We start from the raw sequence: 72,089 nt of genomic DNA, 5'->3' as shown, positions 1-72,089 counted from the left end.
ACATATAATTCCTTGTGATGGACACCCTGTCCATCTCACATACATTGATGTGGGTGTGGTTAAGGAGATAATATGATATGCTGTATAATGTATTTATTTTACGTTTATAATTCCTATTTTTTCTTTGTCTCTCTCTCTCTGGTTCAGTTCATTTTGCCAGTACAAAATACAAAGCAGAAAAACAGTCTACAGTAACTGATCAATAGATCAGTCCAGCAGTCCAGCATCTGTGATATTTCAATTGCTTAAATAAAGAAATAAAAACCTTTCCCAAACTCAATTTCACATGAAGCAACCCTCTCTGGACGACAGTTGAACCATGATATTCAATGAAATGTTAACAATTATTTTACCTTTTCTGTTGTATTGTGTTACTGTATAGGGAAAATATCAACACTGATTTGTTTTCTGTATTTCCTGATTGAGTCATCCTGATATAGGAGACATGTTGGTTTTTCAGACAACGGCACGAATACAGATGAATAGATTGAATTCAATATCTGTAAAAAAGGAAAAAAAGAAAGAAAGAAAAAATGTGGAAAAAAACACCTCTCATAATTCTTCAGGTCAGGACTGAGTTATGGCAACAGTTGTGCCATCTGCAACTGACAGTAATCAGAAAATATGGGTCACTTCTGTTTTCCCTGGTCAGTGTAATAAAGTTATATTCATTACAGCAAATTATTTAATTTAATCTTCAAATGTCTTAATTATTGTTCTTGACTATCATCACTGTTTTCTCAACAAGACAGTCAAAATGAAGAGGGGAAATAAAAAAAGATTTATAACAGGTTGGACTCAAGTTGAGCAGACCAATAGTGTGAAGGACCTGGACACGGGAACAAACGTTTGCCCATTCAAGTCATAGAAGGTGAAAGATACAAAGCCATATTCATAAACAGGTAGGTAAGTTGAGTTTCTCCTTATAATTTTGACTTTTGTACATTTGTATGAAAGAGAGAGCTGGTGACAGAGGCTGTGAAATTGTTTTAAGGGATTTTGACATCACAAGGTTATTGTTATTTAATTAAAATGGAACATTTGGAGTAAAGTTTTGTTTTTAGAAGTATGATTCACAAATGTACCAGTATATACTTCATAGGATAAATACGCTGCACCAACTCTACTGAGTTTTTCTTAAGCCTCTTTTGCTGTAGCTCTTTGGCTTTACTCTAGATTTACTGTTAGGTTCACTGTAAGTGCTCATATTAACCTAGTTTCCAGCAGCAGCGGGCAGCTGTTTTCCATGAAAACAAAATTTGGTACAAATTATAATAAAAAAACTGAAAAAAAATGATACGTTGGTTTAGTTGGTGCCCACTGCACAAAACTTGTCCTACACAGAATGGCAGACAAATTAGTGACTAACTGGTGAAGAAAATGTAACAACTATCAGCTCCAGATATGTCAGAGTAGTTTGTTTGTTAGCTAGTTGTGGAGTATAAGTCTAAAATGGCCAGAAAAAGTCAACTCATTGCCCATAGACCTCTGACAGAGTGAAAACTTCCATTCATTCAGCTCTGTCAATTTTGTGGTTGATTTGTTTCAACATCAGCATCTGCTGAGTGAATGGAAGTTATCACTCTATCTCTGAAATGGTAACATTTTTAACTGCATGAGTGTTATTCCTGCTCACGGAGGGCTGTGAGTAGGAATAATAAAGTTATTCCTCACTTCACTGGCCAGCTAATCTGAGCATCATAGAGGGCTCAGAGAAAAGTGATTGTGTGAGTTGTGGCTGCAGGGACAGATATTACTTCAAAGGTCACAGTGAAACCTTGGCGAGAGAGTGAAGGAGCATTAATAATTTTCTGCCTGTTACTCAGAAAACAGTAACCGGACTGGTTAGAGGTAAATTTGGAATATGATGAACTGCATCGTGCAAACATGATGTGAAATACTTAGTGTATGTGATTTAAGATACAACTGAAGACACATTAACCACTTCACACACGCCCCTGTTTTTTATGCTGTTAGCCTAAACGACATGCCCAAGTTGTGAGCAGCACAGATCCCACATAGTTTGAGACTAAGAGATGTGTCTGGTATCATTGGAAAGGAAACACTCTCAGGATTCTTGTAAAAGTCTGTGTGATTCTGTGACTTACTGACAAAGAGTGGCAGAGGTTACAATGATGGGGTTGTTTACTCGCCCATAGGTTTGCCTTTACAATGACATGTGTACAGACATCTCAGCGGATATAGACACAATGAGGCCAGAGCCACAGGTCTTGGCTTCATGCAGTCCAAATTTGGAGTCAAAAGACCAAAAGATGAATTTTTCAGAATTATTTTTCAACAGGTATGTCCATGCGTTTTGCTCAGGTCCTTTTTGGAGACTCCAAATGGACACTTGGTTACCAAAGCTGTATAACCGCAATCAAACACCTATAACTTCACACCCCCTTTGCCTACAATCAAAATCTTGGTCTCTAATGAAAGCTGACGCCATATTATTATTATTATTAATATTATTATTATTACATATAACCATATTTTTTTATTTGGCCATATCTATCTATCTATCTATCTGTTTATGTTGTTATAAGTCATATGTTAAGTCGAAGAAGAACCAACCGTGTACCAAAATGCCGTGTGCGTAATGATATATGGTTCAACTCTTTTACGCACAGGGCGCACGCCGGTTATGCTTGGAGTTTGTTTATGGACAGCCAAACTTAATAGCTTAGTGTCATACACCGTTTGAAACCTCTGACTATTGGCTAAAAGGTTATCAACTTCATTTCACCGAATATTTCCATAGGCTAGAACAGCAGTCAATCAAAGCCATGTCGTCATTGTTGTCGGTCACATGTCCTCATTGGCTTTGGAGACATGGGCTGTGTCTCAATTTGGACCCAACTGCGAGGCTGCATCCTCGAAGGACGCGGCCTTTGCGGCCTTCGAAGGATACATCCTTGAGGAACCTCCGAAGGACGCATCAACCGTTGTGAAATGAGACGGTCTAGCCTTCGAGGCATTTCCTGGTTGCGTCACCAGCTGTTCCCTCCCATAAGACGAGAAAGACGTCTCGACCGAAAAGACGGAGAAAAAGCTGACAAAATTATAAGAGAGAAGAAAGGAGAAGAATAAAGGAAAGGAGAAGAAAGAAGGAAAACACACAAGAAAGAAAGAAAGAAGGAAAACACACAAGAGAAAGAATAATAAAATAATAATAATCTGTAAATAGTTATTTCTGATGTAATTTTTGTAAATAGTGTTTCATCACTTGATAATAAAAGAAAATATTTAATCCCTTGTTCTTCCTGAACAGTAGCACTTTATGCAACCCTGTTATAAATTGTACTGAAGTTGTAAATACTAAATGGAATAGACGTGTAACAATGAACAATATTTTTTATTTAATAACAACATAAAACATCAAAATCTTCACAATCAAATAAAAAATAAAGAAAAATCATAAATAAACACAGTTCATAAATAAAATCAAATTAAACACATCTATATAGATTTATATTTATTTTTCTATTACTTTTTCCAGGAGAGAGAAGAGCCTCTCCATCCTGTCTTTCCCCTCCTGCTCCCTCCTCTCCTCTGCCTCATTTTGCCTTCTCATGTCCTCCTTTATGAGGTCAAGGAGGTCATCCTCCCTCCTCCTCTTCCTCCTGGGCCCTGGCTGGTCGTACTCCTCCTCCTCCTCCTCTTCACTCTCCTGCTCACCCACTGCGGCACTTGGCCCTGGTGTGTCCTCACGGATGGAGGCAATGAGGACAGGGGGGGCAATAGATGGCCTCTGCCCCAGTACCTCATCCATGAGGACAAACCACGGCCAAGTGCCAGCAGTGGGCTTGCCACTGGCCCCCTCCCCTGTCCCTGGATATTTGCAATCCTAAGGCAGTGGAAATCAATCATGTCAGCAATTTTCAGCAAAAGTATTTAGTAACAGTAAAACTAATCCAAACCTGTAGGCTACCTATTTTATTTATTTTTCTTAAATTGTCCCATTTTTTTTGGCCTGGTAGGGCTGGACCTTCCCCTCCAGCCCAACCTTTTCCAGTATTGCTATAAACACAGAGGGAAGCAAGAGAAAAGGTAAACACAAGATCACATCAACACAGGGATGCAAAGATGTACAAAAATGGACATCAGCCTTACCTCCATCCCGCCGTGGTGGAGTTTTTGGCCCCCGTGAATAGATGGTCATTTTCCCCTCTTTGTTTAATCAGGAGCTCGGTTTCCCTAAAACAAAAATAAAACAAAATGTAATGTAAAACATGTTTTTTTTTACTATGTCAACAGACAAAAGGGTTCTAATATAGCAAAAAATTATCATAATAATGATAATAATGAAGTATAACATATAATAGTGATAATCCCAAACGTAGCTCTTTATTAAAATCTAAATTTGTTCATCTTAGTCCATTTATATATATATATATATATATATATATATATATAAGATATAAGTCAAGTAATAAAATATAAGTAATTAGTAAAAGTATAAGTAGTAATAAGTAAAAATAATTAAATAAAACAAACCAATACTTACACTTGAATGAAAAGTCTTCACCTGTTGGTGTCGCCATTGTTGTGTTTTCGCGGCACTGAACAGCGCCGCGCAAAGGATCTTGGGATTTGGGAGGCCGCGAAGGATAGTAGCGATGCATCCTCGAAAAAGAGGGAAAAGAAGGCCGCATTTCAAGGCTACATTTGAAGGAGTCTTCGAATTGGGACAGCCTTCGCGCGGCGTTGTGACGTAATCGGCCTCGAAATGCGCACTTCGAGGATGCAGCCTCGCAATTTGGACCAAATTGGGACACAGCCATGTACTGCCTAATCCTAAACACCGATTGGCTTGTGTGTGGTGTCGTCAGAAGCAGAAGAGGCTCACGGTTGTAAACATCTAGTCACGTGTACTCTGAGACGGACGTGCAGGTCAGGAAATGACGTAAACGGACCGTATATGGTTTGTTATTTGTGTTATTACGTTACGTGTTGGACTAAATACATGTTGACATATTGAGGAAAGTATTCCGGTTTTATGGAAACGGATTTCATATTTCACAAGAATGGATACTTGGCGAGCTGTACAGAAAGTCCTGAGTCATAAGATGATCGTTGTGGATAAAGGGAAGACTTTGAAGGTATGTAGCATTATAGCTTTTCTTACTTAGCTCAGGGGCTAGCCGAGCTAATCGCTAATACTATTACGGCTGTGAGCAACCATATAAGTCGTGAGTGGTCTTGAATGAATCAGGACAATCTACGCTTTCCAACGATGTACGGCATGAATATATATGTTTAAGGGTTGGTGTTTAAAACATCCAGAAGAACTTGTGGCTACCTCCTAACATCCGTCCCGTTCCGTAGACGGAACAGCGTGCGTTAAGTGACAGTATGTTAAACATTTGATCTAAACAATCATCAGTGAGAGATTCTTTCTGACAGCTTGTGCCTTCACAACAGTTGATCAGATCTGCTCCACTTACATTGTAATGACTCTAATTCCCATCACTATCAGCCTAGATCTAAATAGCCATCTAAAATGACTTCTCATCTAACAGGCAAGAGAGAAGCACTGAATTGTCTTTGTGTATGATAAACAAAAGAAAGGAACGTACCTACTGTCACAATTGCAGTGCTAGCTGTGTTATCATACAGTAATCAGGGTTTAATGTATACAAATGTTGCATCCAATATTTTAAACTGGGATAGATCATTTCAGTCCATTAAATGGAATAAATTAAATCTCTCACTTCCTCTCACTTCAGCCATCATCCTCCCACCCTCTCACACACATAAATGTTGAAGAATAAAATCTACAGAACTCAAAATAGAAATGAACAGAATAATTATGAAAAATTCAAATGATTCATAAAATGTGTGTGTTCCTCAAAAGATGTACCAGGCCTAAAGAAATGACACATGAAATAAATGAAGTAGTCTGAAATGTTCCCAAAAATATGATTATGATTATGAAGAATATGACATTGTCTCTGTAAATGTGATTATTTCCTTCTATATTTAGTTTTCAATTCTGTATATTTCCACATTCTGTTAGTTCATCATGTTATCTTGGGCCCTGATAAGAACTGTAAACTGTTACAACTGTGTGTGTGTGAAAATACAATGCTATATATTTATTGTACATTGTGTTGCTCAGAGGCAGACAGTGTTAACTGAGTCAGTGTAGCCCCATAGACCTCTGACAGCTGCAATGCTGCACGCCTCCTCCACCTGCAGCTGGTGATGTGCTCCTTTATAGGATGACTATCGTTAGAAAAACGGTGGGGAGTATACCTGCAGAGAAAACCACAGGCTGGAACATTTCTCTCCATAAAGGGACTGTTTTCTTTGCTAATTCGAGCAGAGAACTCTTTGACTTGCTGATGGTTTTGTCCACAACTGGATCCTGTAATAATATGACAGACCTCCAGCAGGCACCTCCCACAAAACTTCTTTGCCAGATGTTTGATCAAAGCCTTACAGACTTTATTCATGTCCAGAGACGAGCCTTCAATTACCGTGAGCACCTCCAAAGTCTGGTCCACCAGTCTCTTTGTAGCGGTGAAAAGGCAGGCAAGCCCCCACAATGTGACTGTGTAATCAGATGTATGTGTCCATTGGTACACACACACCTCACAGTCACTTGATGGACAGGGTTCAATCCCTTCTGTCACTCCACATTCTGCCTCACTTTATCAGCTCTTGGGGTCATGACTTCCTCACCGCTAACAGGGTTCAGCAGTAACTGATCAATAGACTACATGTCAGAGATATTACAGCTCTTTGTTCAGATGTCCTTCCACATCAGCGAGATGGTTGATGAGGATGCTTGCACATTTAAGCAAGTAGACCCTTGACTGCATCAGTCACAGCAGCAGGAGCTAAAAACAGGTTGGCACAGTCTGTCAAGCAAACCTTATCCCACTTACATCAGAATGTGGTGTGTCTGATTACAACATTAGCTAGTTTAGTAACAGTTTGATACCTCAACAGCTCATTTAAGCACACTTATGAACACTATCGACTTGTTTTTGTATAAATGTCTACAAACCACAAAAAACAGGGCTTTGGTGCATTTGCTTCTGTAAAATAAAAAGCTTCCTTCACTTTACACTCTACTATCTGTTATTTGTTTAAAACAATTATATTTCCCTTTTCTTCTGGTTTCTTGGCATCAGTTCCACATTTTATATAAGGATAGCAAAAAAAAGAGTTAGAGTTAGGGTTCTTTACTCTACCCTCTTTGTCAAGCCCCTATGCTATGTTGGCTTTCTGTGCTAACCTGTGTAGAGTCACAATGATTAAGAGAAGTATTTATTGATACAGTAGGAAAGAGTATGAAGAATTTTTGTATACACTCAGATCCAAACACATACTTCATTACAACCAAGACTGACGCAACTGTCAACAACAGTGTTATAAATTTTGGGTGCAACAGGATGAAAATTCTCTCAGGCCCACACACTACATTGCTGCTGTGAGGAATATGTGAACCATCATAACTCACTCTCCCACTGTGAGACAAACAGGGCAGCTGCAGAATGCTCCCTGCTTGTATATACAGGCAGGGTGTGTGTGTGTGTGTGTGGCCGTTAGTGTGCATCAGAATGAGCTCTCCTTTGATCAATGGTAATTGATAAATAGCAGGCTTTGTGGTTTATGACCCAGGAGAATACTTCTTGACCCAGCCTCGCACACTGAGTGCTCTCCTGCCACCACATCAAAAACAAACGTCAAGGGCTTAGAGACAAATTGTGCCTGTGTGCTGTAATTACCTGTCTTCCATTGTGACAAATTTAACTCAGCATGCATGTGTGTGTGTGTGTGTGTGTGTGTGTGTGTGTGTGTGTGTGTGTGTGTGTGTGTGTGTGTGTGTGTGTGTGTGTGTGTGTGTGTGTGTGCATTATTGGTTGACACGGAATTACTGTGTTGTAGGTGTAGGCGAGAGCATCAGGAAGGATTAGATGAATTGAAAGAAAGGATGAAAAAGGCGTATTTATGTCTGTGTGGATGTGTTATATATATGTACATACATGTCTAAGGTTGTGTAGACAGGCCTGATCTATGAATGCAATTAGGCTACAACAACAATCAACAATCTATTTTGCGTTATAAAATTGCAAACTTAAATACATCAAAATGAAATAGACATTCCATTCCATTTAGCAGATTGTTGTTATATTGTCTCACTGGGCTTTAAAGTAATAAAGGACTGAGTTATGAAACCACTAACTAGTTCTTAGAAATGCGAGGCAAAGGAGAGAAGTTATGCCAGCTGGAAAAAAGCACAGCTGCATCATTATTTACACATGATGAGTCCCATTCATCTGTTTCAGATGCAACTGGTTTATGTTTAAGGCAACAATAATTTATTGAAACTTTATTAAATACATAACTGGAGAAAACATGGCAACAGTTTGAAGTAATTATTTTAAAGCATGATTTGATTTTCCTGGAGGAGACTTTGAATGTATGAGACAGGCATGATGTTTTTTTAGCTTTATTTCAAATGAAAATGTTTCAACATCTCCTTTGCACCCCCGGTCACTCCACATTCATCTATATGAAATATTTCTCCTCATAGATCTTCAAATGAGTAAGCAATGGTAAACAGTATTCCTTTTGTTTGTCAGTATTGTTGAACTAAAAAACACATCATAATATACAGACATAATATCTATAATGACCAAAACTCCAATACCAACAACAACCAGAATCATCATTCAGGAGGAATGCATCACTAGAATAAACTGTCTTTGTTTTAGAGGCTAAAATGCAATTCAAATATTTATACCTGATTGATGGCTGTCAGTGGCATCAGTGGTGAGCAAAACAATTACATCAGTGGCATCAGTGGAAAGCAATATAAAGGCTTTGGATTTGCGGGGGGTAATGGAAATCAAAGCTACTGGGAGAGAAGCATCATATTGAGGCTGATAATGACCATCTAGTCATCAGTGTCTAATGGTTTTAATTTTTCAAGAGTAATGAGCTGCAAAATTTTATAGGCTCATACTGTCACCAGATAGAGGCTAATGACAAGTTTATTTCAGTTAGGGTTGTGGGTGTTTCTTGCAATAGAATCAGAGTTGAAGCTAACCGTGTTGCCCTTGTGTCATTAGGTGCTGTGCTAAAATATAACATGATACAGCACTTTTGATGAGAAACTGCAAAGGTTGACAAAATATCTATAACATAAAAAAACATACAACACAAAGAGACAAAGAGGTGAATATTCTGATTAATTCACAAAGTCAGCTCCTGTGTCAGATAACTGCCCAAAATTACTCAGCTGCTGCTGGTATGCGCCTTAGTGCATCTGTGTTTTGGAAAAATTGGAAAATAATGAACTTTTAAAAGCATATTATGGTGATAGTTGAGTAATGATGACTTACATGACTATCCACTACTACTCCACAACACTTGAACAATGCAGTTTCCAGCGATGATGAATTTCTTGGTCATCAGAGGTGGTGTAAGCAGAAATTGTATTTTGCTGGGACAATACAAAAGTGGGTGGGCCATTTTTTCCCATAAAAACTGCCCTATGAAAAGTTAGAAGAGGAAAAAAGAAAAAATAGACAAACAAGTGACCACTTTATTTTGCAACATCAGTATATTTACACTGGCAAGACTGGCTGCCCATCAGTGCTAAAGCCCACAGCACTGTTAAGTAACTATTCTATTGCAAAAAATAACAACTAAACATAAACCCAGGCAGCAGAGAAGGTGTTCACTTAAATAGAAACATATACTCCATAGCTCACAGCCATTGTTGCTTTAGTACCAGTCAGCTGTGTCCTTACACCCTATTCTATCAAGAAAAATACCTGCAACACTGTGATGATTGATTTTACTTTCTTGGCTGTGCAGAGAAATACATTTGGCTGTGAATGTGATTCATAAATGACACATAAATCGTCATGTGAAACCATAACTACGTCTGCGACAGCGTGATTTCAGTTGGGGGTGCAGGAGTGTTCACTATTAAACAGTTCCCACCGCAGCAGAAATGATAAGTGCGTCTCCAGAGGTGGGAAGTAACAAAGTATTTGTTCTTTGTTACTGTACTTATGTATATTTTCCAGGTATCTGTAGGGGAGAACGGGGCTGGTAGTCACACTTTTTACTTTCCTTAAGTAAAAACTGTACACTGAATAGATTTTCTTTTAGTTTGTAATGAAAGTCTAAAGTGTCAGGTGGGAATAGAGTGGTCTTACTCTCCTTCAGCTGATTCTGTTCAAAAGATATGGGCCGTCAAATATGTCTTGTGCACTTGTGACAACCGTCCCCATCATGGGGTTGGTAGTCACACACTATGGGGTTGGTTATCCCTGTGTTATTGTAATAAGGAAAAATAAAAAATGCAGTCAATCTTAAAAAAGTATTTAAAATGTTTAGTTTCATTGAAATACAACAACCTAACACATCTCCTGTACCAAGAGGAAAGTGCATTTTTTATCCTTATTAAACAATACTGTGCATTTTATTTTTATATACCAACCCCGAAGAGAACGTGACAAGCATCCCCAACTAGGATTTTTTGCTATCAGCAAAGCCAGCAACCACATGTTTTGGCATAGCTAAGTGATTTGAGTGATTTGTTTGTATTATACCCTGCAAAACCAAAGAGAATGATTAGTTCACTCGCAAGCACACATTTTATGAAATTAGAATGCAGAACTTTACAGTATGCCTAGAATAAGGCCCAGAGAGACAGACAGGCTGCCTGTTTGAGTGTGCAGCCAGCAAAGATGCACAGGGACAGTCAGTAGCAGCAAAGCATCTGTTATGTGACTTTTTATCGACTTATTAAGAAGAAGGAGAAGTTAACAGGACGTGAGGAGACATCAACTGTGAGCACAGCGTAGGCTATCTATGTATTTTAGTGAAATCTACTTTTAACTCAATTCACATAATTAAAATCTAGTTACTACTAGAATAGTCACCCAGTCTAGCAAAAATAGAAATTTGAATAGACGTAAGAAACATATTGTACACTACAGCAGTAATATGATTTTACTTTGAGGTGTGCTTGAGATACAGTGGGTTAATATGACTTATTTTTTCAGTGTTACAACTGCCCCCAGGCACTGTTACAATTGTCCCCACCACGTGGGCAATAGTAACACTCTGACTTCCTGCATGAAATCTAATATTAGAGTCTTGTCCTTATTAATGAAAACATTTTAACTGCATTATTATTTAGAGCACAGTTTAAATTAGTACTACATAGTTGAGTCTTTTCACGTTTGATGATCACAGCAGGAGACGACATACTCATCTCTTTCAAAAAACAGCAGTGAGAAAGAATTCAATCTGCCTACTGCTGACAGGGAAAGGGCTGAATTAGCAGTCATGTATGTGTTGATACATGGCACTTGTTGAGGAAACACGAGAGCAGGAGTAGGTGTCTGGGTTGAGAATGATGGCTGACCTTTAGCTGAATTCTCTTCCCCTCATGATGTCTTTTTGTAACAAAGAGACTTATTACTATGAAGTTGAATCGATGCCTCTGATCTTCTCAAAAGATCAGAACATTATGGCCTTCATCAGCTTTGTGTTGACCACTGAACTATTGTACTGTATAGTAACATTTTCAGTTATTTTACCAGATGTTTTATGTTATGCTTTTTATAAAATGAATGAAATTGTGAAAGCTGCACTTAATTAATACTATTTGTACTATTTGTGTTTGTAACCCTAACCATAACCCTAACCCAACCCATGTGTTGTTTTAAATGATAGAATACTGTATTTTACAAGGCAGCAATGCCTGAACATCAGGACACCGTCATTACTTGCACAGTTGATTAAAATATATCCATATGCAGATGTTTTCTATATCTCTGCTGTATTCTGAAGTTGGGAGTTGTTTTGCTATGACTGTTCATGTGTGATGTTTTTCAGAGTTTTTCATTAATTTTCTTAGAAACATCTGTGAATTTGCACCTGTTATTCCAAACAGTATGTACTCCCACTCACAGCCTACACATTTGCAGGCTGGGAGCTGTATATTGTTTCAGTAGACACACAAAGACGTTTACACGATAAGAGACCATTTAAAGAGGATTTTAAACCCAATATGTTGGAAAAGTTTAAAATCAACAATGATCAGATGCTACAACTCTGTCTTAAGCACCAGATGGAAAAATGTCATTATGAAGATTGGCAATTTTCATCTGCATAATACTGATAGACCAATTGGCCAGATGCATACATCTACTCATTCAAAGCGTCACTCCCTACTAATGCATGATCAGAGCTGTCAGTCTATGCACAGCAGGAATAAAAATAACAAGTTTTGCAGTAATGACTTTAACGAGGAAAATAACCTTATATAAAAAAAAATGTAAAACTGTGTGTGTCTGTAATAGATGTTGGGCTGATATCTTCTTCTCCATATAAAAGCTTTGATTAAGGAAATTGATTGATGTGCAGCTCTGATGTCATACCCATAAAGTACATTATTGATATATTTCTTTTAAATGTTAGTTATATAACATATTATTTGGAGAGAGAGAGAGAGAGAGAGAGAGAGAGAGAGAGAGAGAGAGAGAGAGAGAGAGAGAGAGAGAGAGAGAGAGAGAGAGAGAGAGAGAGAGAGAGAGAGAGAGAGAGAGAGAGAGAGAGAGAGAGAGAGAGAGAGAGAGAGAGAGAGAGAGAGATTCAACAAAACACTCTAAGCAGACTGGAAGAACATTTTAGAGGTTTTAAGAGGACATATAATGTTTTTTTTTAATTTTCCTGTTATTCAAATAATGTCATGATGTTGGGTGTATATGTTAAACATAGTCAAAGTTCCAAAACTTGATGTTAAAGTATAGAAATGCTCCCTGATAGTCAAACGCCCTGGCTTCAGCATGCCCTGAACGCTCCGCAAAGATTTTTCCTATGTCATCAATGAGTTGGTGCCAGCCTTTTGTGCAGATAACGGTCCATTCTGTAGCCTTGGTTGCTAAGGTTGTTGCTAAGGTGTTGCTTTTTGTGTGTTGTGTGTGTTGTCCCCTCTGAGATTTTGGCTTGAACATGATTGTATTTGAGAAGTTGACATTTTGAGTAAAGAACAAGAAAAGGTAGTGAGATCGGACTACCGCTGTTTGTTTCACGATTTGTTAATGTCTGCAATGATGCAGTTTCCAGACGCTAATGAATCAGAATTGAGTGGACTCATGGAGAAGGGGGAGCTAAATGAGACAGCCTGCTTCATACAGAGGCTGGACTAATTTTTTGAACGGTAAATCATTCCAGTAGAGCCCCAGAATATAAATATAGACCTGTAAATGTGCATTATACACCCACTTTAGATCACTGTGTATCCATTACAATTTGTACTCTACTGTACAAACCTGCACATGCATGAGACAGTGGACATATAAATGTGGGCCTATTTCCATTCCATACATTATACAGTAATATGTTTTAAAATCATCCTCTATTATACGGAGATGATAGCTGTGATAGCTGGAGGTCAGAGGCCACATGGATATTGAATTGCATTTTTCATAAAGACCACCAGTAATATGACAGAGAGGAGGCAGAATGAGTGAGACAGAGTAGAGACAATAATGCCTAGAAGTAAGACCATTCACCATCTAACCTGAAATCAGATTTCATTTGAGAATGCTGCACCAGACCTCATATTAATGGATTCTCATCTACATCTGCAGGTCCAGGCAAAAGTAGGATTCAGACGTATCTAACAGGATCCTGGAGCTTTGTGCAATTGTCATTCAAAAGCTGTGGCAGTCACAGTCATAATGGCCAAATGAATTCCTGCTTTAAGCAAAAAAGCCTGACCAGTCACACCTGAATGATTGGAGCGCTATAAAAACCCTTTTTTTCAGATGTTGTTTTGACTGAGTTTAGTAACCGTCTTTTAATATCTCCATGAATCTCTATCCAATCATCCAACAAGTCACAGAGTTTACAGCGACTTTCCAATACATTATGCAGGAACATCGACAGACACTAATTACAACTGAGTCCAAGCAAGCATCTTGAGCTGTCAGATGGGGGACAGGTTGTAATGAAGAGGTGTTAAAAACGAAGGTGAACACAACCAGAAATGTGCATCGGCAGTGTTAAGCAGTGTGTATGCACAACTACAAAATGCGACTGATGTTTAACGTACATTTTTCTTAATGATTGTCATGTTTGTCTTTAATAAGTAGTTTAATAATATGATTAATTGTGGATTGGCCTTCATGGAGTCTATTGTAAAGTTATGTCAGATGCAGTCACAGCATGTCCCCCTCTAATATTTTCGGAAGTAAAACTGTAGCTATTTTATTTCTAGGAATGATTTACATTTCGCAAGAACATTAACATGAAAATAAAGTGCAAGTCTGATTTTTTCATTTCTATTGGTGGTGGTTTTCTGTTTGACTGAATTATTTTTTTTGGCATTCCTGAACTTCCACATATAACCTGGTTTTCTTTTTCCGTAGGCTGGATATCCGTTGATATTGACGCACTGTGGCACACAGTGATTTTACAGAAGTGAGAGTCATGGGATAAAACATAACACGCAGGGTCTCCAGTATCGTTTCTGTCATGAGTCTCATTGCTTTATCGGCCTGTGGGCTTTGTGATGCAGCTCTCACTTGGCTCTCATGCTTCAGCTCTCTCATCAGCCTACAGACTAACATCTGACTTAGTGCCATAGTACTACGCAGAGAAATGGTTTTGGAGATGACACTAAAAATACTTTCTTGTATATGGAAGGTATGTATGTATGATTATAAAAGGCAGCTGAACAGGCATGTCTGAGGTGCACCTACAAAAATGTTGCATCAAACATTTATCAGGAGAATTTAAGGTTTTGTTGACTCAATGTTAAAATTGATGATGGAATATGATGGAATAGAGTAATAAATCACACACACAGTCACATCTTGTACTAGTTCCTGTTAATACAAAACAACATTTCTTGAACAATGTATCCGTCCCAATATCCACTCTTGCAAGAAGTCACGTTTCTACTTTTGTGATGTAGTTACTAGCCAGACTATTGAGGTCTTGTTATGTGGTTTGCAAACAGAACAAAGATACAAGTTTGTCTTTTATTCTAAAATAAAAACCAAACAAAAACAACATATACATATAAATATATACTAACCTCTAAACTCTGATCAAAGCAACATTTAAATTCAGATGCAAATGTTTTGGTTATATTTCTCATATTTAGGTAATACATTTAGTATTTGAAAATGAAAAAGTCAGTTTAACAGTTCTTAATGGTTATGGCAGTAAATTGATAATTATTTATTGATTGAGTTTTAATTGAGATGTTGGTGGTAATGAGACATGTTCAAACATTTAAATGATTACTTTGACATTTTTTTTTTTTACTACATCACACACAAACCACACACACACACACACACACACACACACACACACACACACACACACACACACACACACAATAAAAAAAAGTTCTACTTAACACGTACAGTCCTGAACCTACTGCAGACAGCTTCTCAGCTAAGTAAGGGGACAGACCACTGTGACTTTGTTGCCATAATAAAACTTCACAAAACATGAGGTAATACTCTTCATGGCACTTGGCTAATCCACTAAGCTGTGTTAGTACTGGAACCATCCATGCTGCTTGTGTTACTGGTTTCCTCTGCTGGTTATTGTTTTCCTGATTCTGCATACCTGCTGCAGAGTGCAACCTGAGACCAACCTGTCACTGACCTCTGATCCTCCTCCCCCCTGGGCATCTTTTCCTCATGAAGCAAACTATTCCGTTTTTCATCAAATGTTGTGACATAGCCTCTAAAATTCCTTTGGACTGTGAGGAGGCCAACACTCCCTACCGTGAGTCAGGAAGGAAACATATTCAATGACTGATTCACTTTCTGTTAAGAGCATCAGCTGAGAGCAGATCTGCGTAAAGTCTGCCGCATTTACAAATAATCATACCGGAAGTTTTGCGGCTGACATTACAAAATAAAGCATTTGAATATTGTGGCACAATGGGCCAAATTACGCCAATGAACATAAAATAATCACAGATGCACTGATGCTCGGTTGCTTAGGGGCAGCTGAGAATGATACAGGTGGTTGAACTCCAGTTTCTTTATATAAAGGCAATTTAACAGACAAGCTGCAATTTTCTTTAACCTTCAGATCCTGTGCCTTTTAAATCTAACTAAAGTTATGTTTTGACATTTACAAAACATAAGGACAACCCTTTAGACTGATTTGATGCAGCTTTGGAAAAAAATAACCTCTGCCTCACCCCTTCAAGTAGCAACTTTGAGGGTGATTTTGAATATTTTTTTTGTTTGTTTTTTACAGTTCTGTGCTCTGGACTAACCCATCACTGGGATTGTTTTGTATGCTGTTCTTTTTTATGTATGTATGATATTGCTACCTGCCTCTCTCTCTCTCTCTCTCTCTCTCTCTCTCTCTCTCTCTCTCTCTCTCTCTCTCTCTCTCTCTCTCTCTCTCTCTCTCTCTCTCTCTCTCTCACACACACACACACACACACACACACACACACACACACACACACACACACACACACACACACTAGATATATCAACATACAAGCATGCACTGCAGGATATAGTCAGTAATTTCACATAAAATTCTTAATTTTTAATTTCCTATATCTTCTCCTTACTCTTCTTTCGAGTCTTAGTTATATTTTACAATAATGATACATCATCTCTTACATGGATGATTTTCCTTCTTGATTTTAACGTTGACCCTTTTCAGTTGTGTTTTGAAATTATCTACCGGAAGTCCTCCTGTACAGACATGCTGATTTGACAGAAATCAGCAGCGCAGAGCGGCAACAGCGGCGCATTAAGCCTCATCCAGCCCGGCACACTTCAGTCTGATCTGCAGCAGGAGCGAGATTTAATCCAGAAAAGACAAAGAAACAAACAAAAGACAAAACTGAGTCTAGAAAGAAACTTTGGGAGAAGAAGAGGAATTTATAGCCACAACTCAATTTTCTCTCTCTCTCCCTTTTTGTTTCGTTTATTTTTTTTATTTTATTTCTTTCTTTCCCTTTTTCTTGCTTTCTTTCCATCCCATCCTTGGACACTGTTATGCGTCCACGCTGTGATCTCTGGACTGTACCTGTGGTGATGGGCCAGGCCGGGAGATGAGCAGCGGGTGGTGTGTGGGTGCCAGGGGCGCAAGAGGAGGTCTGCACGCTTAGGTAAAGAGTCATTTTGTTGATGTTAGCTCTGTCTATCAGTTTACTCTGCGTTTGTCTTCTTTAAACTGTAGAAAAGCTGTCCAGTGGTTGGCACATACTTTCTAAAACAAAGCATAAAAGTTGATGTACCTCTCTTTTATTCTGGAGGAGAGCGCAGCCTCAACTTTTTGTAGTATTTTTTTCAGGAGCTACTACTGGTTTATATTTCCAGTTAAGGTGCTTTACACTACAGTATGTGCCTACCCTGAAATATTTATAGTCTCATATCTACCGTAACACATTTCCTACATTACAAATCTTGGCTACTGTAGCCTATGTATCCTCTGCGCGTCCACAACACGGAGCTTTTCACTCACTTTTAACGCTCGTATGTTTTATGTCTTTTATATGCAGATATTGTAAAGCGTGCGTGCATGTGTGTGTGTGTGTCTCTGTGTGTGAATGTGCGTTGCCGGGGTGTTACGTGAGCGCGCAGTCGCCTCATCACGATGAAGGAATTCAAGAACTCAATTACAATAAAAAAATGTAGTTTCCTCCTTCAGTAATCTGTCACAAGGGTTGTTAATTCATTTATCCGCCTGTCTATGCTGATCATTTTGTGTGTTGATGCAGGACTGATAAGTTAGTGTGGTCGTTTGCACCGGTTGATGAGTCAAGCATGAAAAGGCAGAGGCTGAGGTGATACTACGGAACAACATGCACAGCACAGATTATGAATGAATTGCATTGTGGATTATGGCTTGTTGATCACTTGAATGTGATAACGAAATGTTCAGTGTGATGAACATGTGGCTCTATCTACTGTAGTACATGATAGATGTTCTTCTGTTTCCACTATGATTTCTGCATGATTATTTCATGATCATGACACACCAGACATTGTTTTCATGTGAAAGTGGAACTATTTTTTTCTCTACAAGATTTCCTTGTTTGTTGAACCCTAGATGTCTTACTGTCTTGTGATCATTGCGTAAAGAGCGCCAGACTGAGCTCAGCTGTTATCAGCAAACATTGAGACAATCTCTTTTTCTTTTGCTGCTCATATTTGACATCTGAGAGTTTTTATAGCCTAATGCAGCTGCAAAAAGGCCATAAGGGGCCATGAGTGTCCCTGTGGTCATTAGAAGTTAGTTTACAGTAGACTGTAGTGACCACATAAAACGTAAATCAATGTAGTCTAATTTTCTTGTGACAAGTTTCATATTACAGTGATGTGATTAATGAAACTTGCCCCAAGAAGAATCTATTTATTACATACATCCTGTTTTCCAAATTGTGTGTCAGCATAAATTGTGTCTTCTTGATTGCATCAATTTCTGAAAAACAGTGGCCCGTCTCTCCCTTTGTGTCATTTCATCCCCCTCTGTGTTGTCTTTTACTCTCCAAGAAGTAATATCCTAAGTTTATCTGCCTGAGGGTGCAGTGGTTTCCCCAGACATCAGACCACTCTTTTGTAATGGTATGATGGCTGGAGATTTGATTTGCCTGGTCGGGATGGACTGGCATACATACAGAGAACATTTATAAAGGATATTGATTCGCGGTCTTAAAACATGGAAGCAGACAAAGTGAGCTAATGTCTTTTTTCCATTAACTTCTTCCCCCTGGCAGGACCCCTGTTGTCAAAAGCTGAGGTTTCACTGACCAAACTTTTTTCCAATCAATAAACAAACAAAAGAAGGCTGCTGTGAAACAAGAGTGGGTCAGTTTCATTCAAAAGGACTGCGGTTGGATCTTGTGGCAGCCATTGATGGAAGAAACGAATAGTTTTGACCTTTGTCTTCCATTAATAGTCCATTAATAAATTAAACCCTTGCGCAACTGAAGAAGATATTCCCTATAAAGAGACACATTTTCAATTTACACATTCTTGATTAATTGTTTGGTCCATAAAATGTCTGAAAATGGTGAAAAATATCAATCATAGTTTCCCAAAGCCCAAGGTGACATCTTCAAAGGGTTACTCTGTCCACAACAGCTGTGCACAAGCCAAATATATCAGTCAGTAAGACTAATTCAACCATAACATTTCACATCTGAGAAATTGGAATCAGAAAATTTTGGGGGAAAAAATCTAATTCAAATGATCAATGACCAAAATAGCTGGCAATTAATTTAATAGTTAACAACCAATCCGATTCATTAACAAATCATTGCAGCTCTGCCAACATTCATATTTTTGCAATTGCTTCTACCTTGATGTGCTTGTAAATATCAAATCCTGCTTCATGCTGTCTCTATATTTACTATATCTCAGTTTCAAACAAAAATTCTACATGCAACATAGAGTCACAGATGACACACAACAGCTTGTTGGGACAGTCACTTTCTTTTTTGTATTGATGTGTGTCAGCTCTTCAGACAAGTAGCTGTTTTATCACATTCACACATTCGCCTCCTGGACTGCTGAACATGAACATCTGTATAAAATGTTGTGTGTCCAGTTGATATTGCAATATTTCACTGGATATTGGAGAACTTGGACCTGCTGGTGGCACCAGATTAACCCTAACCCTAACCCGAACCCGAACCCCAGCATGGCTAAAAATAAACAATTAAGAAGTGTATATGAAATGCTTGGACCTGAATTTCAATGTAATACAGGCACTTAAAGGTACACAGTGCACTTTGAAGTGCTTTGAAATTGTATTGGAAAAAGGTCAGCAGCAGCTGGCTGCTTATCAAACTTCAGTTTGCGCTTGACATGGTCTCCCCAGACAGTGCACCAAGTACAGTATAGGGAAGCAGGACTTGCTAGTAGACATGGTGAATTCTTATGCAACACGGGATGGAACAAAGTTTTCAAATGATGATCTGTTCTCAAAGGTGGCTGAGTGAAAAAGGGAGATGAGCAGTAAGCACACTGGGGCTTTACGGGGGAGGATGCTGTGTGGTTTCTATCCTTTGATTGGGTAGTGAGTGCAAGAATCTCTCTCAGGTAAACCAAGAACAAAGCCTGTCAGAGAGCAGAGCACATATAACATACAAGTATTACTACTGAAATACATACCAAAGTATATTGTACATCTTAACAAGAAAGATTAATTAGTATGGTAAACTTAAGTAATTAAAAGAATAACACATACATTGAAAAGTAATGTGCACAGTAACTAAGTTTACACTAGCAAACAAACATAGACGTAAACATTAATAAATCGTCTTGTTCTATGAGGAGGGAAATGCACTCAACATGTTTGTATACCAAGAATACACATTGTATTTTGGTGAGTAACAATGATTGCAAATAGAACTTTGCATTTAGTTAACCAGAAAACTCCACAGGACATTAACTTTAGGAGTCTTCAGTTGTAGTGTTTGACACCATATGACAAGAAGAAAACCTGGACCCAGAGTCTTTCCTCGCACCAGCAGTCTGAGGTTGGATTACTGAGGATGCACCACAAACAGCCTGTTTATCACAAGCACACCTCATCATTGAGTCACAAGGATCAGCAGAGAATAACATTGAAACATTTAATTGAAGCTTTAATAAATGTATCAACATTAACACCAGCCAGGAAAGACTTTCTTACAGAGCACTTGATGTTGAACTCGAATTGCTTCACCTCCGTTTAAATAAATCAACAGATGAATAAATAGTAACATCATCAGAGGCTGAAAGGTGTTTTGTTTCTTGCAGTTCTTTTGTTCCTGGATGAACTCCAGTCTTTCCTTAGCAGATGATTTCCACAGGAAGAATGATATAAACACTGACATTTCAGTGCTCGGTTGAATTGCCAGTTATCACTCTGACCATGTTTTTATCAATGCCATCAAGCAGGGAAAATACAAGCTTGGTGTGATGGAACACTACTACATGTATAACTAATGAAATAAAGCCTAGTACGACAAAGGCATTAATCAACATCTCTTATGTATCCAAGCACACACAGTGGATTCAGTTCAACCTTTATTACCAGAACACTTCCAGCCACACATAATACTCTCTCCTTGGGAACCAGAACATACTTAATAAAATGTTTAATTCTGCAAGGAACCATCCACACCTAAAACAAACAAAGTTCATCAGTGAAAATCCAATCCACAATATACCTTAAGGTTACATTTTCAACAAGGCCTCTTAGTCAGGGAAAACACGAGGACACATTTTTACTTTCTGGCCAAAAATACACACAGACAAACACACATACTTGAACAAAAGCACTTATTTTTTGTGTGGAATCATGATCCAGAATGATATTATATTTATACAACAGACAAAATATTTAATGCTGGTTGAACAGTTTTTGTGTCTGGTGGGATCTCCAAAGAATGAAAGAGAGATTCATGTAAAAGGTACTCTTGCATTTTTCATGCTTATTTTCTATTGCAGACTCCTCCATTTGATCTCTGTTATTTATTCATAAGGGTGGGTTGAGGTGCAGGGTGAGTGATTATACAAGAAGCCTCACCAACAGTCATTGGTTTTTTAATCAACATTGTCCCAGGTTTCTTACGCATGCTGTGGTCACACACACACACAAACATAACATGCACACGCACACACACGCATGCACGCACACACACACACACACACACATGCACACACACATGAATGAAGAGAGCACATTTCAAGCAGATTGCCCCTGACTGGTTAGACATATATTTTATCTGGCAAAAATCACATTAATTAATCTTCTCAGTTTGATGCTGATATCATCAACGTGAGACACCCTTGTGGCTAATTAATCCAGGAAATGGCAGCAGGGCAGGGGGACATGACACTCTTACAGATGTTTTAAATTGCTGAGCTTCTACTACAGATACAGTAGAGTTAAAGGTTAGGCAGATTCTAAAAAAATAGAAAGTGGAACATAAGCAGGTTTTGCGTATGTAGTATGTATTCACTGGGAAGAATGTGACAAAATTAAGTCAAATCAAAATACTACAATAGAAAAATCGCTTGACTTTTGTACTGAAACTATTGTCTCATAATGGAATGCATAAAGGTAATGATGATGCCAGGGAGAGCTCAACACACTGCACCTTTAAAAAGACATAAGCAAATGACATAAGCACACACAAACACACACATCACATTTAGAAAATGCAAACAAGTAAAACATAAGCACGCATAGTCATAACATACATTACCAATGCAAATACAGAGGCACAGGCATGCTATCAGTTATGTGATGCTGTGCAGTATTTTGAGCATTACTGTAGCTTTGAGGTAAATGCTCACATGAGATGTGAGAGGGGTCAGAATATCAGAGAGATGACAAACAAAACTATAGATGTGATCATGCAAAAAGATGCACTTCATCAATCACATTCACTAAGCTTCATAGCCAATGTCTTGTGGTGTATAAATTATACTCATAATGAATGGCTGTATTACAGATTAAGATGAAGGGTTAGGGATGAAGTATGTTTATACCAAACCTGCTGATTTAAAATGCACTTACAGTTTGCTGTATGGTAACCCACAGATATGAACTAAAACCAAATGAGAAAGTGTGTGAAACATGTAACATGCAACATTTGTTTTAATATAGTAAGAGAAAAGACTAAACATAATGTTGTATTTAAAAGAAGTTTGTTTTAAAAGGAAAGGTGGTGTTGGTATAAAGTTTGTGTGTAAAAGAAAAAAGGAGGCCAGTATGAGCCAGGATCGCTGTGGAGGAGAAAAGAGAGGGCCAGTATAGGCCAAGGAGGGGATGATACCCTTTGAATTTTGCTTTGCAAATATAAAGTGCATGTGTAGCAGAGAGCTTGTATGAAAAGGGACTAACGTCAGGGCCAGGCTCCAAGATAAGCACCAGGTGCGGAGCGCTATTACAAGAGTGAGACCAGGCACAAGTCAAAGAGGGGTCTGTGGTGGAGGGGCAGAGAAAACAAGTGTGAGAATGAGTGTAGAAATAAAATGAAAACCAGGATGGACATATTAGGGCAAGCGTGGGCATGGTTTAAGAAATACTATTGTCAGCAGAAAGTTAGGGATAAGATCATCGGAGGAGGTCTTAACACTTTCTAGCAAACATCAGCAAGTTTGTAGATATAAAAGAGGGTGCACAATATTAAACGTTAAATCATTTTTCATAGACCTTGTCTGTGTGTGATCTCAGTTTTTGCGGCCTGCAATAAAACTTTACTCCTGGTGATTTTTGTAAGACCCTTTGAGCAACTAAGAAAGTGCCTGAGTCTTAGCATTTTTGTGACACTTCAATCTGCAATAATCAGAATGTTCAAACAACATCACTGACGAGTGGTCAACGGTCAAATTGGTGAACGTGTTTCTCAATTCTGATGTTGTCTGCTTGTGTTTTCTATTTGAATGTATTTTTCAAAGCGTGGAGCTCTCTCAGCCCTCCGAACTCTACGGTGCAGGCGTTCTCATTAAACGTATAGCGCTTGTTAACTCATACTCATTAATCGCCCCTAAACACACAGCAATTTGAAACTAAAATCAAAACCATTAATTTTTATGTGTGTTCATGCGTGTCCCTGTCATACCGTTGAGTGTGTGTGTGCGTTCAGTGGTGACTATCTGAATGGATCTAATCTTTATTATGCTCTGTGAGTTCTCTGACTGACGGTGAAATTGAAAACCAAGATACAAGTCCATCACATTCACTGCATACCTGCATCATCCCCCCCCCCTCTTCACATCTCTTTTTTCCTCTCACTTGATGTTCTGTGTTTCTGGCTTGTATCTAAGTCTCTTATCTCACCTTGTTCACCTATTAATGGTAATAATCCTTCCTTTTTACACCCTGTTTGATAAGGAAGTCACTTAAACACACTCCAACACAGTGTAGTTACTGTAAATCTGTTTATGCAGCAGAGCAGTAACCAGACTTCTCCCCTACCACCGACCTTTTAAAAGCATGCTTCCTGACTTCTTTTGTGTCTGTGTGTTGGACTTGAAGAGCACACGCAGGCAGATAGAGGGGACCTCACAGTGCAAAGCTGTGTGAATTTAACGCTCAATTTAACACTCAAATGTTCAGCAGTGAAAACGAACTTATTCAGACAGGTTGTACTCCAGTGCAGTTTGCTTAGTCAGAGAGCTTTGACCACATGTCAAAATGCTGCTAGTCAAGATTCTCTTGATGGTGCACCTGTAGAAGGTGCAGCATATCCATGAGAAACCTCCTCAGCTGGTGGAGGAGGAAAAACGTTGTCCATGATGCCAAAGAGCTGAGGACATCACAGATCTTCACTGATATGCACCAAAAAAATCAGAAGTTGCTGACTCTCTCCACTGGTTCATGTGATATAAATGGTGGTGTGGGCGTCCTGCCTCCTCTTGTAGTCCACCACCAGCTCCTTGGTCTTCTGGAAGTCCAGCTGGAGGTTGTTGTCCAGGCAACATGATGACAGGACTTTCATGTCTATCCTGTATGCTGTCTATCTGTGATGCGGCCCATGACTATAGTGTTGCCTGCAAACCTCACAATGTGGTTTTATCTGTGCTTGGCCCACGCAGTCATGGGTGAAGGAGGAGAGCAGGAGGGGGCTCAGCACATAGCCTTGAGGAGAGCTGGTGCTGATGGACAGTGTAGCACTGTCTCAGGTAACCAGTTTGTCAGATAAAGATATCTTTAGTCATTTAAGCTAAAATCTTCTGTTTCCTTTGAAATATTTTAGTCTGGTAGGAGTAAACCAAGTACAATACATTTAACAAATACTATTCATAAAGATGTTATTTTGCTGAGTTCAGAGTGTGTGACTGAACGTGTTACTCTGTGGTATATTTGAACATTCAAATATTTTCTCAAAATAAATGTACTAACTAGTAAAAGTGGCTGAAAAATAGGTATGTAACTGTGGAGTAAAAGGTTTCCTGCCCCAATGTGTTTGAGGTACATCAAGAGAAAACAGCTTGCTGTTCAGGTTTTTACTAAGTGCAGCAAATGGATAAAAGACATGCTGGGAAAAAAGTGGGCAGAAGCTAAAGAGCAATACACTGCCTCCAAACTGATGCACCATACATAAAGAACACCATCAACACAGTATAGACTGTCGCTGCTGATTCCTGAATCCCAACATGCTGATGCATTAATTACTGTCCATAAATGGACTGTAAACACTGAATGATGAATTAATCCTCTGCCGGATGCTAATTTAAACCCCACACAAACTCTGCACAACTGAAGAACTGAACTAGGAAGATATGTCCAGGCCTAGGATCACTCTGGCAGACTGGTGATGTCCTTCTGAGCTTTACTGTATGACAGTTTTTGTTTGGCTCGTATGTACATCAAGGCATTCCTTTTAATGTGTGTGTGTGCTGTTATGTGGAAGACAGAAGTGCTTGTCGAGAGAGTATTTGTAATTGGACAGGTGAACATTTACCCACTAGGATATCAATTACCCCTCCATGTCTTTCACCCTCTCCCAACTAATGTTTTAGTCATGCTGCCCGTCTGTCGTCATGACTCCTGTTGTTGGGACAACCATTGTCCTAGTTCTCCAGGGAACAGCTAAAGTTTTGTCTTGATGTTCGTCCCTTCTGTTGCAAACTTCACTTCACGCAGAAATCATGTCAAAAATGAGCTGATGCTGGAAGAAAAGAATGAACGGTGTAAAGTACATTAAAATGTTGCATTTTCAACATGCTTCGAAAATGCTGAGCTCACTTAAAGCACACCCAGCTGTTTTCAGTACAACAGGGAATTCAAAAGTAACATCATGACAAACTAATTTAAACCTTTTAATTAGACGCATTCTGCTGAGTAGCCAGCTACAGTAGTAGTCAAGACTTTCAAACTTTCTTTAGTGTCTTTCTTTACATTTTTAAAAAGAATCTGTGAGCCTAACACTAAACATAAACAGGAACCTGAACAGCTACATGCAGCATTTAAACAATAATTTCAGTTTTTGGTTCTAAGCATTCATATTTAAATGAGTATTTAAAGTAATGTTTCACTTTGGATTTATGTTTAGTTTTTTTTTTAATTTTGCAACATTTGGGTTGTTTCCCAGAAATCATAAAATCAGCCCATGATTACAGGAAGACGAAAGGGTGTACTAGAAATTTATTTTTCTAAATTTATTTTTAGGAGAATAGTACTTCTTCACTTTATTTGATATGAAATCATATCATTTATTTGGTTTGGCGGGTAGTGAAAGGCAGGTGCAATATATAATTTTGACATGAGCACAGCAGGGTGATGAGCTGAAATTGTGGAATAATTATCATGTTAGGTTTGGAGAGTACACAGGATCAGTTTCTATTCAATAAGAAGAAACTTTTTTGTTTACTTGCAAGTCATCCCAATGTATGACCCTCTCCTGCCAACCTCTGGATTCTTTAAGCACATGAATGTCAAATAGCCAAAATCACATGGGTTAGATATATTAGATATACAAGAGCTGTGCTATGTGTGTGTGTGACAGATTGAAATCATGTGACTTCATAAGTCACAGATGTCCCTTTTTCCTCGAGCTATAAGACATTAAGTAAGGGACTACTTTTAGTATTTCAGGATTCATGAATTGGGAATAAATACACTTCAGGAACCGTTATTTACCATTTGTCACTTTTGATGAAATAATTTCAAGTTGCTGTTTGTAGCCTCTCTAGGTCAGGATGAGTCTCACATGCATTTCATCAGGTATAATCTCATTGTTAGAGTAACTAATTTCACTAATCTCTTACCTCTCTGATAAAGAACACAGGTTTTTTCATCCAGCTGGTCACTAGCACAGCTGTGATCCATTAAACATTGTGTGACAGCAAGAGACGACAGTGAGGAGAGTTTGTGGCAGTGTCAAACAGTCAGATCTGTGGCACTAGGGGAACATTTATGAATGAATGAGCGGATGTGGTTCAGGAGGTAGAGCGGGTCATCCACTCATCGGAAGATCGGCGGTTCAATTGTTGGCTTCTCCAGTCCACAGGTCAAAGTTTCCTTGGGCAAGAAACTGAATCCCAAATTGTTCCAGAATGCTGTGCCATCAGCATATAAATGTGGCTTGTGGTGTAAAAGTGCTTTGAGTGGATTGGACTTGGAAGACCAGAAAGTAGTTATAAAAATGCAGTCCTTTTTATCATGCAATAGAAGCCTTTCAATTATAATTAAGTGGTTCCAAAAGCCGACAAATACGCATCACTAATACCCCTTTTCCACCGAGCCGGAGCCAGTGCTAGTTCGGAGCTAGTGCTAGAGCCAGTTGGTGCTAATCCAAGCACCTCTTACGAACCTGTTGCTTTTCCACCGGCAAGGAGCCACGCGATTACGTCACTGTATAACATAGCCAGCGTGCGCCTTTGAAGCACTTCCATGATTCACCATTGAGAGGCAGCAACATGGCGCAAGGCATCTAGCCTGTCGGAAACGAAGAAGAAGAAGAAGAATACAAAGAAGAAGAAGAAGACGACAGCTCTGGCAAAAAAAAGATAAAAATAGTACTTTTAATCAACAAATCTTTAACCCTCTGTAAATGCCACGCTAGTCAGCTAATGAACGTTAACTCCGCTAGTCTGCTAATAAATGTTAGCCCCTCTAGCCGGCTAATAAACATTAACCCCGCTAGCCGGCTAATAAACGTTAGCCCCGCCCCCAGTCCGCTGACGTTATCGGTTCTTGCTTTAGACCAGCAAAGAGTTGGTGCTTGCTCTGGCTCCCGTTCTGAGGCTCCGGGCTGGAGCTTTGGCGGTGGAAAAGCAAAGAACCGGTGCTTAGTCAGGCTCTGGCTCTGAACCAGCACCAGCTCCAGCTCGGTGGAAAAGGGGTATAAATGTACCTAACTTGCTTTTCATGAATATTACTGTCTATCTTCCATGTCCTTTGTGCAAAACATAATACCGTAACATCCCTATTAGTTGGAGCTGATTGTATTTATGTTTTCATATTAAAATAAGCAGAAGTGGTTTTCAGCTATTGAGACTGAACAAAAATGTTGATGAGACAGACTCCCAAAACAGGATCTGGGCTTGTTTACTAATCCTGAAAACCATCGTTGGTGCTCACTGTGGCCAAACAAGAACTGGGCATTGGAAAAAGGAAGAGACTGTATCAGTTAGAGGAAGTGGAATATATTTGTTATCTATTCAGGGATCAAGTGTAAAGAGGTTATAAATAACAGGATGGAATACTGTGGTACACATATCTGCAAACATTTATCTAAATCTTCCAGTATTAGACCGTGGGAGCCTCTAGCAGATTTAATACATCCTTTAGAAGTTAAGAAGTGTCTGCTTACTGCTAAAAGGTAAATTAAACGCCCTTGCTATCAAAAGCAGGACAGAACTGAGCAGCTGCTGCCATGTGCTCAGTTTTGGTTTTCATTGTGTATGATTAAAGAAAAGCAAAGATCGTAGTCAACAGTGTGCGTTCAAGGACAGAAACACACAGAGCAACAAAGATATTGATTCATGAATAACAAGGCATCTGATTACAAACCTAAATCACATCTGAATCCTATAGTGAATTACTCATGTCAGTTTTACCTGCTCGGTTGCACGCTTAACAATCTCTCCCAGCCTCAGGAGCACAATCAACCATTGTCATGATTGTCAGTGTGTAGAGAGCCTGCCGAGATCAGATCGATATGCTGCGGACCTAAAGTACATCACATTAAGAGACTGATGAAGATCTCCATCAGCTCCTTGTGTGTTTAATTTTACAGGAACCAACCAAATCATCCATCCACCTCCACTGTCCCTGCAATCAACAGGCCCATTATTGCTTAGTGAGTACTAAAGGCATTCATCCCACAGCTTTAATGTCCTACTAACATCATCTAGTCAGCATTGTCACTCAAGGTAAAAAAAAATTGTAATGACTTTATTCCCTTTAGGAGGGAAGCAGAGTAACACATTTTGGAGATTTGTCTTTACTCATCCTTGTTTACTCATCTGATAAGCTATTGTTAAAATATATATTTATTTGTTGTAATATTAAAAGGCTTGATGTAAGTAAGTGTAAGTTTTAAGTTTAATCAGAAATCTGTAATTAAATTAAATTTGTTAAGAATAATTACATGCATCTTGGTAACCAATTGCCCTGTTGCAACACCTGTAGACAATTTATATTAATTAGTTCATGCATGGTGGCGCTGTGGACACGATTTCTTATTGTGTCCTTTGGAATTAATTTTGTTCTCCCAAAAGCTTAAAAATAAATAAAACCTAACAATAAATGTGTGTTTTATTATAAAAGGAGTGGTGTGAATTTGAAATTTGAAGGCTACAGAGTTATGTAAGCTGCTTTGCCTCTACACGAACAAAGCATAGTGTGGTTATTGTTATTATTATTAATTTTTTAGCTAAAATCCAGCTGCCAGACCAGCTAACACTTTTATAAACAAGTCTCTTTGGTGATCTTAATCTGCAAAAAATATTAAAAACATGCAGGAATAGATAAACAGGGGAGGACGCAAGTGACAAACAATTATCTAACCCCGGAACCATTCTGAAAACACTGTGAGAAAATAAATACACCCCTAAAAATTCTGTAAAGTTATCACTTAGATAATCATATTATCTTCTAACATGTTGATCACCAGGGAAATAGTATAAATACAGCAGTGTTTAGGCCACAGAGTCAGTTATGAGGAATGTGTGCTTGCACATGTTTGATCGGTCAATGCCAGCTCCTTGCCGGAAGACATGTCAAAACATCAGCTTCATTGAAATGAATGAGGAAGCTGTGTTTTCTCATGAACCACTGTTGTCTTTGTTTGCACATGACTAGCAACTGCACTGACAGAAATCATTCCTTTTTTGAAGGTTCGAGAGGTTTTTTTTTAAAAAAGGAAACTATTTATATCTTGGTGGGTTAAAGTCATATTTGTTTATTATTTTGTTCTCTTATGGTGACCATTACATGATAGACACACACAGTACTCCTTGCTTGTCTTGTTGTGTAGTTTCGTGACAGGGTTTGCGTGACAGGGTTATAAGGGACAAAACTGAAGGTCTCAAAAGATTTGCATGTAATTGAAACATGTATATCACATATACTGAAACGAAAGAAAACAACAAGGGTGATTTTTAGGCAGTACTATTTGATGCTGTCATTTCTAAGTTGATTTTTATACAGCATGCAAAAGGAATCAAGAGTTTTTGCATGTTGGGTTCATCTGTGTGTGTGACTACACTCACTTGTCAGCAGCAAGAAGAAAAAAGTCCATTTAAGCAAGTTAATTTCTTGACTAAATGTTGTAAAAAAGGAGATTAAATGTTAAATTAAGAGGGTTAAATTGGGCTACAAACAAAAGGTTGAATATAAACTGAGCAATAACTGTTCAGGCTCAGCCTGGGACGCTGTCAGGACTATAAATTACAAAATAAAGAATTTAAGAAGGCATTTCATCAGATCTGGCTCTTGTTCAGGAGTTTAATATGTTTTATTCAAGATTTGGTGTGCATGATTTTAACAAGGAAGCTGCTGTCTTAAAACAGAAACGTCTGAATTTGAATCAATCTGTCCCTTTCTTTTTGTTATGCAGTGTTGTGAATACTTAAACATTGTGAGGCCAGAACAAGCCCTGGTCCTGATAACATTAGCAGCCATATGCTGTCATGCTGTGCTTGTCAAATAGGCCATACTTTTAATATTCCCTTTGCTGTCATTCTGTCAGCAAAGGGTCCCCAAACTATGGAAACAATCTACAGTAGTTACCATTGCAGAAATAGCCGCCCCAAGACTCTGTATAGCTACAGAATGGCAACAGGCATCGACTTTACGAGTTATAAGTCATTTGAAAAGTTGGAACTTCTGGAGAGGACAGAGTATTATCTCAACACGTTACAGTCTGCATGCATGAAACCTGCAAGCAGACTGCTGCTTCTCTCAGCTATTAACACCACTGAACATCACGTGCTGGTGCTTGCTGAGCATTTTGGGTTGGACACCAACAGTGCTGGCTGAATCTTGGACCTTTTCACCAACAGATCTCAGAGAGTGACAGTGACATATCTGGACTAACTTCAACATCTTTCCTTTCCTATATCCTATACATTAATGACTGCTGCAGTGAGTTTATAAACCATCACATTGTGAAGTTTGCAGATACAGTAATAGTCTGCTGAAGGAGGGGGAAATGTGTCATGGCCCTGTCACAGAGTATTTTTAAAATAGTGTCAAGAAACCTTTTTGGAATTAAATATGACAAAGTCCAAGGACGTGTATAGATTTTAGACACCTTCACCCCAATCCTGTCAGCACTAAAATGAAAAGTCAGGATGTAGAAATGGCTGAGTCATACAGTATAAGTGCTTGGGCATTATAATTGATAATAAGCTGAGATTTGATTGTAACACCAATATGTTAAAAAAAATGCCTGCAGTGTCTTTTCTGTCTGAGGAAGCTGGCTAAGGTCGGTGTGGACAGGTCCTCGATGACTCTGATTAACAGATCTTTGATTGAGTCGATCTTTACTTTTTCTTTGGTATGTTTCTCTCAATCTAAAACAGAAGAATGCATTAACGAAGGCGATTAAGGTCTTAGATACAGTTTAAAAATCCAGTTTAAGACCTTGACTTTAATCTTCTACTTCATTCAATCCAATAGTAATAGGCAATATCAATTTAACACCCCTACCTCACTTGATAAATATTTAGTACACTACATTTTTTACACATGCTCAATGTTTTTTACTTTCATTAAATGTTGTATTTAATTGCTTTGGTGTTTTTGATCATGTGTTATTACTACTGTTGTACAACAAATTGGCCCTGTAGGGATCAATTAAGTTCTAGTTGACTAATCGATTTTCCTTCATATTTTCTTAACCGCAAGACAGAAAGAGCCAGAGGCTGGTTGGATAGATGGACAAGGCGTCATGTTGATATCTTAATGAAAGCAGTTGTCTCAGTTCTTCTGTTCTGACACTCTGATGTTAAGACTGACATCTATTAAAGGGTGCCAACAGGTTCCTGCATGAACTCAGTATGTTGCTCTTCTAGCGTTATTTTTTAATAAGCAGAAGAAGGGACAGTGTTGTCATTCACACCTACCAGTAACACTCTTACTCTTCTATTTCCTTTATTTCACTCACACACACACACACACAAGCAATATTTGTGATTTGTTAGGTGTTTGGACTGGTTTGATGCACCCTGATTGGTGTTGTTGACAGGAGCAATACTCCTGCTGAGTTTTGGTTTCACGTATCAATGCTCTGCACTGCATGCAAGCACGCAAACACATTCAAACACACGCAAAGTCTTGCTGTTTTCTTAGATGCTTGAGACAGCTCTGTATTAGCAATTTAAACAATTTGTGCTATTGTCTACAGCACACACACATTCAGACACACTAACACACTGAGGCTGTTGAGTGTAAATATTTGTGTGTAGCAGCAGGTTTGTCATAGCTGCTGACTCTCTGCAGAGCAGGCTTGACCCCATTAATAATGGACAGTGGGATGTAGCTTGGACAGCAGACAGAGTGAGCCATGGAGGGGGATTATGGAAGGAACGGCAGGATTGAACATACCAACTCTGACACTCAGGTTACATGGATTGTGACTTTGTTCGGATAACAGTCTGCAATCACGTGGGTGTACACACAGACATTTGAGAGGAAAATCCTTTCGCTCCTAAACACTGATGCAGAGACACAGAAAGAGAGCTTAACTGTTTACAGTGACAGTCCAATTTACAGCACCACTCAAATCTTAGTAATGATTCAAAAAACGCACCTTTGAGTCCAGAAAGATGCAGACAAAAAAAGAGATTTCATTTCTAAAATGACAACGGTCGGGAGTTGAATTTATCAGCTCTACCTAGATAGATAATTGGACTGTGTGGATTGTTTGATGGTGTCTGACTTGATTAGAGTTTTGATATAAGAACCCTGTAAAAGGGTCCTAAATGTGCAATTAATGGAGTACTGTGCAAAAGTTCTAAGCACTGAAAGTAAACATACTTAAATAAGTAAACAGAAGAAACCTATGAAATCAATACTTGTCTCTAAATCAGTAGCAGTTCTCCTCAGTACACCTGCACACAGTTTTTCAAAGTGTTTGGCAGGAAGGCTGTTAGAGCATCTTGCAGAACTTTCCAGAGCACTTCTGTGGATTTCGGCGTCTCAGTTGCTTCTGTGTCTTCATGTAACTCCAATGAATGTTGAGATGAGGGCTCTGAGGGGGTTGTACCATCTGTTGCGGGACTCCTTGTTCTTCTTGATTGTGAAGGTCGTTCTTTACACTCTGTGAGGCGTCATTACAGAAAAAGTTTGGGACAGATCAGATGCTTCTCTTATGGTGTTGCATTAATTCACATTTAGTGCTTAAAACTTTTGCACAGTACTGCATATCATATAACGCTAATGGACTGACGCTAGAGCTGCATGTCTCAGGCAAAAGTTCAGTATCCTCACCAGATGATGATCCATGCAGAAGACGTAGAATACATCTATTTCTGGGTAACTATTCAGACCTTGTATTACAGTATAGAAATGTGAGATCACACTGATATTTTCATTCTAACATATCTGGACAAACATTCTTGGCAAAGCAACACTGAGGTCAGATTTATGTTTTGTTGTTTGTATTTTTAATCACATTTGGAGGTTGAGGACTCAACCAGGTGTTCTGCAAGTAAATGCTATCTTGTGTATTGAATTTGGATGATGCTGCAGGTGTGTAAATATTCCCAAATCCAATAAAGAGCAGCACATTAGACAGATTATGTCACATCTCTGTGTTGTAGCACCTGGGTTTGATGTCTACACAGGACGGCAGGGTGCTGTTTAAGAAGAAATCTGCAACCACACAACATAAAGTAGTTAATCGAGCTAATTATCATGGTCCTTAACTGACATAACAACAGGTTACTACAGTAAGCTGGAAATGATTGCAGTTTACATGAAAGTAAATTAACACACAATTTAATCCATTGCTTATACATATTTTCTTGTGTGTTTGTTTGTTTTTTCTTTACACAGAATAACCCTTACTATAGCCTTGCAAACACAGTTCCAACAATCGTCAATTGTGTTTCCATTATTTCAGAAAACGAACAGCGTGAACGCTGGTTTACCAACAGCCAAAATCGCACTACATCACAATTACTGTGAAGCACCTATAACCAGCGCCTGAATGTCCACTTGGGTTCTCATTTCTTCTGGGGTTTTTCTACCCTCATCTCTTTGCCTTACAGCTCTCCATCTACAGTCCAATCTCAGCATATATATACTGCGCCGTGTGTTGTCCCCCCATTCTATCACAATGCGTCTGCATTGTAATAGAATGCAATCAGTGCACAGATACTATACATTTGATAAGTAGGGTGTGTCTTGGCATATATACTGCTCTGCTTGTGCCTCCCCCATTCCATTATAATGCTGATAAGTCACTAGAGGGATACTATACACTTGTGTGTGAGTGTGTGTGTGTGTGTGTGTGTGTGTGTGTGTGTGTGAGTGTGTGTGTGTGTGTGTGTGTGTGCCCTCGGTCTGTGGGCTTATGCATTATTATGTTGATTAAGAGGACAATTACACACTATAGGAACAAATGTGAACAGTTGGCTAAGAGGAACTCACTGATTTTCTTTGGTGACATCGTATCATCAAATACCTCATGTAAGCCGCTCCGGGGGCCTCGATGTACACTGGTTTGAATGAACTCAGTGGCTTCCACAACAGCAGTCTAGTGCATGAGGTCCATGTGTTTCAGTTTGATAAGCCATTTGAAATGGAAATGAGATCACTTATAGAAACAGGACCATATTCATTACTGCTTTCAAACCCTGGATACATTTCTTTTGATTCATCACTAAGTGTTTGCTTGGATTAGATGAATTGTAACAAGTGTAACAAGTGTATTATAAATCTATCATCTTATGAAATTAGTTTAGTCTTGCTCCCTCCGTATAGTTTAGTCTTGCTCCCTCTGTATTACTTTAGTACAGATATAATACACCAATGGGTGTTTTAAAACTACTGAATGTGATGTTTGTGTGTGTGTGTCCATAGCCTGATATATCCTGATCCTCTGTGCTGTAGACCTCCCTTGTTGTCCAAAAACTATTAAAAACCCATCAATGAGCCACACAGCTGTAATGGGTGACATGTTAATTCACTTCAGAAGAAAGTGATTATTGATAACACGTGCTTTTCCTCCAATGACAAGTCAAAATATCTTCTGGGAAAGAGCCGAGGTCCATTAGTACATTAACTCAGCCAACTCCCAGCACAGTCCGAGCCAACTTCAACCTGAGCAGAGTGCTCTCAGCCAGAATAATTGAAAACACCTGTGTTGTTGTGCAAGGCCTTAAATTGTTTTAAGATTTGATTGCATAACACCCTGGGAAGGCCTGACACTATAGTGCCACTTCATTGAGCAGAGCCACCTGGTTGTTGTGATTCTGCCAGCCTGTAAATCTGAGGCCTGTACTACGAAGCTGGATTTTCTCTTATTGAGGTAACTTCAGGGTTAACCCTGGGTTTTCCATACTACGAAGCTGGTTTACTTCTTACCGGGGTAAATCACCATGGTAACTTATGCTTAACAGCTAACCTGCTCCGGAGCAGGTTATGTTCTTGCTAAGAGATCAACCATAGACTGTATATAAGAAATGGACGTAACATCCGTGACATCACCCATTGGTTTGTGGACTGCTGCTCGGAAGCCAATAGTATCGAATCTAGGCAGCGCCATCTTGAACATTTCAGGTGCATCCCGGGAAAAAAAGAACACGGATTCTACTTATATGGGCATGAGGCGGAGTCATGGACGGAAGTATGGGCGAGGCCAACGGCGGAGTGGGGAGGCTGCGATTGGTTGCGAGGGCTGGATCTCAAGGACATTGGTCAATCAACCTGTCAATCACAACGTAGCCCCGTAGCCTGCTTTATCGTCAAATATAAAATCAGGGAGGCCAAAATGTCACAAATGAACATCATACTGCATTGAAGAAGGCTTTAAACTAGGGATTGAGACCATAAACACATTTTGAAAACGTTCACTGAGGTTAGAAATCAAGTGAGAAATTGGTGAATTCTCCATTGACTTGTATAGAGCCGGAAGTCTTTTTGAACACAAAACGATCGCCCCCTGGTGGCCTTTTGATAGAATGCAGCTCTAAGTTACTTCTGCATTGGCTTCTTTTCAGAGGACAGGAACTCCCCGCCTGAGATCAACGAGTATAAAAGCACCATCTCCTGACCAATCAGTTCTCTTATAAAAAGATCCTGTCAATATTGGTGCACGGATCGTGAGAGGAGCGCTTAGGAGAGCAAGAGTTTTTAGGGATAGATGCAATTTTTTAATTGGCCAAAATATATATTAAAAAAACAATCCTCGAGGCACATGAGGGATATTAGTCTGTAATACAGTTGGTTTGACATCATTCACTCAAATGGTTGAATCGCAAAATAAGTTTGTATTTTGAATGTTGAACTTAATGTCGCTATGAAAGGGAGGGCACTGAGGAAGCGTTCTGCCTGAAACGTACGTCTGTGCCGTAATAAAGTGAAATTGAGTGATCAGAGTACGTTTATATTGTCCAATTTATTAATATTGTATAATCTCACGAATTTACGCATTAACAGGGTCGGCAATTTTCTGCCAGCACTCCTTCCTGGATTTTGCTGCTACATCAGAGTTGCTTTTGGCCTGGTGATGTGATTGAATTCTACATATTGTTTAAGAATAATTGTCTGCTCCTCCATGGTAAAGTAGTCTGCTCTGCAGGGTTTCTCCATGTTTGTGATTGGTCAGACGCTGCAAACACCTCCCCTTTTATGTGAGCGCACAGTGATCCAGATTGGAAAACCCTGGGTTCAATTACAGAGTTGATAACCAGTTTCGTAGTACCGCTTATCCCAGATTGCGAATGTCTGGGTAAGTCAACCCAGGTAACGGAGAGATATCCCGGGTATGTTAATCCAGATTCGTAGTACAGGCCTCTGGGCAGATGTCTTTATTTGTTTGAGAGGTTAATACTGTAGTGTCCTCACTGATGTCCTTAAAAGGAAGGCCATTTCTTCTTCTTCATTATATTTCATTTTGATTAAAGCATCCACCTAAACGAGCCTATTTAACCTAATAGAAATTCTCTTCACCCTTCACTTGAGAAATGACATTACCACCCATGAAAATCCTTTGATTTAGTCAATAGAAATGACATTACTCTCCCCTTGGTTCTGGGAGGGATCCACTTCAGCTGTTTCTTTATTAACCACTCAACCCTCTCATTCTGCTCAGGATTGGTTTTAGGTATTGGAAGGTTTCTTTCTCTCATTTTTGCGCACAAAGATAATTTCTTTCTCGGATACTCATTAAGCATTTTAAACAGTGGCTTGAATTTAACAGTGGTTGAGGTTTTGATGTGCTTTTTACCTGTTAATAAATCTGATGATCTGTAATATGATTTAAAGGGAGTAAGACTGCAAACCAACAAACACAGCTATGTCATGAGCCAGGCCCTTCAGGACACATGGATACACTCACAGAGACAAAGATTAAGCGTTGTGTCCTCAGCTGCCTCTAGCACATATGGGTCTATTTAGCTTTAATAGAATTATGTAATTATGTTTCTTCATACTGTAGATCTGAAATGTATCTTATCTGACAGAGAGAAATGGACCCAATTTGTGCCCTCTCTGTTTGCTTGCTTTACTTTTCATACTTACAGAGATTCCATGCTGCAAATACAATCATTCAGAAAGATTTGGGAAAAGAGACAAATTGGCTCACTTTCATCTTTTTAATAGGTTTAGAATTGATTACAGTGATACACTCAACATGTTAAGTGGGTGTATTCGTGATGAAGGACACTACCATGGATTAGCTTGTTGTTTAACACTTGAAGGTTAATACTTTAGGGAAAATGTTATCTACTCTGAATGGAAATCAGCTGTTGAATGAATCTTCCAAAAGTGCGAGATTTGTAAGCAGCATGAAAATCAGTTATTTCTTTTCAGAAAAGGGGATGAAAACAATATATACCCTCGATTCATCACTACTTTTAAGTCGCTGATGCAGCTGTGCAGAAGTATTTGATGCCAGAAAAACACTAAATCTCTGGGTGTCCATCATAAATCAGACTACTGAAGTCTCAAAGGAAAACCAGGCACTGTCAGAAAAGCCTTTCTTAAAAGGGCAATTATTTGCTATTAAGTTACTTTAAACTCACTGGTGCATAATCTGTCTGGTTTAAGTCCTAACACAGAGCAGCTTTGTTTAACTGTTACGATGGACATTTGATAAAGCAGGAAACAGGATTTGGGCAGGTGACTGTCAGTCCCGTGTCCAGGATCAGTCAGGACTAAAGGTCAGCACAGACTTCTGAGCTGCTCTGAGCATTTCAGTTACATACTGAGAGGTTTGCGGAGGTTATAGATGTGATCCCGGAGCGAAGACCACAGACCGCCAATGAGAGTGGCGTGTGGAGAAGTAAGAGGGGAATGAGAATGTTTAAGAACTCTGTCTGCCAATACAGCTCAGAAAGACTGGCTCTCTTTGCATACAGATTTAACTCGTCTTTGTGTTTGTGTATCCACAAACACAAAGACAAAACTACCAGCTGCTTATTTTTGAAAACAAGGAAATGTCATGTTCCCATGTGGTGGTTTTAACCTCTTAACATAAATTCTAAATAATACCATGCAAATTACATTTTGGATAAAAATTAAAGTGATTCATATATTTAAGTATGTTTACAAGCTTTCAAATGTTGTGGTCTTCTACTAAAGCTACTACTACTGATAACAACAACAACAACAACAATAATGATAATAATAATAATAATAACAATAATAATAGTAGTAGTAGTAGTAGTAGTAGTAGTAGTAGTAAAGTTTTTATAAGGAAGTTACGAAATACTACCTTGGAAATTGAATTGTGATAGTGATTAAACCTCGGAACAAAAAAAACAACGTAAAATGACAAGAATGGAAAGGCAAAAGCAGATGAAACCAGAAATGACAGGGATTATTTTCACAAATGGTTTCCGAACATTGAAATGGTCACAAAATGGTCCTGAAGGTTTTTAATCCCATAAAGAGACACCCATGTATGTGATCTGATTCACTGCCGTCATGGTAACGATGCCGAAGATGCTCACATCCGCCTCTGATAATACAAATATGTTTCAAGGCTAAGTTTGTATTCACTCTTTCACAATGGACAAGAAGGTTGTTTTTTTTCCATTTATGTCACATTTTCTGTAGCTTTAAAGTATTTAACCGACATCTGCTATTTAACAACAGCCATGGTTGCTAAGGCAGGAAGGGATGTGGTGCTCTGAAGGACATTTTCCAGCCTCTTTGCCTTGAGTCTAGAGATGTTTTCTGTATTGTAGAACATTGCTTTTTCAGCCACAAGGCCTCACAAATAGCATTTGATTTTTGGTTAGTGCAGGTAAAGATTTGGTTTGATCAAACTTTTGTCCCAATTAGGCAGACATAATTTGAAGGCTGTTTTTTGTTGGTTATGTGTCTGTTTGTTTTAAGAGGATGCAGGTTGCATTTTGTAGTTTACGAGTGGTGTGTGGTGATCTTCAGAATTGAAATGGCAACATCAAATCAAAATGACTCAAAATAACATCCAAATTACAGATTCCCCAAATTTCCCAAATGTATGTCAGAAATGTATATAAAATGGTGTGTGAATTAAATCTTGTGGTACAGACTGCAGAATTGGTTTGTTATTGCTGTAATTATGTACTCACACTTCTCCAAATGTTTACTCAGTGCTGTTCAGACAGTTTCTAACTGACGGTCAGAAGAACGGTGTGTGTGTATGCCCCTGACCCACCCATCTAGTGTGTGTTTTCACCCTGTGGTGATGATGTGGGTGCCATGATTGTCTTTATACATTCCTTTAAGTGCACGTCCATGCATGCATGCGGGCGAACACATGCAGAGATGACACATGGAGACAGAACCAATTTATAGGAACAAGACTAAAAATATTTCATACCTTCTTCCTTAAATGCCTGCAGCCTTTTGTTTTAACACCAGCATTTGTGCATTATAAAGTCCATAAAAACAGCTCCTGATCATCAGTATGTCATGCAGGTCACTGTGGTATATCAGGCTGTCCAAGACCAGTTTGTGTCCCTCATGTTTGCGGCTGTCACAGGTGTGACGGTGTGTGTCGGGAGGTGTTTAGCAGATACACCTTCAGCAATTGCATGACAGACAGGTTGGAGGGTTAGTTTGGATACTATACACTAACACACTCACTTGTGACATTTCTCCCCTCAGAGATAGAGCTGTGGGAGATAACATGGATCAATCCTGGTTCACCTGTCCTTTTGTCCTTTTACATCTATGGTGATCAGTGGTGAAACAAGTATTCAGATCCTTTAGTCAAGTAAATGTACCAATACAACAATGTAAAAATACTCAATACAAGTAAAAGTCCTGCATATAAAATCCCTCTTAAGTAAAAGTATTAGCAGCCTTACAGAGTATTATAGTATATAGCTGCTGGAGGTGGAGCTAGTTTACACTACTTTATATACAGTTAGCTAGTTTAGTCCAGTGGTTCACAACCTTTTCCTCTAATCTTTGATTTTTGGTGAAATATTGGATCATTTGAACATTCATTTAAATGTGAGAAGTTTAGAGGGAAAATTACTATTTGGTGGAGCTGTTAACAACTCATAGACATCTGAAATGTGACCACTGAAATACTTAACTAATATTTTAATATTGTTATATTATTCACTGTGTCAAATCTTTGTCTGAAAAGTAAAAAATGTAGTGGAGTAGAAAGTACAATATTTCCCACTGAAACATAGTGGGGTGCACATATAAAGTACTATTAAAAATTGTCCTTAAGTACAGTACTTGATTAAATGTACCTAGTTACTTTTGTTACAGTAGTGCTGTAGTAATGCTCAGTTATTTTGATATTCTCGGGTTTGGTTTGTTTGCTGGTCAAGATGTGTTGTCTTGGCACAGGAGCTGGAGATATGGGGAGGCAGTCGAATATGGTAACTCTAAAGTCATCTTGTTTGCATGTAATGTCTCCTTCAGCCTATTATGTCTCTTAGCTTTCTGTAGTTAGCAGCTGGTCAGTCTTCATTCAGGAATCTTGTTTTCAGGGTTGAAGGGTGTGTGATTGAGCGGTTTCACAATGAGCACAGCAGTCAGTAAATACCTGTAGACTGTAGGCTGGTTGCTTGGTAAACCAAAATGTCTGGTTTCCTATTTTCAAGTGTATTTATTACAAAATATACCATGTGAAAGTCTTTCTTCTTTTTCCATCAGCACAAATCATATTTTTGAAGTAACTTGTCCACTGTCCACAACTATATATCCAATGATAGTGAATAGCCTCTTTTTTGGGAAACATGCTATATGCTGTCCACATATTCAATGATTGATACTACTCCCATGTCTGTACAATATGTTTATTTCTGTAAATATGAAGCTGGGGGATACAGCTAGCCTGCGTCTGTCTGCTGGTAACCAAAAACACCTTGCAGCATCTCTAAAGCTCGCTAATATTTGGGCTGTTATGTGCTGAATAATTTCTTGACCAGGTGAAGTTCTTCATCACATTGTGGTTGCTAGGAAACCAGAGGAAACACTTCCAATTGGCTTTTATTTTTTATGTTTCATAGGAAATGAACCTTTGTGGTTGTTTATTTCTTCTTTGTTTATGCTAAGCTAAACTGACTCGCTGCTGTAGCTTTAACTAATTGGACAAAGATGGGGCACCACTTGGAGTATTTATGCATCTGCAATACAGTAAATCTAAGTTACATGATGTAATAGATTTTCTACTTATAACTTCATTTGGTTGTGTAAGTGTGTGTGTGTTTTTGCTGGCAGGGGAATGTGCTGTCATTTGTTTCCATAGGAGAGGGGTTGTATATGGGAGCAATGTGAGGTTGAAGGAGGATATATGGCAAGCAGGATATCTGTGGTATAAGTAAAGCATTTTTATGGAGGAGTCCAGGGAGCGCATGGCTGAGATTTTAGGGTCTGGCTCTTGGCAATCTCCACGGGACACTGAGAATGGTATGTACTGGCCAAGCCTTCTTCCCACGTGCTCTCCCTCTCACTCTATCTCCTTTTCTCTCCTTCGTTCACACGCAACTTTTACGATGCTCATCTGGACACCCTCGAGTCCACTGGACACTTGCCCTCAGATGCAGCATTGCTATGATTTCATCGTACAAGACAGAAATACCACCTTATTCTGAATTTAGAGATCAGCTGCCAGTGGCTCAGCAGTAACCAAACTGCCTTCCAACCCAGATGTCTTCTAGGTGGAAGTGATGACGGTTGAATGATATTTTTCATTTGTGCTGGGAGCCAAACCATATCCACTATCTAATATGAGAACCATGAAGAAGAAAACTGCCTCTGCTGTGTTTTCTACAGACGGTGAGGAGTGAAAAACACTTCACGCTCACTTCACATCTCTTAGACATGGTGCTAAAGTACCAATGGGACATCATCAAAAGACACACTTTCTTAAGAGAAAGGGAAGGTGTGTCCAAACTTTTGATATGTACTTGATATTTTTTGTAAAAAATAACATTTTAGAGGAGTATTTTGATTAGTTCTGCTCCTGTCTGAAGTGCATACAGAAGCTATATACAGTAGGACTGAAGTTCACATCCATCAGATCCTGCTATATCTGTGTATCCCACTATGCCGTCCTCCCACATGAGCCAATTGGACAGGAAACAAGATGGCCAGACAATTCTCCCTCGAGATGGCAAAAGAAATAATAAGTTAGGGAACCAGGAAGGAGAAGACAATCCCTGTGAAAGCCTTGGTTAATGGCATTTTTTTCCTTTCTGACAAGTTTTTCTTCTGAGCAGTCGGAGAGTTATGGAAGAGTGTTGAAATGAGGAGGATGGCTTCTGATGAGGGGAGAAAGGACAGAGCAATGAAAAGAAAAAAAGGTGGCTCTTGCTCTGTTTTTGAAGCGTAACATCTGCTGAACGAGCAGATTCTGGATCACCTCCATCACCCAACTCAGTTAATCATAACACTGTCTCATACGCTCGCATGCACGCACACACAAACACACCCGCACACACACACCCTTGTGATGGTCACTAACCAAATTCACTTGATCTTCCCACTGTGAACTGTCAGTGAAGAGGACAGAAACCAGAAAAGAGTGCTGGGAGAGGGGGTTAAAGGACATAGTTCAGATTTGTGCACACAACCTCGCTGTTTGTGTATGACACTTTAGGATCAGTTCATCAAAAGAAAAAAAAAATCTCATTTAACTCTAGTGGTATTTAGCCAAGTTTCTTTACATGTTTAAGATCTCCATTTTAACATTTCTGCTGTAAATACAAAATTCCATTCACGCCAACACAATGCAGGTGAATCAAGCTCTGAAAAATCTCCTACAAAATCGTCAACAGCTGCGTGTCTTTTTAGAAACAGTCTCTGTCTTACCGTAAGCAGATATTCCAAACTGTTCATTCATTCTGACACTTCTATGGCAGTAAATTGAGCACTTAGAGGATGAAGCTCTCAAAGGATCTGAGCAGTGACGAGGCTTCGGCTAAGAGAGCTAATCCGTCTCATAAACATAAATCTTAGTTAAATCAACAATATAAAAACATCATATAAATGGGAGGTTGGAGTAGTGGAGGGAGGTTCAGTGTTAGCATGAGTATAATCAGCAAAGCAAAAGCGATAAATATCATGTTTTAATGTCTGTACTTTACACCTGCATGAATATTTTTGGACTTTACTGGCTACACAGCTGTGAATGGCTCAATGGTGGTGAAGCATATTGAGAACAGTTGATGCCAATCAGCCAATACAGAACCTCAGTGGGCTGCCTCATTAATTTTCATTTCTTTTGTAGAAATATGTTCTAAAGAAAATGATTGGTGGAAACTGAGGACAAATCGTTAAACTTAATGTTTCAGTTACTGTATTTGAACAACACATACTAATTCACATCCATTGTACTGTGGTGCAAGCAGAAATCTCAGAGACTGATATCTTGAAACCTGGGAGCATAACACCAAAACAAACTTTAGTTATAGCATCCCTGACTGAATGATGGTGTAACTCTTTAGCTGAGAGTTCATAAAAGCTTTATTGATGAAAAAAAATATATGACCACAAGAGTGGAAGAGGAGGAACAAAAATGCATCATCTTTTGATATATTAATCACTGACATATTACTATTAATATTCCAATCATGAAATTCAAACTTTTTAACCAAACTTATAATAACAATACAAGGCAGGGTCCTAAAGCTTTACATATTTTACTTTAAATTAGATAATTAGGGATTTAAATCCAATCCCTTACATTAGATTGGATCACTTGAAGGTGGGTCTTGTGGAGCCGTAGACAACTGTTGGCCACACTTTATAAGTGCACTTTATAAATGCTGTTTTCAGGAGGAGTAAAAAAAAGAAATGAATAAATTAGATATCATCTGAGCTCTGGAAATGTAAACACAGCTCAAGGTTAATCAGTCACTCCAAATCACATTTGATTGTATCTGTTTATGTCAACATCCCCAAATTTGAGTCATCAAAAACATTTGAATGTCTTACACGAAAAGCGACTGTTTTTTTATTTGGCAAATAACATGGGAAACAACAAAAGGCCATTTAAGGTTTATTTTAGGAGTATTTTTTTTGTAATGTAGATGAACTAAGCCGCTGAAACTGGAATTATTCCCTTATAAATAGACTGAAAGCTAGAAAGACAGAAATAAAGGAATAAAGTAATGCAGGGGAAAGTCATCAGAGTTTAAGAGCAGTTGGCTGTCAGTCTCCATGCGGGGCAGAGCGACTCACTGGGGCAGAAACAGCATAATTACAGCTCTGTTTAGCTCCATTACAGCCGCTGCACTCATATCTCTGTTACCACCTACATACTCCTCATACTCTGCCTAATTGCCCACTCCTCACTACATAGAGAAGACTTATTGATTTAAACTACTTAATTGGGAGGTGCTCGTGGTGGGTGAAGCAATTATTCAATAACACTATGTCACAAATACAAATGAACAGTGCAGCAGATAGCATGACCGGAATGATAATGTGGATCCATCTGTTTTCTTGATAGACCTCATTATTGGTCATTTGATCATTTGAGATCAGTGCCCTTGATGTGTGATAGGGAGTTTTACTCTGATTTTCAAATGATCATCTGTCACATACATCTCTTTGTGCCTCCCTCAGCTTTTCTTTTGCTCTTTTTTCCCCATGAGAAGCATGCATATTGTGCAGTCGAGTGGAAATGTGTGGGAGGAGAGAGGCACAGTCTTACTTCATATACTTGGATGCAGACTGAGAACGAAAACGAAAGAGCAAGCCACACGTTGTCCTTCATTATGAAAAATGTGAATGAAAGGGACAGACAGAGTATTGATAATTCAAACAAAAGGATAAAGAACAGTATCATTATCATTAATGTTGTTTCATTCATTAGTACATGGAGGTGAGCAGGTTTTGGCCTCATCTGGTGATAATTTGCATTATGAACAAAGAGTGCAAAATACAGTAAACCAGTAATTATCTTTTCTTCTTCCACCAAATTCATCGCAAAAGAGAAAAGGGAACATGTTTTGTGTGTGTGTGTGTGTGTGTGTGTGTGTGTGTGTGTGTGTGTGTGTGTGTGTGTGTGTGTGTGTGTGTATAAGAGAGAATGAGATATATAGATAATGCAAATTATGGCTTAACTTACAGCTGTTTAAGCAAATATCTCTCTTGGGACACCACACGTACACCCAGAGAAAGAGTGTGTGCAGCCCCGGTTTACATGCGGCCTCATATGAATACCACATCATTCAAGAATATTTCAAAGCAAAAAACATGACTCACACAGGCTGATTGTGCTTAAACAAATCAGTGAGCATAGTTGTGCACTTTGTTTCTCTCCTAATAACACACAAATACAGTTCCATATTTATCACATGGTTATAGGATATGGACACTGAGCTTTATTCCCTGAATTGTCATGTAAAATAAGTCCAGCCCAGCTATTTACAATAATGAAGCATTGGCTCTGTGACAGCAGAAGTTCAAAGCAAGGCTTCACTGAGTGTATTTACATAAAATTAAAAATTAAACCATGTTAGGGTATTGTAGAGGCATTTGAAACTAATTCATTATTCAGGCCAGAGCCTGAAAAGCACCTGAACTGGAGAGGCATATTGGAACATCAATGTGGTTTGAAACACTAACACCAGTTTAGAGGATCTTTATATTTTTATGTACACCACTGGATTATTTAGCTCTCTGTGACATTGACATTTTGGAGAATCACTGCTGTGATAAATTTCACCCAAAAGCAGTGACAGCATTGAAACCTGTCTGTGAGATCAATAAGGTTTCAGACAATCCTGGAGTTATGCGTTGCCCTGTGCTCAAGCATTAGCAGCTCAATGGCACACATGAACACACGCCCATTACCCGTGTTAGTAAAGCCACCCAGTTGTTCTTGAAAGTCATGGAAATCCATATATGTGACTGCATACAAGGGATGTTTAGAGATGAAATTACATGAACTGCCAAGTACAAGTGTCCTCTTTAACCTCAAATCGAGTTTAGTCAAAAATGACCTGACTTAAAATTCATAAGGCAAAATATTTTATGACAAAATTAATTTTAGACCCATTTAAATTGTTTAAAGTGATCCCAATGCTGAACTCTGGGGCACACCTTTTTTTTTTAATCAACAAATCAGATTTATTAATGCGTAGAACAACTGTTTACTATCATAACGTTATGAACTGAACCACGGAACAGCATTTTCAGAAAAAAAAGAGTTTATCTTATAGAAGGCAGCAGACAACAAAATCAAAAGTTTTAAAGTTAAAAAAAAGATCACTCTGATGGGTTCACCATTATCTGAAACCGAGAACACATCATGGACTGTTGACCATACTTTGCCTGCCTAAAGACACCAAGAAGTTCATGGCAGACACACATATGGGCCTGATTTCTTTCTCATGAATGTGGATCCCCTGCTTTACACCTGGGATTTGATCACATCCAAATGGAGTTTGGCTGATCTGATCGCAATATGTTCTGAGTGCCTTCACACTGTATCAATAGGTTTTTCCTTATCCACATAGATTATCCACATCACAGATTTAAAGCCATGTGTAATGAGAATATATGAATGGAGTTCAGACTTTTTAATGGTTCTTTAGTTGAAATACATTGTGTTGACTTATTAGTGATAAGAACATTATAGAATATCTATTTTTCACCACACTCATCCTTCAAACCATGATCTAACAGAGTGAACAAAGCAGGACCTAAGGGTAACAGAGGGACAGGACTGAAAGGACTTGTTTGACACATCATATTCATTTTAGGGTTACTTGATTTCATAGTTATTGTAATAAGGAACTATCCTGTAATTCATATTCATATTTACATCCTTCACCAATAAATTCATCACAGTATTTCATCATAAATGTTTCCATTGTGGCAGTTTAATCTCTCTCTGTGTACCAGACATGTAGATTATATGAAAATATGCCTGCAGGAGCGTGTAAACTGTGTGTCTGTTTATCTGGTCTCTGCCTGTTTTGCTGCTCAGGCAATGAGAGCAGCATATGGTCATAAATAGGAAGATTATTATTACTGTAACAACACAAGATGAAAGGCCTGTTACAGGAGGCAAGCACAGCAGCAGTTCACTGAATAGTTGTTTGCAATATAGTCCTTTCAAAATGAAGGTGACCATCTGTGTGCTGTGATAACATGTCAGGCTATCAATGTTTAGCTTATGTTTGTCAGGTACAGCAATGCAGTGCCATGGATACAAACACACACACCTGCAGAAATACACAAACATGGCTGGAGAGACTGGAACAGAATGGAATTTGAAACGTTTTAGCCAAAAATGTTTCCATGGTCAAGGTGTTTTTTGCAGAAACGTTTCAGATTTCGTTTTGTTCTCCAACTTCGTTGGTCAAGATTAGTCAACTGACGCCCCAGGAAAGCACCTGTCATGGAAATCAACACATTCGCATGGACGATTCAAGCCATTTTAAGTCACTTTTAGGGGTTTTGTGTCATAGATTTCACCCACAGAGTCTAAAAGGCTTGAGACAGGGACAAATGTGATAATGTGAAAATATCTCACCGTCCTCTCCTCTGACCCATTTCCCACTACTGTCCTATTGTCCAATCCCATCATCCCCTCATCTGTAGAGCTACCACAATTGATACTTTTGTGTGGCGATTTGGCAATACATTCACAGATGAATGTGCAGAGATTTCATGTGTTTAGTTGTAACACACAGTTTATTTCTACAAAAGATGATTAATTGATTAGTTGATTGACAGAAAATTAATCAACAGCTATTTTGATAATCAAATAATTGTTTGTCATTTTCAAACAAATATGCCAAGAGTAGCAACACATTTTTAAAAATATAATCACCCTATATCCTCGATAAGATATGTTGGCATTGAGAGGGTATCACTGCTCTGCACCAGGAGGAGATAACTTGGATGTTTTACTTTCCACAAGGGAAAAGTATTGGATCTACTGTCTGAGAACCCTGTCACATCATGGATTGAATATAGATTATGACTTTAAGTCATAAGTCTTTGCACATTTCCCCATTGTGTTTTCTGTATTATACCTCTGCTTATTAGATATTTGTTTATTGGAAGTTGTTTATGATGTTCATTTACAGCTGGGGTTTAATATTTTCTGTATATCTATTAACCAACAAACTGTATTGTTTAAAGCTCTATACTGTAATATAGAGGCATAAATTACAGTTTGTTACCACATATTATGTGTTATGAGACATAATGGTTCTTGTCACTTTGTTTAAAGTGTTTAGCTGTAGTTCCTGCCACCATTTGTTAAGAGTTCTGATTCACTGAAGGCTTCTTGATTGTTTTTCTCCCCCTAATGGTGGAACATGATTGTCAAATCACCATCAGATGTGGTTCTACAGTATGGCCCACATACCATACCAGTGTGTGTGCCCTACTATTATTGTTGATCCTGAAGAAGGCCTGGGGGCTGAAACATCATGTAAATAATAGAGATATGCATATGTAGTCAGTGTATGCCACACTTCTTTCCTGCTCTCAATGCTTTTCTTTGTCATACATGATTGAATATGTTTGGGCTTTGAACTGACAAAATAAGACATGTACATAATCCATCCATTGTGTGGATGGTGATTTTCAGTCACTTGAGGTATCCCATATGCTTTAGAAAAGGATAAGAAATTATTCAACCTTTTTAAATATGTGGAGACATGGTTTTCATCGTTATTTATGTACTGTTCTGTGTGAATGTATGTGTGTGAATGTATGTGTGTACTGTATGTGTGTGTGTGTGTGCGTGTGCATGCGGCCGAGCAAACGAGAAGCTGTGAATCTATTACCGATGATTCTCTAGTCTTTATTGTTTCATGCCATCTCTCTTTCAGTTGCAGTTTAAACAACCCCCATCACACACACACACGCGCACGCACACACACACACACACACACACACACACACACACACACACACACATACACATACACATACACATACACATACACATACACATACACATACACATACACACACATACACACACACACACACACACACACACACACACACACACGTCTCTTCACTAACTTGCTGCTCCATACTATGTTTGCAGGCCACACAGTGAGATAGGCTGAGACTGCCTCATGTGTTGGGCCTCCTCTGTGTTCTGGTCCCCACCAACCCCCATCCTCCCAGCATCAGTGGGATGTCCCAGGTGTGTCTCCTCTTGGCCTTGCTCATGCTCTGCAGCTGCACAAAGGTACAACTCTCAGACTCTCTCGTGTCTTGCTGTCTTTTACACGCCCACATACAGACTGTCCATGATGCTAGGAGGTCTTTCTCAAGTACCACTGATTATTACTGACAGTCTTTAAATCAAACCAAAAGCAGGATGGAGACTGATATGAACAGCTTGTGTGGACTTTAACATTATAACATGAAACTTCAGGATGTTTGGTTCTCCGGCAGGTCTCCTCTACGAGTTCCCTGGAGCTTCTGAAGGAGCAGTGGAGCAGCTACAGGAACCAGTGTCTGGAATACATTGACACCACGCCGCCCACCACAGGTGAGCCCCTCTCCTCACAGCAAGAACTCATATCTGAACAAGATGCATGCATTGGACTAAACCTACTGTAAGCCCTGAGTACAGGTGTGACAGATGACATTCTCTGCTCTCGGCTGCAGGGCTGGTGTGTAACAGGACCTTTGACCAGTACGCCTGCTGGCCTGATGGACTCCCAGGGACCACTGTCAATGTCTCTTGCCCATGGTTCCTTCCATGGTATCGTAAAGGTCTGTGTGTGAGAGGTCTTTATATATAGCATATATACATATATATGTGTATGTGTGTATTGCACATATACACCTATTCACATTCACTGTAAGTTTAATAATGTAACTGTTAAGAGTTCAGTGGTGGCCAAAATACAAAACAATTATGTGTATAAAGATCCAATAACTAGCTTTTTTTTTGTTTTCAACCACACCTCACATATACTGTATTATCTATCAATGTATTTTAACTTTTAAGTGATAATACAGTAATTTAACAACCCATAGAATGACCTTAGCAACAATGGCTACCAAAGGACAGACATTTTTGGGCATGTGTCATCATGAGGGGGAAGAATAGGTAACATTGCAAACAAAGCATTTAGAGCAGGCTGGCGCCTGGGCTTTTGATTTGCATATAGCATTTTAACATATTATCACCTTATGGAAATTCAACCATGTTTACCAACCAACATCATAAAATACAGATTTTTTAAAGAGTATGATATGTCCTCATTAATTACAGTAAATTAAAAATTAAAAAAAGTAAATATTAAAAATGTAGAGCTTATTAGTTTCTTCAGCTCTGTAGGCCCAAAGCAAATCATCATTATTCAGAAAATTCAGCTGTTTGGTGATTTCCACCACTGTTTAGCTCAATGACAGATCTGGTGGAATAGTCTCTCTGTTTTTCAATCATATTCTTACTCTGTCCTGTCACGTTGTTGGAAGAGACCGGTTTTGGATCACAGAGAGATTTTCTCTGACCTTTAGCATTTTTCTTACTGTCTGTGTGGAGTTTTCATCCACTGACAAACACAATATCCTGTCTCACAATCAGAAAGATGAGCTCGACAGATGACTAATATGCTTTGGGTTCTTTTGGGTAAAGAAGTCTTTGTTACATTTCCTCTCTGCCACCAAAACATGTGACAGTAGGCAGCAGAAAAACTCGAGTGGATTAAACTGACACATTCAAAGGGATGCTGTATATCTAGAAACATTATAAAGCAACAGGCTCGTCTTATACCACAAGAGCTGCTGTTGCTGTATTTTTGTAATTCTTTAGAAATGTAAGACAGACATATTGAATTATTTATTAACTGTAGCAGCATTGTGTTGAAACCCTTATCCCTTTATTCAAGATAAAGAGACAACCTCCTCTTCAGTGCGCCTCAATGAGAAGTGTTGAATGACTGTTCGGTAGGCCCTCTTGTTGCATTGAAGTACTGGAGTCAGATTATTTGAGAGAAGCAAGGATGCAGTGCCTATCCAGTGACAAGACATGAGAATCAAACTTGCTCCTGAAGTGCTCTTATTCCACTAGAAAGTTCTTCCCACAGCTTGACCCACATCTTTCCCTTTCAGTGGGAATGAAAGAATATGACATCTGTTGGATGAATGTGTGTGAAATAGAGTGTGCAGAGCTTTCAGTGGAATAGAGTAAGCAATAATTGGATGTGAAGACCAAAGATTAGTCAGCTGTCACTCTACTGTCATCCTGTGAGTGGTGTTCAGACTTCATACTGTGTCTCCAGGAGCAGAGCACCTGTCCTGTGGAGATTTCACATATACTGTCAGTGTAGGTGTGGGGCTCAGATATTACAACAGTGTCATGATATGAAGGGCCCTGCTTTGATCTCCAGCTGTACCTGTGCAGAAGGTTTATTTTCATGTCCAGGTTTCCTCCAGGTGACCTTTGGAGGCTGTGAGTAGATGCGAGAGTGAGATTGTCTTTGTTATCTGCTGTGGACCAGCAGCATGGCAGGGGATTCTCTGCCATTGTCAGAAACTATAGAGAGACAATTTCCTACAACACGTTTAAGTTTGCCTCTGTTTCACTAGCTCACTCCCAAAAAATGCACTGCAGCACAGAGGGTCAGTCAAGTCAGACAAGAATAAACAGAATAATGAAAGTGAACAGCCATAGATGGTGACTCATTTGACATTGGACATTGACACATGTATTGCTCTCTGTAATCATTCATTCTGTTACTGATTATTAGAGCATTTCCTCCATATTGTTGCATGTAGGTAGAGGCTGTGGAGTGTGTCCTCTATCGCTCACATTGTAAGTGCATTATGAAGGGATCTGTTTGTGGCCAGTATGAACATGACAAATTAGTGCTGCAAAAAAACATGTTTCAATATTTATTTGGGCACTTGACTGACAATTTAAGACAAACCTGAAAAAGTGTTAACCCATCCTTTAATTTTTTACTTATAAACTACTAATGCCATAATACAGACATTCAGTGCTTGGTGCACTCTGAATAATGCAGCATCCAATTATGAATTCTTATAATGCTTGTCTCTGTGTGAACAGTCCAGCAGGGTCTGGTCTACAGAGTATGTGGTAAAGATGGTCGATGGGCACCAAAGAATACCAGCGAATGTGAGGACGACCCTGGGCAGGTGAGGTGTGTGTATACAGTACTGTGTGTCTGTGTGTGCATGTTCGTGCATGAGGTTGCATTAATTGTTTTCATGTTTGAAGACGCTAAGAGAAGCAAATGGTTAGATAGTATTATGACTGTGAGTGGGTTGACACTTGACACGATCTGAAATGAGTCAGTGTTGCAATTATCCCCATCTGTTCAAATAATTGTTTGGACCCTTTTTTTTTTTTTTTTTTTTTTTTTAACATTTTTTGTAAATCTAATCTAATCTAAATCTAATCTAAAGTGTGGCGTGTGTGTGTGTATGTGTGTGTGTGTGTGTGTGTGTGTGTGTGTGTGTGTGTGTGTACAAGCAACGCATGGAAGTAACAGACTCTATGTCTCCTGTTGGCTCTGCAGCAGCAGTATGGCCGCATCCTCAGTCAGTTTCGGATCATGTATACAGTGGGATACTCGCTCTCTCTGGGAGCTCTACTACTGGCCCTCGCAATCCTCATCACCTTCAGGTAGGACATGTAAGGGATTGAATAGGAGGAATAGATAAAAAGAAATGAAATAAAAGGGGGAAGGAAGAAGTAAAGGAATGATTACATAATAAAGGGAGTGACGAACAATGATAAAAAGAAAAGAGGGACAGTAAGCAAGAATAAAAGGACAGAAAGATCACAGAAGGGAGCAATGGAAAGAAGGAGGAAAGGGAAGATTCAAATTCAAGAGGGAAATGATGAGAAAGAAAGAAAGAAAGAAAGAAAGAAAGAAAGAAAGAAAGGATGTAGGAATCAAGGAAGGAAACAAAGTAAGGAAAAAGGGTGCTGCTGGAAAGGAGGGGAGGACAGAAACCAAGAAAGGAAGAGGAGAGTGAAGGAGTTCAGTAAAAAAAAAAGAACAACTGCTACATGCAGAGTGGTGAATGCAGCACAACAAAGTCAAATCACACACTGTCACCTCTATGACAGGAAGCTCCACTGTATGAGGAACAACATCCACATGAACCTGTTTGCCTCCTTCATCCTGAGAGCTGTGTCCATCCTGGTTAAAGATGCCCTGTTGACCCTCACACTGGACCCCAGGAGCAGCAGTGACACTCAGTCACAAGCCTGGGCGAACGCACCGGTTAGAGCAAACACACCACACCAACTTCGTCTGCTAGAAATATGCATATGCAGCTATTTTGCATGACAGCATAATAACAATATAATACCACTAATAAAAGACACATGTTTGCACGACATACTCCCACAGAAACCAGTACAGTATTTTTTGAATATCTGCATTTTTCTGTGGAAGAATGTACAGAACCTCTTTTTGTCAACATATATTTGAAATTCTATAAAAAGAAAAGTAAAAAGTGAATAACTACATAGAAATAAATCAATAAAATGTAATAATGATAATAATATAAATAGCAATAGTTATTTCATCTATATACATATAGATACATATACGCACAAGTATATGTAAGTATGTGTGAGTACATGCATACAATGTGTGTGTATGTGTGTTTACTCCTCGTCTAAGATGTGCACACTGAATAGGTCTATATATGTATTTGTTTTCCCAAGATCTACCTCTGTCCTACTGTTAGTCTGAATTTAGTTTACTTCATGAGTTAATTAGTCACTTCATTTCTCATTCACTTCGACCAACGTCTTTTATTCTCTATCTCTTAATTTCTAATTCTGTATGTTATTCTGTCTTTTTCTGAAATTACCTGTATTGTTAGTTTCCATCTGTGAACTGATGTGCATAATGCTTTTAGCCAAAACATTGTTCTTCACGTATTGGTCAAGTGGCTTTCCCTCGAAATAAATCTAATGAATGAGATTATTTCTATTTGTGATGACAGTCACATAATATACCTGTAAATAAGTGTCATACAATAGCTCATAAAGAAAAACGTGAAGGTACTAAAAAACTATCACCAGAGGACGAAGAAACCAACAGTGTTCCTTTCTTGCCAAACTTTCATGGGCGGAATACATCTCATATCATTATTTCATATAAAACGGCACAAAATGACACTGTGTCTGCATCAATCCATATTAAGTATAAGCCATAAGCACTTAAAGTGTACTGTGAATGTGATTGATAGCTCTTGTGTTATGGTGGAAGAGACAGTGGAAATGTATTTGCAGTTACAGTATGTTGTAACTTTTATTGCAGTGAAATGTGATGAACAAATACATGCTATATATGTGCATTCCCCAATCAAATGTTGTGTTATTTTGTGTGTGCTGGACAGCAATCCTTCTCCTATGATGTCAGCCAAGATACGAGTAGTATTGTGGTCCAACTTTATTGAACTGAACTAGGCAGACTATTTGACATTTACCTTTGTCTTTTATCTTTATTTGATGTTGGTGGAGTTTCCGCTTATCGCTTATTGTTTGTGTCCTTATCCCTGTCCTGATGTGTGTCAGGCTGTGACGTGGTGTCGTGCTGCCATGGTGATGATGCAATACAGTGTAATGGCCAACAACTACTGGCTGCTGGTGGAGGGCATCTACCTACACAGCCTGCTGGTCATTACTGTGTTCAGTGAGAAGAAATACTTCTACATTTACATGGCCATTGGCTGGGGTAAGAACCAATTCTAAAATCTATCAATGATGACTTCAAACTGCTGGCTACTTTATCACTTTAGCCTGTTATATCTTAACTGTTCCTCACTGGTTACCAGTAATCAGCAACTTCTATGTTTATCATCAAACCTCAAGAGGAAGTTAGTCAGGTACCAGAAATGTTAACAGAAGTGTACACAAACTAATAAAAAATGACAGAGCAGCTGTGTTGACAGGTGCGTGTTCTCAGAGCATGTCAGGTGATTCACAGAGGTGACAGATATGTCTGAGGACATCTAGTGGGCAGGTGTTGGATGACAGGCTCTGAAATTACAACTTAGGGTGAATGTACGAGCAGATACATCAAGACTTTTGTCCACTTGCAAAACTCTAATCAGATCATTAACCAGAATCCTCAGTCATACTCACGCACGACCCATATCACCCCCATCCTCTCCCAACTGCACTGGCTACCGGTAGCGTCATGTATAAAATACAAAATCCTACTTCTCACCTTCAAGGCCCTCCATAACCTGGCTCCAACATATCTCTGCAAACTCCTGTCACCCTACTCTCCCCCTCAGTGCCTCTGATCCTCCACCTCCAACCTCCTCACAGTCCCACGCACCGCAAACTGTCCACCTTGGGAGGCCGGTCCTTTATCATTTCTAAATATATTATGCATTCAGCCTGCTATTCTGAGATCTTTTCAGTATATAGTTATCTTGAGATTTCAAACCTTTTTCATTTTCTCATTATTATAGCTTATAAACCTCCACTTGTTTAGAGATTGCAAACAATGGCTGTGCCACAATTCCAATTTTACTGTCCCAAGTTTCGTTCTATCCTGATATAACAGACTTTAATCACTGTTAATCAAGGTTGGATGCAGTTTTTTGTTTTATAGAGCTTTCAAGTCTTCATTCGTGAAGATGAGAATTGAATTAGATGTCTTGAGATAATGAGATTTTGACATTGTGATCATTAGAAAATCATATTTAATGATGCATCTCGGGTAATGGTGTAATAAAAACACTTTCATAGTCATGACAGGGATAGACAATAAATATAGCACAATTGTAATTTGTTGAACACATCAGCTAAGTAGTCTGATATGGAGCTTCGGATGAACAAATGGGTAAAGTATGTTGTCATCAATTAAGTGCTAAATCATGACTGTATTGTTCAACCTGGACCCTATTTTCCCATATTTTGTGTTGAAGTGACTAATGGGGACAACAATTTTTTAAATTAGTCCAGAATTGAGTAAGAACGCTTCAGCTGGCAGCTGTGAAACAGCCAGCTGTGTAATCCCTCACACACTGTGTTTTTACCACCAACAAAATCAGATTGCTATTATAAGTGTCTGACAACATTATGGAAAGAACCACACAGAGAAATAAAATGCCCTCAATCTGAAATCTTGCAAGAGTTGAGTTGTTAAAATCAACTAAATATTCAGTCAAGAGTTGGAGAGAAGAGTGCTGGGTTAAGATTGCTGTGTTGGAGTGCAGAAAGTTTAATGAAGCATTGCATTAGTTCATGCAGGACATGGAAGTCATACGCCCTAGCTGTAATCAGCTGACAGCCACTGATAGAATCAGCACACCTTATCAGTCACACACCAATCACAGGCGGTCCCTTTAAGTATGACTCCCACCTATACTGATCTTGCTTCATTATTGCTCACACTGCTGCTGGCAAAGCTTGCCTCCACCAAACCAACCTTTCACATTTCTGGTTCAGGGTCCCATCATGGCTCTAGGGTCAATCTGCAATTCATGTCTTGCTTTCAGCCCACTCTGCAGGGGGGTTTTGCATTGCACTCCCTGTTTTTAGCTCAGCATGCTGTTGGCTAATCCAGGGAGCATCTTAGAGTGGAGCCTTCAACGCCAAGTAAAACTGTATTAACATTTGTTGCAATAAATGGTTTAATTTAGGATGGATTCCTCTCTATGGTCCTTTCCATAATGTTGTCAGCCACTTATAATAACAATCTGAGCCTGTCCGTGGCAAAAAACAAGCACTTTTAGTGTACGTTCATTAATGGGGCACAATTACATTACATTGCTGCTGGCTACTGCCTGCAGTGCTTTTGCTTAATACAGAAATTGTTGTCCCTGTTAGTCACTTAGACACAAAAAGATGAGAAAAAAGTCAAGGTTAAAAATAATACTGAGAGTTAAATTTCCCTTTAACTTTGAAAAGTCATATTGTACCTCTTTGATTCTCAGGTGCACCACTCATATTCGTATTGCCATGGATCACAGTGAAATATCTCTATGAGAATGAGGAGTAAGTTTGATCCTTTTTCTAATACCATTGCATCAAATGAAAGGCTGTAAGGTACATATCTATCATCTTATATATGTGACGTGTGAGGAGAGGTGGCTGTATTTTTTTACAGTAAAAAAAATCTGAATCACAGTGACAACAGCAGTAAGTTACAATCTGTGTGTGTGTGTGTGTGTGTGTGTGTGTGTGTGTGTGTGTGTGTGTGTATACAGGTGCTGGGAAAGGAATATTAACATGGGATATTGGTGGATCATCCGTTCTCCCATACTGTTTGCTTATCTGGTAAGACTATCTTTCTGTCTTGTAATTGACCAACATGACAGTGGATATTCAAGTCCAAAGTGTTCTGGCATGTGATCAAGCTACAGATACACAAACATAGCCAGCAAGTGGTATTCGACAACTGTGTCTTGACAGATGGTGCTGTGGGTAGATGATCACATGTTTGTATGTGGGTATCTGGACTAGGCAGGTTGAAAATGTACTGGAGGTAATGTAGTTTTTGGAGAAACAAAAAAAATCAACCCATCAAACAATTGAAACTCTCATCTTTGACTTCTATCAATCATTTTACAAATTCCTAACATCAGTCGTTGTACATTGATCTCTCCTTGCTAAATATTCTGTGTCAACAGGATTCTACTCTGCAGTCAAGTGTAGCTTCTCATGATGTTATAAAGTAAACATGATTTCAGCAGCGAAGGCAAACATCTGGACCATTTCAGATCTCCTGATGATGTCAAGCTCTTACTGCTGGGCACTAATACAGGACATTTACTCTTGATTTTGAACATACAGTAATTGCTAACTGATCTCAGTCAAAGTCACTCTCTCAGACTTTTATCTATACTGTAGATAGAGCAACAGTGTTTGATAGTGGGCATGTCATTTGAAAGTTGAAGGAATATTTTGACATTGCTAGCCAAGAAATAGTCCAGCATATAACCTCTGTACAGATTGTATTAATTATATAAAAACATATAAATTTATGAGCTTTATAAATGTAGGTAGGCAGACGTTTTTTGTTTTTTTTTACCCTTTGGACAGAGTCTTCCAGTCTTTATATTAAGCTAACTCAATTGGTTACTGACTGTAACTTTATAGATGTGAGATTGAAAGAAAGCAAATAAACATAATTCACACTAGCCCTCTAAGGTATGGAAGATAAAAATTTTAAAATCAAACCACAGAATAAAATGAAATATAATACACATTGTTATTTGGATTTCCTTATATGTATGCATTTGTGCTATAATGATTATGTTCATGCCACATTAAAATCAAATCACAATGCAGAAAACAGAGTATTGCATTTCAAGTGTTCTTGTACAGTAGATAAATGTGTTGATGTTGACAGTACACATAAAAAGAAAATACAAACAAAATAGTGTATTATATTTCATTAAGCATATGAAATCTTATCTACTAAAGTCCCTGTAATCACCTTCAATAGCTTCAGCAATAAAGTGGATCCAGAATCAGCTGTTAATACACAGATACAAATGATAGCAGCCTTACTGAATTGAGAATTTCCAAATAACCTAATTTGTCAATCAATCAAATCAAATTATACAACTCCCAGATGGAATTCCCACCCCTTGTTGGAAGCTGAACATATATGGCTCAATGATATATACTCTCATTGCTGTTCCTGCACTTCCAGGCATGTACATCTGGTTTTCACGGTCAGATAATCTGTAACACGCACACACACACACACACACACACACACACACACACACACACACACACACACACACACACACACACACACACACACACACACACACACACACACACACATACACACATACTTTTTTTAGATGTTGAATTCCTGCATGTTTGCTGCATCTTGTTCCCATAGAGACAAATAACATTATGGATGGACACACTTATGAGCACAAGTGCACATTAGCAGTAGCAACCTTTGTGACCTAATGCAAAAGTGTACGTGTACTCTCTCTCACACACACACATAGAAGATTAACAGTAGCAAACTTTGTGACCTAATTCAGAAGCGTACGTGTACACACACACACAAAACCCATACATTTCCTGGACTGTGTACTCAGTGGAAAACACTCCTCTTTATTGTAATCATACAGTTGTGTAACAGAAGTAATGTTATATGTCATCCTGCAACAATCCCAAACACAACCCTGCAGTTCAAGCTTTGTTCACACACGCACACACATATCACACCTAAATACACTCCATTTGTGCGCACACACACACACACACACACACACACACACACAGACACAGACATACATACTGTGATGTAGTGCAGAACCCTCACTGATGACAGAAAACATTAATTATTACAACACTCAAGTTATTAGCTCTCCAAGTTTGGTAACTTGTGTATGTTTGTCTTGACAGATCTGTTTATGTGTGTGTGTGTGTGTGTGTGTGTGTGTGTGTGTGTGTGTGTGTGTGTGTGTGTGTGTGTGTGTGTATGTGTGAGAGAGAGAAATTATATGTCCAATAATGGCCTTTTTTTGGACTTACTCTGTCTCTCAAACACACAAGAAGTCACAAATGCCAAAAGCGTCCTTGGGTTTCATCAAAAGTCTGTAGACCATTTTTACCATATTTGCCTCCATTTAACCTCGCTTCTCTTCTATTTTGGTTTCAGATTAACTTCTTCATATTCATCCGAATTATCAAAATCCTGATGTCTAAACTAAGAGCTCATCAGATGAGATACACTGACTACAAGTTCAGGTGAGACTAATGTTTTGTATTGGCAGTGTATTTGCTGGAGCTGGTTTTGATCCTAAATCTGCAGCATTATGGATTCATGCTTTTAAAAATGGGGCCACGTGCAAGGACACATGTGTACATCCTCTAGATGGTTTAATGCTATTTCTGTATTACTGTGATATAGCATCACACTAACAAAGAAAAGAAAGAAGACTCATAGCAAGCAAACAGGAATGTAAACAATGTCGGTTCTATGGGGAAGGAAATGCATTCACCACATGAATTAGGCCTCAAGGATACAGATAATGTGTTTTGGTGAGAAACAGTGAAGGAACACATAACTTTGTTTGATTAGAAAACAAATCTAACTGAGTAACTAACATTTTACTACCTTATTTTAGTTTAGACTATATCCATTTTGAAATAATAATAAATGCATTTCCCCTATTTCTACTCTGGTTCAGATTAGCTAAATCTACTCTGACTCTCATCCCTCTGCTGGGGATCCACGCCATCCTCTTCACCTTCGTCATCGACGAGTCCGTCCCTAAAGGCTCCATGCTGCGCCTCATTCGCCTCTTCTGTGACCTCCTATTCAACTCCTTCCAGGTCAGAGTTCACCTATACAAGAAGCTTAACTCATTCATATTTGCATTCTCCAATATTTCACCACACACTTGTTTTCTCTTTCTTTATACCCTGTTTTTATGAGACATATCATTTATAAGCCTACAGTTTCTTCAGAATGACACTCGGTAGCCAACTGTATACTCTCATATGTTCAATCACCTTATATTTTTAGAGCATTGAGCACTACTGTGCTTCTATCATAAATGCTCTACGGCAAACATTAACTTCTTCTGATTTACAATATTAAAATGTTTTTTTTTATATTATTTTACTGTAAAATGTTCCAGTCATTTTCATTTAGGAAAGAGTAAAACATGGACCTGAAGTAAACCAATGTATGATCACACACATCTCAATGTGTCATGACCTCTCATGCATTTTAGGGACAAGTTCTACAGCAGATAGTTATAGCGAATATTGCAGGAATTATTAATAATAACAATAAGATAAGATGGAATGCTGAGGGCCTTTTCCAGTATCTGTCATGATTTAAATGTTAAAACTCCACCTTCTCTTTTAGGGCCTGCTTGTTGCCATCCTGTACTGCTTTGTCAACAAAGAGGTGAGACAGATGTATTTTCATGTTGAGAACCACTTTAATTTAATCTCTGCCACTGCTGCTTTCCCTTCATAGAGAAGATAGATTTTACATAACTATTGTTCCTGTTGCTGGCCTTTATCACTCCTTTGCTATCTCTAAAAGCTCCATCTTTATTCAAGCTCCACTTAATTCTTTTGTCTACAAAATGGACACAACATCATCCGCCTGCTAATCTCTAAACTTTTAAATGTAGTCATTGGCAGGAGACATTCATCCAATAGAGTGCTTAGAGTGCTTATTTAATCTTCATCACAATCTTCACGTGTCTCCCTGCTATCTCTGTGCTGTCCCTTCATCCTCCAGGTGCAGTCGGAGATGCTGAAAAAATGGAAGAGGTGGAAGCTGGGTAAGGACATTGATGAGGAGTACCGCCATACCCACAGCCAAACACCGCACATCAAGAGCGGCAGCATCGCTACTGGCAATCTGCCCGACAATAATGCCAGTGAACCCAGCGGTGACTCGCCTCACCTCAAAAAGGCCAACAGAGCTCCTTCCTGCTCCACTGCACCCGAGGAGAACCGCCGATTAGTTGTCTCCTACAGCAATGGGACGGGGAAAGGCAATCCCGCCAAGCGCAAACACACCTTACAGTTGTCTTTTTTGCCCCACCGAAGCAACGCCAGTCAAGCCAGCACTACCACAGAGGACGTGTTTCAGGAAGAGAGGGCGCAGTGCCACACTTACCCTCTGGAAGGAGAGGAGACTAATGTCTGAGCGGGGGCAGAAAGATGACCTGCTCTGAAGCCTCATCACACAAACTCTCATTGAATGTGGTCATCGCTGTTTCAGATTAGTGTTCATCATGCACCAACAAGTCAAGACTGATCAGCTTTTCACTGCTGCGCAACATTTCAGGAAGTAACGTTTCAACCAGCCCAGCTGCAAATGAATATTTATTGGTTTTGGGACCTTGAGCGAAAAAGCACTTATTGACTTAAGACATCAGGAATGATTAGATAAATTAAAATGAAATTCTAGTGGTGTTCAGTGTGCGTGTGTGTGCGTGTGTGTGTGTGTGTGTGCGTGCATATGGAGGAATGCCATTTCAACACTGACCTTACATCTTGTCATCTGTTCTGCTGGTGCCATTGGAGTAGGCTTGTGTTGTGTGTCTGTTTGCTGCAATGGATGCTCATTTGTGGTACTCTCCTACATGAACCTCACAGTGTCAATTTTCTTTTTCTTTTTTATGAAACTGAATGTGGACTGCAGCATGCATGCCTCTGACGCATTTCCCATCATTCAAATGCAGAGACAGTGAACACAACAATGAAGACGTCTTGTTCATGGAGATAAGAGGAAAGGCAGAACTGAGCCATTCCCCGTAGACTACTGACTCTGGTTCTGCTGATGCAGTCTTGTAGAGGACAGGCTCTTTGATTTTCAAAAAGACTGAACGCTGTGCTGTAATGTTTAAGTTATTGTGGTTTTAAATGACCAAGGCCAAATATAAGAGTATTAATATATCATGGCAGGTTTTACGTGAACTGGGGAAATCAAACATCAAATTCATTTCTCTTTTTTTCCATACCAACCCTCATTTTCCTCATTTATCCAGCGAGGAGAGTAAATTTAACATCTTGATTTGACAGACAGTTAATTGGATGAAAAGCAATTCAGCAAAATGAATCTTTGGTGCTTTACATAAACCAAAGTTGCTCTAGATCACAATGATCATACCGCTTCAATATGCTGCAATCACTGTCCATGCAGCTGTACATTTATTCAGTGTTCTGCAAACACACAAGGAGACTGGAGGCAGACTTTTTACACAGTGAACAGTATGTACTGACTTGAAAAGTCCTTTTATATGCCAGAAGGGTTTCGACTGTAAAGAGACGGTGATTCATTTCATCGCATAATGTGTTTGGATTTATTGTTAAAAAGAGCAACACATTAACAATGACGGAATTAAGTAGTTACCATTCTTTGCATTATGAAAATGAGAGAACTGAAACAACATTTTTGGGGGGGGGGGGGGGGGGGGGGGTTAAAAGTCACATTGAGTTCAGAAATTGATTGAATTGGATTGGATTGTGCAGTCAATATATTCTAAACATGATAGCTTTCAACCACAATGGAGCCAACAAGAGTGTTCACAAAGGGATTCCTGAAGGACTTTTATGATCAAGGAGGGAAAGATATTCTGTTGTGCACCCTACACTGTAAATACTGATAAAACTGAATATTATAGGCAAAGACAGGTGGGTGGAGGGATATGTTGTTGTTCTGTGTATTTGCTTGCGGCACAGGTGACTCAAAAATCAAAATGAACAAATTATTTTGAGAAGAGAGTCTGTTTCACAGAACATGACTGTACCTACGAAGTCCTGCCTCATAATTTAAAATGGGCCCGAAGCAAACAGTGTCATATGAAAGAAAGCTAAAAGTTTTATATAATGGCCAATTGTTGTGTCTCATCATCTCTGTCTCTGTGGATCACATTAAAATGAATTCTGTCAGCAAAAATGTGTCAGTATATATTGTGTCAACTCACCGTATGAGAGCAAGGCACTATTATTGTATCAAACGCTCAGATAGTTGTCATTCCTCCATAATTAGATGACATTACAGTCAAATATTTGGTATCTAATTGACAATTTGTGGTGTAGAACATGATTCAAAATTGGCTGAAAAGCACATATTAGACACATAAATCACATAGATTCCTCTGTGTGTGTGCTCATGCATATCATTGTGTAGTTATTTCCTCTTGAGATTATTGCAACATGAAATTATAGTGCCTCATCTGTGTTGTAGTGCAGAAGGTAATAAGTTGTCAGCAGATGAATAATGTATTGCTCATGCAGACTTGTCCAATAATGTATGTGTGTATGCTCGTTCTTGTATGTATTTGATCTCAAAATCTCTTTGAATTCACCTCCCTCCACATGCTCCACACTTGTATTTACATATAACTGTCTCTCTGCATGGTAGATAAAGCCAGCAGAGAATATTAGTTAAGGACAGCTCATATGTCTCTCAGGAGAATTGCTTGGCTATCACTACATATAGACAGACGGTTCTGTATTTTGCAACATAGAGTTAGTTATAAAAATGCAGATCTTGAGGGTTTAAACAGGTGTGCATCTTGATACTCGTACACTTTCATTTAAACGTATCACTTAATCTTCTTTATCTGCTTCTCAAAGTCTCTTACTGGTTTCTAGTTATTCAGAGTTGCAGCCCCAAGCCAGCTGCCAGCCACATCCATTCATTCCATTCAGATAAACAAGGGCCCATCATGGACCTGTCACGGACCAGCCAGCAATTCTCTGCATCTGTACAATGATGTTTTTCTTTTTACAGAAAAGTCAGAGCTATAAGAAAACAAAAAAATATTTGATGTTAACAATTACATTCAAAATGTATGAAGAAATGGAATTGGAAGAAATTTAGGAGTTTTTCTAGGTTAGACATAGGAAGTTGCCAAACCTTAATTGCATTGCTCAAAGGACCAGTGCTATTAATTTGTTTAATGATATAGTGATACATGGTTCATGAGCAAGCATTTAAAGATCCCCTCCAGACAAATAAAACGACTCTGCTTAGAATCATAATTTGTGTTGAAACTGTTTAAGCATTCTGACCTGACGAAGATTCAAGTAAGATGGAAACATCCAGATTATACTTTGTGACTTGGAGTAAGTGTGCAGGCATTTCCTTTCATTTATACTGCTTCCTAATGGCTTTGCACCTACGTGACATGCTTTATAATTACTGTCCTTCAATAGTAAAGTTTATGTAAAACAGCTATTTTTTTACCAATAGAGCAAAAAGTTGCTTACTTATTGTTAAATGACTAACCAGAAACTAATATGCAAATTCTCAGACAAAACAAAATGTTAAAATACGGAAATCCAGCCCAAGATATCACAAAAACAGATTAAATAGTTGATTTTGTGCTGACTCTATACCCATACAAGAAATATCTATTTTAAGGACTCTCATATTATTTTAACTATACTGGGACCAGTTTATACTCTGGATGGACATTTGTAAGTCTGTGGGGAGGATTGTGGAAAATACATTACACGGAAGGTCACTAAAAACACATCACAGTGGTCAAAAATCTTCCATACATCCTCCCCAAAACCCCCTCCCCCTCAGGATCACTCTGCTAAAACCATCTGAAAGTAGATTCAGCTTTTTTACAGCAATGATCTGAATTTCAGCACAGAAGCACAGCCAAATAGACAACAGATGTGCAAAAACATCTCAATTCCAGGTATCACTGTCACAACATCTCCAGTTACTGTTAGACTTATGAATATAAGTTTGCGGGACAGATCAGGATATAACCACTATGTACGTTAAAAACACAAAATACGTTATTATGCTTGGTATCTAGGATATTTACAGTTAGAAGAACACTTTACAAAATGTCATATAACGCTGCCTTTGAATCAGTTCAGTTCCATAAAGCCGACATTATCTCATGTCTCAGGTGTTTTTGGGTTTGTGTGTTTTTAAATATAAAACCGAGCTGATCATTTCCAGATCTCAGTGCTAGCTAGGCCATTACAATTATATTATTTACAGTATATGTCTTTTTATTGACAGTACCAGTCAAAGGTTTTAACACACCTTCCCTTCTAGTTCTCTAGAATGAGAAACTGTCTGACTAGTCCTGGAAACAAAGAATATTTTAGTAACAGTTAAGATAGATTATAATATCAACACTGTTACTGCTATTACTGGCAGGCTTAGCAACAATATTACATTGTTAAACATCACATTGAAATAATAGTACACTATAGTAATAATAGTATACTGTAATGTTTAAAAGGTAATACTGTTGACTACAGCTGCCAGTAGTTTACTGTCATTGATTAAATTTTTCTTTCCCATCAATGTTAATATTACACTGTCATAGTCTTTGCTACCTGTATGACACAAATGCTTTCCTTTCCTGCACTGCCTGGGTTTTTTCAGCACAATAGACCATTACACTGACAGAGAGATTCCTCTGCCAAAGTAGTTGATCATTAATGTTGGCAGTGACTAGTTGATGGCTAACTGGGAACATTCCTTCAGCTGTTTGACAGGAAATTATAAATAACTAGTTTTGGAGTGTCGCAGACGGATAGAAGGTAACAAAATAACAAAATGGATGTTTTAAGAGACAAATATGTGCTCAGTTGTGTTCCTGTTCTCTCTTGCTCAACAAGTCAACAATATAGAGTATGTGAAAAAAAGCACGATTCATGTAGTCAGATGAGGGTGTCTTCACCAAAGAGATCAACATTTGTTTGATAGAAGAATAAGACTCTGAGTTTTACTGGCGAGAGGTGCAGCTGCGGCACTTTTCTGGCAGATGAGCTGACAAGTTATTAGCAGTTAAAGACATCTGAGCCAAGTATGGAAGAAATCATCATCTATCTCTGTCTGATTCCATTGCTGTTACATATATTACAGCTGAATGAGCCATCAGTCATCTGCATTCAGTATCAGTCGCAGAGCCCGCAGGACTGACACGAAGGAGGCACGCTGAAGTTGTGAGAGATGGCTCTTCAGGGATTTTCAGACTCAGGAAAACACAGATGATGGGAAAAGTTCAGCCAGAGCAGCCAAAACATAGATCAAGTGTTACTAATAAAAATACACACAAGTGCAATATAGGGTCCGCAGTTCAAACTACTTTACATAACACTCAGCTGAATGCATGTGTCCTTTTTCTCTTCTCTGACTGCATTATTCTTCTTAAACACCTTCTGAGAAACAGAAAAACTTTAAAACCCAAGCTTAAATATAAATAATGTTTCAACATTTTGAGAAACACATAATGCCACATGAGATAATCATGCTTTAGTTGATTGTAACAGTTATATTTTAACAATGTTACTCGCAGCTAAAGCCTGATTCAAAGTAATTGTTTAAGGTCAAGGAAAGGTTGCACACTCACACTGTTAAATATTTAACCAAAACCACAATCTTTTCTTGATCAGTATCAGCACATAGCACTTCCTTTATTGGAAGAAAATGTTACTGGTGAACACAACAACTACATTCTCCTTTTTGTATCTCAAATAACTATCAAACAAATTGAGATAATTAAGTAGAAACATCACTAGCCTATTATGTTTGGTTGAAATCCTCCAGAAGGCCTTTTTTCTAATTTGAAAATATTTCCATAATGATTTGTTATGATCATTTTTATACATTTTTCTAAGAAGAGTTGCATGGACTCTCTCTGCATACCTGGCTGTTAGCATTACTAAGTGTGATTAAATACTGTAAACATGGAAGATCAGATTTGTCTAGTGTCAATACAAACATGATTACAAAGTCTAAGCGCAGTTACAATGCACTTATCTTACAGGCAGCTGGAGAATCCATCTTGTCAAGCACCTCAGGAGCTTGTGAACCAGCAGTGGTTCAAACCAATCAGTGTCCTATGAGGAGCTCCTGGCAGCTACAGGGGTGGATTAGGTGTGATGACAGGGAGAAGTTAGTCTGTGATAGAATCAGAGCCCAATGGCTCATACTCATGAAAAACAGCTGGTGCCTGTAGCTGCTAAAAACATTAGATTTTAACATGTCAAAGTTACTAACTGTTACAAACACCACATACTTTTCAATTAAACAGCCGTTCTGTTTTTACTTTCATGTGTGTTTCTGTGACTAGCAGCATATCCAGGCTGTGTGTGCAGCTCAGGTCGGGTCTGTCACCCTGTAACATTATCCACTTTTGTCTTCTTCAAGGCTCAGTTTTTCAGTTCAGCAGCTAATAAAAACTAAGTTCTGGGTGCATCCCACCACATAGTAACTTTTAGGCATTTTACTGTTGTTTGCGAGCAGACAGAAGTCACAAGGTGGCACCTTCAATCAGTGCAAAGTCAATGGAGAGAAATTGTTTTCCCATTTGTGGTGGGTGGGACTTAATTGCACTTTGTCTCTAAAGACAGTGATAGACAGATGGTTAATCCGATCATCTGCCAAGTATTTACTTGAAAGTGCCTGACTTTTTCCAACAGTTTCCAATGACGACTTCTCAGATGGTTCTGAGTATCAAACCATCTGGTGCATCAGGTTAACAGTGTACATCTATGACTTATTTTACCTCCCAGAAAACTAACAGAAGAAAAAAAATCAAATTCATGACAATAAAATTCAACATAATTTTTTGTCACATACTGTAGAAATGTTCAGTTTTCTCTTTTTTTAATTTTCCGTGTACAGGAAAATTCAACTTTATCTAAAATCAACCAGAGATATATTGTTTGATTTGTCACTCCTTAACGACACGTTGTTAAAATGTGATATTTATCCAAGCTTTTCTATCACAGTTAGGTGTCACTGTCGATGGCTCCCCTGTGGCTATGGTTTCAAAGAGCAAAATAAATACTGAAATACGTCTGCTCCTTACAGCTACAATACATTGATTTAGCCATTTTCTTCAAATTCAAGGTAACAGCCCATATGTGTTGCTTTACAGTAGGAGCAACATTTGATTTGTATCGCAGACCAAATTACATTGTGCTCATGAGGTGGGTTATGATTTTTATGCAATATTTACAACACGTTCACCCTTCCCACCTCACAAACACCTTCTCACACAAATGTGAACATTGTTTTTTTCCCCTCTTCCTTCACATTTGTGTGATTGCAAGCCTCACCCAGTCTTGTTGTAGGACTCAAGTACTTTACACAATAGTGCTGTCACTGCTGATTGATTTCTGCTCTGTGTAGCTTCTCTGTCATTGTTATGTCACTGTTTTTGTCCTGCTACTGAAATAACTTTTCCCGACTTCGTGCAGCGCGTGTATACGACTTCCTATCCAATTTTAACTCACAGGAAGTCAGCGACTCAAACAACACAGACAGACAGAAACAGAGATTTCCACAGAAAATCATGCACACACATTAAGGATGATGATGCTGGTGATGAAGAGTTGAAGGAACCATTGTGGAAAATTGGATTTAACGTTTAAATATTTATTCATTCAATACTGAAAATAATATATTTAATCCTTCATTCATTAATTATTTAAGGGTTTGACTCAGTGATGATGATGATTATTTCCTTTCAATCACATCTTCGCCCTCTGCTTTACCACCTTTCTCATGATTGAAGATCTTCACAAAACTGAGTATTTCTCAGGGCTCATGATGATCTTACTTCAGTTCGTAGCTATATTAACCTCAGACCTGAAACTGAGAATAGAGAGAAACAGAACCTAAACTGGATGGACTGAAAGGAACTGCAAGGATTGACCATCATACTCTGACTTTGTTTGCTTTTTCTGTATCCCATCGTATCTCATACTTTGTGAACTATTGCACAAAAACTTTGTTCAGTGACAATGTACAATGAATCAAAAATCATGTAATTATTAAACAGGTTACAGAATAACAAGGTTGTGATGCCTTCAAAGGACTTTCATTTTAATAGGCAGACGATTAGTATCCAAATGACTCACAGCACAATGACTGACTGCAAATTAAGAGATAGAGAAAAAAAAGAAATGAAACAATCAGAGAGCAAAGAGAAACATTTCAAACAAGAAGGAATATGAAACTGACCTTTATGAAGTGCCGTTTCAAAATCCGTCAAACTACGTCAAACAAGAGGTGAAATGAGGATTTTCTGAGAGAATCTTCATTTGGATGAGCTTGTCTGTCTTCTGAGACACTGCTTTTTCCTAGGGTGGCCTTAGTTCCTCTCCCAAAGAAGTACCTTAAAAAAACAATAAATAGGCTACTGTCCCATCTTTTAGCACACCTTGGAAACTGATAGATATCTAGACCAAACAGTCTTTCAGTTCAGACCTTTGGGTTTTTAACATTCGCACTCAGCCTTCTCAAAAGTGAGTGTAATACTCCATGATTATTAAGGTAATTTTTTGTTCTTTGTTTTATATTTGTTAGGAGTTGTTTAGAGTTTTTAAAGTTCCGGTTCACCTGTTGTAGCATAGGGACTTAATTAGTGAAACACACAAAGGATGCATTAGTGACGTCGGTCCAAACTCCCGGGAAAACTACTACGGCTATTGTACAGGTAAAACGTGTCTTGTGATGCTCTCTGTTTATCTGTTAAGCTAGCACTTTAAGAGTCATTTATAGTGGCTGGAACTGCATGTAAACGCAACAATAGACTTTTAATAGCGTATTAATAAGTTTTATCTTTGTATTTTCTCGCCAAAAACGGTCGTAACTTTAGTTAAATTTGACGACGTTTCTCCTCATTAGCATGTTGTGTGACTCGCTGCAGGAGACATAGACCCTGCTGCAGTGTGTGAGAGTGCTGCTGACTGACCTGTGCTACTTTCAAAGGTGCGTTTTGATGTTAAAGTGTTATTTGTATTTTGTTAAAAGCACTTATAGAGGGATTACATTAAATGAGTAGTTTATAAAAACAAGCGCATTGTTTTGGTCTACCTTTAGTCCACCTTATTATTTTTCTTGTGAATGGATGCTTATTTTTGTAAATTAAATACATTTATTTATAATATATTATTAATTAATTTATTTTCCCCTGTAATTATTAATTTCAATTTAATTGTAGAGGCATACATTTTGCTGTGCACATTTTATTTTAAGCTACATTAGTATTTTGTTATTAAAAAAAACTACTACAACTATTGTGTTGGAGACAGAGACAGACCTTGCTGCAGTGTGTGTGTGTGTATATATATATATATATATATATATATATATATATATATATATATATATATATATATATATATAGTTTGTGTGTGCTCACTGTACCCTGTGCTGCTCTTATAGAATAAACATCCAGATCCTGATTCCTGGGCCCTGTTCCATAAAGCAGGATTACCAAATAAGCCAGGTTTATTTCATTAGTCTGGCTCATTTTACAGCAGATTCGGTTCCATAAAGCAAGCTCAGCATAGTTCAAGCTCAGTTTACACGGCAACTTATGCTGGCAAACTAACCTGGTCCGGACCAGGCTTATTGTCAGGCTTAGCCTGAGTTGCTGCTTATCCTGAAAGAAAAGAGATGATTTAACATATTATTTGGCTTCATTAATCACCATAATTTAAAAACTTAATACTCATATACATACATACATACATAAATTCATACTCATATAGTCAACTTAATTTTATATATATATATATACAGTATATATGTATTTTTCTGTTTGTGAAGGCGTGTCCCTTGATTGAGGAGCTTACATGACAGAGCTGCTATAGTACACAGGGCACTGCAACAAGAGCACACCATCAGAGACAGATCAGACCCATTCAATCGATCAGCAATTTCCTGCCAGCCTTTTTCTTGGATTTTATTTATTGTTTTTTTTAAAGATTTTGTTGACATAGACACCTTTTATTAAGCAGGAGACATGGGGGGGGGGGGTGGGGGTGACATGCGGCAAAGGACCTCCGATCGGGATTTGAACCGGGTTCGGCTGCATTAATGGCATGCGCTCTAACCACTCGACCACCTGTGCGCCTTATTTATTGTTTTTTTGTGATCATATGTTTAAACTCTTCATACGTCTTCACTAGAAGTGTGTGCTAGAGACTGCTGCTGCACTGTGGCTCTGCTGTGGTGGATTTTGTCATTGTGAATCTGTTTGATCTGTGTTCGACATCATGGGCTGCATGTGAA

General features: G+C 38.6%; 1 protein-coding gene across 1 annotated transcript; it reads left to right on the top strand.

The window, feature by feature from the left end:
* The first annotated feature begins 17,127 nt into the window (after positions 1-17,127).
* On the top strand, positions 17,128-62,329 carry gcgrb (glucagon receptor b). The gene is made up of 14 exons (XM_053331652.1): positions 17,128-17,152; positions 49,652-49,798; positions 50,008-50,104; positions 50,224-50,331; positions 52,637-52,725; positions 53,109-53,215; positions 53,666-53,822; positions 55,130-55,289; positions 57,505-57,565; positions 57,778-57,847; positions 60,204-60,292; positions 60,736-60,880; positions 61,422-61,463; positions 61,806-62,329. The coding sequence occupies exons 2-14, from the start codon at positions 49,745-49,747 to the stop codon at positions 62,217-62,219; spliced, it is 1,593 nt and encodes a 530-aa protein (XP_053187627.1). The 5' UTR covers positions 17,128-17,152; positions 49,652-49,744; the 3' UTR covers positions 62,220-62,329.
* Positions 62,330-72,089: the final 9,760 nt, after the last annotated feature.

The sequence above is a fragment of the Scomber japonicus genome, chromosome 2 (genome assembly GCF_027409825.1).
Source record: "Scomber japonicus isolate fScoJap1 chromosome 2, fScoJap1.pri, whole genome shotgun sequence".
NCBI classification, from domain to species: Eukaryota; Metazoa; Chordata; class Actinopteri; order Scombriformes; family Scombridae; genus Scomber; species Scomber japonicus.
Note: the sequence above shows the minus strand (reverse complement) of the source record. Positions and strands in the feature narration are given on the sequence as shown.

Bases quoted from the DNA above. Each gene is read 5' to 3' on its own strand.
- gcgrb (XM_053331652.1), top strand. From the start codon at position 49,745: ATGTCCCAGGTGTGTCTCCTCTTGGCCTTGCTCATGCTCTGCAGCTGC. The intron at 57,566-57,777 runs GTAAGTTTGATC...GTGTGTATACAG, and splicing joins TATCTCTATGAGAATGAGGA to GTGCTGGGAAAGGAATATTA. The intron at 60,881-61,421 runs GTCAGAGTTCAC...CTTCTCTTTTAG, and splicing joins TCCTATTCAACTCCTTCCAG to GGCCTGCTTGTTGCCATCCT.